Raw genomic sequence first — 60,948 nt, 5'->3', positions numbered from 1 at the left:
CCAGGATGTCACTAGCGGTCCTCGTTTTTCCTCTAAGTCAGTCCTGACACTTACATACAGCTCTAAAATTACCACAGGACACCTTCACTGACTAAGGGCACAAGGGTAAAACCAACTGGTGCCGGGTTGCACCTGTTACTCTTTGAAGGTCGGTAATGAAGACATAAGAAAGCTGTATCTATCTACTGATGACTTTTATATCCAAACTACTTCATGTCTTTTGCCTTTTGTTCTACATTTAACATTGCAAATGCTCTAGTCTATAAAATAGCAGGTGCTAACGTTGCATCATTGCACAATAAACGTTCAGGACCATGTCAAGCCTCTAACCCTGAATAAAGCCCCATTTATACCTGCCTCTAACATACGTCCTTCATCCTGATCTTGTTCTGATCTTGCCAGTTTACACTTAAAAGATCTGATCAAAATCAGTTCACAATGCGTCTTTTGATCGTCTACATCTGTCTAAAAATGTGGGCACAATCAGAATGAGGACGAGATCAGGACAAAGGGCGAATGTTAGAACCAGGTATAAACGTGGCTTCAATCTGCCAATCACTTATCCAATATTTTCTGCAGCTAGTCTCTCTAGACATCCGGGTTGCCTCCCACAATTTTGAACACACCTGTACTTAATACAACGTCAGTTGGGCATTGCTGTCTGTCTGAAAAAGACCAACCCCAGATTAGTTTTTTCTTATCAAAGTTGCCAAAAGAGTCCATCATTGCAACCAAACCCTACTGTAGTCACTGCTGTTGCCTGTGGTTGGGTTTCCGTGACTAAGATGTAGCTAGAGAAGTGAGAGTGTCCCTGAATGTTAGCCAGGTCGGGAAAAAACAATGGTTTCAGTCCACTTGAATGACTCTTGTGTTCCAATGTCACGTGACACCATAAACACCGACTTGGCCCAGTAAAGGATAACTAGTGGGAAAGCTTAGAGGTTCAATGATGATAAGAACCTCATACTGGTTACAGTGCCATTGGGGGAAAAAACATTTGTTACAGGTCTTAAAGTGGGCCATGAGGAAACTGCATGATTGGCTTTAGCGGAGTGTGTGTGTGTTTGTTTGTGTGTGTGCTTGTGTGTGTGTGTGTGCTTGCATGTGTGTGTGCATGTTTATGGAGAATGAAAAGCTTTAACTGAAAGAGAAAGGAATAGGGTCATGGTGAGATAATGGCACCATGCAGAGGTCTGCTCCTGTTTCCTCGCTCTCTGTCATGGAAATGAAGTTTGGAGGTTCTGGCAGACCACCGTGTCCACTTTTTAACCAGCCAACAAAACACAACACACTACCTCGTTGTGCTGCCAGTTACAAAACCAGATCCCAGTCTATTGATGTTAAAAGTAGTTCAATGACAGAGAAAGAACGTGTGATAAAACAAGGGACAAGCGCAAGGTCCCATAGTGGAATGAGAACACCAGTCTCCTTCCTCTATCCACTGTCCTAATAAGAATATCTATATTGGAGAAGAGCCTAAAGGTGTCAATCATCTAGGGTCATTACAAAAGCAAGACAACAATGGTGGTTCAAATTTATTAAAATGTACTCCACTTATATTTTACAGATGCTCTTATTCAGAGCAACTTACAGGAGCAATTAGGGTTAAGTGCCTTGCTCAGGGACACATGGACAGATTTTTCAACTTGTCAGCTCAGGATTCGAACAAGCAACCTTTCGGTTGCTGGCCCAACGTGCTTATCCACTAGGCAAGCATGGTAGTGCCCTTCACGTTGACAATACAATTATTTACTACTATGACTCTAGGATGGTACGCTCTTATTTAAGACATGGAGTGAGCTGGGCTTCCGTTCTGGGACTTTACAATAATTATTATTAAGGTAAGTCATTCACAGATACTGCAGTTTATGATTTGAGGTTTAATCCACAACCATGCAGGGTTGTGTCCTTCATGTTGACAATACGACTACTACAGTTACGACAAACAGGCCAGTTTGCCAGGGTTATTAAGGGAAGTGGTTCCCAGCTCCTGTACGTGTTCAGAATTTCAGGTTTGGTCCACAACCATAACCATTCAGGGTAGTTAGTGCCCTTCATGTTGACTTACTGATTTAATACTATTACGTCAAATCGGGTCAAGCTTCTTAGACCATAGATAAGCTTCTGTCCAAAACCGGTCTCCTGGTTGGCCTGAGCTGGGCTTCTGTACAGGATGTATACAAGGGTTGTTAAGGTTAGTTATTTAAGTAGTTCAAGGTAGCTACTGTATGTGTTATATTTCTGATATGAGGTTTGGTTTAAAGGGGCAATCCACGATTCAAAAAAACAACAAAGCAGGCACCTCACTACTTGTTTTGGTAATAGCTGAGGGATGGGGCTGGAGAAGTGTAAACACTCTCAAACTCATAGACAGAGCTATGGATGCAAGGACTGACCATCCATGAGACCCCCAAAAACTTTAGTATCAACCATTTTTGGAATCTTAACCCTGTTTGTTACAAACAATGGGATAAAACAGGCTTATATTTTGGGGTTTCTGATGGGTTACGACAGTTGAACTAAGCTACTGAGGCATTTCTAAGTTATACTCTTCAACAGTCCATGGCTGTATACTGTATAATTAATTTTAAAGTTGAATTTTAAAGTTTAAAAAGAATGCACCAATCTTGGATTGCCCCTTTAAGATCAGATGGTCTATTTTAAGGGGATTGGCGTCAAAAATACTTCAGTGGTCACTCCACTAGCAGTTGTCTTGCTTTACACCCTATGGGTCAGGCCATTGGGTGATAGGCACGCGTGGGTTTAAATTATATTTTAAATCTTAAAAAAAAATTAGTGTTTGTTTAAGTTGGCCTGGAATGCGGGTTTCCACTTTTGCTACTTCCTGCTAATAAGCTATTGGTTCCATTGTGCCAGACAAGACCAATCAAGCCCAAATAGACCACTTTGAATATATTTCAAATAGTATTTGAGCCCAGGACTTGCCAGGCCACAGTACTTTGTCCTATGACAATCTGAGTTGAGTGCAGGGATGCCTGACCATATACACGCACTCAAAATTAAGGGAAGAATGTAAGAGGATTGTAATCATGAATCATTAGAGAAAAGTGATGGCCATTTCTGACCATTCACACTCTCATTGTGTCATTAACAAGTTCCCAAATCAGCTTGAATGTGTGTGCGTGTGTATCAGGATAATGAGGGGACCAGTTAAAGAGCGGTGCTGCTTTGGGTATCTTGTATAAACCCAGTACACACACACACACTCCTTCAATGTGTTCTGCTCGGAGGGCCCTCATCCAGATGACCACAGCAACAGGTCCTGTTTCACACCACAGCAATGGACCCTCTGAAAACATGGACCCTCAGAAAACATACTCCCTCTTTCTTTCATTACTTCTCATTTTCCCCTTCCTCCATTCTCCTTTACCTCCTTCTCCTATTTCCACCTCTTCCTCTTTACCTCTTCTCCTAGCCTCCTCTACATGTCTCCCCCTTTCCCCATTTCGTAACCTCCACCTCACCCCTCCCTCCTTTCCTCCCCCTTTCCCTTCTCTCTCTATCCACCTCTCCCTGACGTCTGTGCTATTCTGTGCAGTATTTGGCAGGCTAGCCAGACCACAAGTTCAGCCAGGAGGCTTGGTTTCACTCGAGCCCTACGGCCACGAGTAAACACATGTTATAACCTGTCATAGAGAGTGTGTCGAGAGTCACGCTCCTCTCGGAAATAAAAACACAGGCGCTCAGTCTCTAACACGTCTGTGGCTTCGCTATTGTGGACCATAACCAAAGCTGTCGTGTTTGAGGTGTCTTTCACCCACTGTATGTGTATCTCTTTGTTTTGTTTCGAGAAGGGTCGTCGGGTGCATAGGCACGCACACGTACGTTCACACGTACAGAGGGCTTTCGTTTTCCTGCGTTTTATATACACATCTCATTCCGAAATCATGGAGTTGGTCCCCCCCTTTGCTGCTATAACAGCATCCACTCTTCTGGGAAGGCTTCCACTAGATGTTGGAACATTGCTGTGGGGACTTGCTTCCATTCAGCCACAAGAGCATTAGCGAGGTCGGGTACTGATGTTGGGCGATTAGGCCTGGCTCGAAGTCGGTGCTCCAATTCATCCCAAAGGTGCTCGATGGGGTTGAGGTCAGTGTTCTGTGCAGGCTAGTCAAGTTCTTCCACACCGATCTGAACAAACCATTTCTGTATGGACCTCACTTTGTGCCATGGGGCATTGTCATGCTGAAACAGGAAAGGGCCTTCCCCAACTGTTGCCACAAAGTTGGAAGCACAGAATCGTCTAGAATGTATGCTGTAATTGTACGCTGTAACGTTAAGATTTCCCTTCACTGGAACTAAGGGGCCTAGCCCGAACCATGAAAAGCAGCCCCAGACCATTATTCCTCCTCCACAAAACTTTACAGTTGGCACTACGCATTGGGGCAGGTAGCCTTCTCCTGGCATCCGCCAAACCCCGATTTGTCCGTCAGACTGCCAGATGGTGAAGCGTGATTCCTCACTCCAGAGAACGCATTTCCACTGCTCCAGAGTCCAATGGCGGTGAGCTTTACACCACTCCAGCCGTCGCTTGGCATTGCACACTGTGATGTTAGGCTTGTGTGCGGCTGCTCAGCCATTGAAACCCATTTCATGAAGCTCCCGACGAACAGTTCTTGTGCTGACATTGCTTCCAGAGGCAGTTTGGAACTCAGTACTGAGTGTTGCAACCGAGGTGAGACAATTTTTACGCGCTTCAGCACTCGGCGGTCCCGTTCTGTGAGCTTGTGTGGCCTACCACTTCACGGCTGAGCCGTTGTTGCTCCTAGATGTTTCCACTTCACAATAACAGCACTTACAGTTGACCAGGACAGCTCTAGCAGGGCAGAAATTTGACAAACTGACTTGTTGGAAAGATGGCATCCTATGTTTGTCTATGGAGATTGCATGGCGGTGTGCTCGATTTTATACACCTGTTAGCAACAGAAATCCAATAACAGCTAATTTTGAGTTTTCCCCTCCCCACTCAGACCAATCTAAGAAAGTCCTTGCAAAATTCTTGATTGAGAAATTGCTATTTGCTAAGACGCTATTTTTGTTTATTTTGAAAATTTCAATTGAAAACAATCACAGTAAGGTACTTAATTGTCACCCAGAAAGGATTTGATTTTGAGATAAAAACAGCTGCATTGGACTTTTAAACTCCCTGAACAGTTTGTCCATTCTTTCAGCCTCTCTCTCTCTCTCTCTCTCTCTCTCTCTCTCTCTCTCGTAGCTCTTGCTCTTGCTCTCTCTCACCTACACCCCATCGGCACTCACACAGACAGAAATCACAGAGTAGCAAATCACAGTCAGCAGCAACAACTTTATTTTACTTTCCGTCCCTCCTCTACTCTCCTGTATTTTTTTGAAAAGCAGCACTACACAGGATTGAGCATATGGATGAAGACAGGGGTGGGGCATCAGTTTATGGACCTCTCCTAGAAATTGTTTGCGAATGTTGGATGGTTTGATGATGTTAAAAGACGTGTTGGTTTGAGTCTACGTCAGGGAGGTGAGGTCTGTCATCCGACCACAAACAGAGTCAGTAACCCTTTAGTCAGTGGTTTTCATTCTCACACCAGCCCCGTCTCGACCCAAACCAAATGTCTGTCTGCCTGTCTTTCCCATGGACAACTAAAAACCTCTTCAGTCACGTCACACCATACAACTGACACACACCCCTTCTGAAACACCTTCTTAAGCCATCTAGACACCACCTGTCCTTAGCGTGTCTCAACTCCTGCCACACACCTTAGAGCTCAGTGTACCAAAACGTCATGGTGAACGAGGCACTTTGTTTATCTTGACAACTCAACCATGAGAGCACCAATTGTAAATGTAATGTTTGATGTTCTACATGTGGCGTAAGTCTGGGTTGTCAAGATAAATTCAGTACCAGGTTAGCCATAAAGCTTTCAGGAAACTCACCTCAGGTCTTGGAGACATGGTCATCTCCCTCAACCCATTACATCTCTGTACACCCCTGCCTTATCGCTAACCAACATCGCTAACACAAACCATCACCAAGAGCAAATAGCCCTGGGATTACAGCTAGTATGTGTCGATGATTCTCTCCGTCTCACATGAGGTCTAGCTACGTATCCTTGGTAATAACTACAGTACACATATTCCCTCCGTTTCTGGCTAACATGCTGTTGATGCTGTGCTTTGCTCTACGGCTCACTTTCCTCCCTTTCTCCTTCTCTACCTCTCGCATCGTCTATCAGGTTAAAACGACAATATGGAGATCGATACAGCGCTAACCTCTGTTTTCTAGGTGGTGTGGTAACATGAAAGATGTACTAGGAAGTGTCTGAATCTAGATGGTTCTAAGCAGTCTAATCTACGTGGTTATGAATAGTGTCGTAACACCCCCTCATACACACAAAATGGGAGTCTTCTTAAATAAAAAGCGTTACAAGTGCATCGGCATACAAAATATTACCATGGTGTAAAAACAAACATTAACATTAAAAACCATATAAATAAATTAATATCATATTTTATATATTTATATATAGTTGGGTACTTTTGCTTTCTACTCTGTTCAGTAATTTGGTTTTCATTTTGAAAGGTGCCAGGTTAGAGGTTAATGTGGACTGTAACTAGAGAACTTATTCATGATTAGCAAACGGGGATGAAGGCATTGATAAAGCGTGTCATCGGTTAACCTTTTCAGTCTTTCCTTTCAGTCAACTTACTACCATAGGTAGCAGAGCATCAGTCCATGCTCTTAAGTCTATTGGTTCTGTTCTGTTGTTTTCTAGTGGAAAGTTGGTCTCCTTCCAGAAAGGAAGTTCATGAGATTTGGAACTTCGGAACCTTAGAACCTGTGTTGACAGTCCAGTTTTGAAAGCACCTCACCTTCCTTTTATACAAAAATAAACATTCTCTCTTTCTCTTTTTCAGCCGCGTTTAGTTGTTCATAGAACTAGAGGCATCTCTTCCTCTCTGTCTGGCCCTATCTCTTGCCGTAGCTCTGTTCCAGATACTGCCTCACATCCTTCAGGTTGTAGAAAAAGGGTCCCTTCCCTCCAAGGTAGGCGATCTTTCTCCTCTGCACGATGCACACCCTCTCGTTGGACACGCCGTAGGCCACGTTAGCATTGTTGTCCATGCAGTCGGCCACCAGCTGGCACTGAGATGGCAGGCTGAAGGACTCAATCAGCTTCTTGGCCGCCACCACCCTCTCCTCCAGTGATCGGTGCTTCCTGACCTCGAAGGAGCGCGGGCCCATGGCAGGCGCCACCCAGCCGTCCGAGGGGTGTGCCTCGTCGATGTAGACCAGCAGGAAGTCGGCCACGTCTGAGAACTCCTCCACCAGCCGCCGGAAGGCGGGCAGGTGGCTGATGAAGGGGGGTCAGGTGGCCGAGCCGAAGTTCACCACAAGAGGGCGGTCCGACGACTCGAAGTCCAGCAGGCGGCACTCGTCCCCGGGATGAGGGCCCATGGTGGTGGTCAAGCTGCTCCGCCGCCGGAAGCTACCAGGAACCTTGACCACTTTGGAGTTGGGTGCCTCAAAACCCAGTTTAACCTGCATGGGAGAGGAAGGAGAGGAGGGAGGAAGAGAGAAAGAGAGGTTGGTTATCAACTGTTTGTATTGAGATTAACAGTCTTTCTAAAAGAATAGAAAGGCTTGGTTTTAACAGTCAATCAAGTGTAGACCAGGCACAATAATATATACTGTACATTCATACATACACACACGTACGCACATGCCCACAACCATGCACACCCACACCCACACACACACCCACAAAACACTAAAAACTGCTTGACATGTTGTGAGGTGTCAAGTGCTAGACAGGACGTAATGGAAACTTGCACGTTGAACTGAGAATAACAAGCGCACAAAGCTGTCAGTCAGGGCAAGCCTCAAGAATGTATGTGTGTGTGTGTGTGTGTGTGTGTGTGTGTGTGTGTGTGTGTGTGTGTGTGTGTGTGTGTGTGTGTGTGTGTGTGTGTGTGTGTGTGTGTGTGTGTGTGTGTGTGTGTGTGTGTCAGCTGTTTGTTCACCTGCACCCATTAAATTATTGCATCTGAGCTCCTAGAGTGTGAGGCTTTTCTTTTTCAAGTGTTCACCCACACCTGCCCGCAATTGCTAGTTACCCACCCGCAACCGCCTGACTAAGCCTTCAGAAAGTATTCACACCCCTCGACTTTTTCCACAATTTGTTGTGTCACAAGGTGGGAATAAAATGTATTTAATTGTACATTTTTGTCAATGATCTACAGAAAATACTCTGTAATGTCAAAGTGGAAAAAAAATTCTAACATTTGTAAAAGAAGGAACATGAAAAATAAACACTAATGTATCTCGATTACATAAGTATTCAACCCTCTAGAATCACATTTGGCAGCAATTACAGCTGTGAGTCTTTCTGGGTAACTCTCTAAGAGCTTTGCAAACCTGGATTGTACAATATTTGCATATTATTCTCCTTCAAGCTCTTAGCAGTTGATCGTTGCTAGACAGCCATTTTAAAGTCTTGCCATAGATTTTAAAGCCAATTTAAGTCAAAACTGTAACTAAGTCAATCTGGAACCTACAACGTCATCATGGTAACCAACTCCAGTGTATTTTTGGTCTTGTGTTTTAGGTTATTATCCTGCTGAAAGGTGAATTTGTCTCCAAGTGTCTGTTGGAAATTCCTCTAGGATTTTGACTGTGTTTAGCACTATTCTGTTTCTTTTTATCCTAAAACAAACTCCCTAATCCTTGCCGATGACAGGCATACCCATGTTTAAAACTATAGTCCATGCTAATTATTTTGTGAATTGGTAAGCACTTTTTTACAAAAGGGTTAAATATACTGCTCAAAAAAATAAAGGGAACACTTAAACAACACATCCTAGATCTGAATGAAAGAAATAATCTTATTAAATACTTTTTTCTTTACATAGTTGAATGTGCTGACAACAAAATCACACAAAAATAATCAATGGAAATCCAATTTATCAACCCATGGAGGTCTGGATTTGGAGTCACACTCAAAATTAAAGTGGAAACCACACTACAGGCTGATCCAACTTTGATGTAATGTCCTTAAAACAAGTCAAAATGAGGCTCAGTAGTGTGTGTGGCCTCCACGTGCCTGTATGACCTCCCTACAATGCCTGGGCATGCTCCTGATGAGGTGGCGGATGGTCTCCTTAGGGATCTCCTCCCAGACCTGGACTAAAGCATCCGCCAACTCCTGGACAGTCTGTGGTGCAACGTGGCGTTGGTGGATGGAGCTAGACATGATGTCCCAGATGTGCTCAATTGGATTCAGGTCTGGGGAACGGGCGGGCCAGTCCATAGCATCAATGCCTTCCTCTTGCAGGAACTGCTGACACACTCCAGCCACATGAGGTCTAGCATTGTCTTGCATTAGGAGGAACCCAGGGCCAACCGCACCAGCATATGGTCTCACAAGGGGTCTGAGGATCTCATCTCGGTACCTAATGGCAGTCAGGCTACCTCTGGAAAGCACATGGAGGGCTGTGCGGCCCCCCAAAGAAATGCCACCCTACACCATGACTGGCCCACCGCCAAACCGGTCATGCTGGAGGATGTTGCAGGCAGCAGAACGTTCTCCACAGCGTCTCCAGACTCTGTCACATCTGTCACGTGCTCAGTGTGAACCTGCTTTCATCTGTGAAGAGCACAGGGAGCCAGTGGCGAATTTGCCAATCTTGGTGTTCTCTGGCAAATGCCAAACATCCTGCACGGTGTTGGGCTGTAAGCACAACCCCCACCTGTGGACGTCGGGCCCTCATACCACCCTCATGGAGTCTGTTTCTGACCGTTTGAGCAGACACATGCACATTTGTGGCCTGCTGGAGGTCATATTGCAGGGCTCTGGCAGTGCTTCTCCTGCTCCTCCTTGCACAAAGGCGGAGGTAGCAGTCCTGCTGCTGGGTTGTTGCCCTCCTACGGCCCCCTCCACGTCTCCTGATGTACTGGCCTGTCTCCTGGTAGCGCCTCCATGCTCTGGATACTACGCTGACAGACACAGCAAGCCTTCTTGCCACAGCTCGCATTGATGTGCCATCCTGGATGAGCTGCACTACCTGAGCCACTTGTGTGGGTTGTAGACTCCGTCTCATGCTACCACTAGAGTGAAAGCACCGCCAGCATTCAAAAGTGACCAAAACATCAGCCAGGAAGCATAGGAACTGAGAAGTGGTCTGTGGTCCCCACCTTCAGAACCACTCCTTTATTGGGGGTGTCTTGCTAATTGCCTATAATTTCCACCTGTTGTCTATTCCATTTGCACAACTGCATGTGAAATGTATTGTCAATCAGTGTTGCTTCCTAAGTGGACAGTTTGAGTTCACAGAAGTGTGATTGACTTGGAGTTACATTGTGTTGTTTAAGTGTTCCCTTTATTTTTTTGAGCAGTGTACTTTCTAAAATCATAATTCCACGATTTTTTTGACAGACGTTGCAGGATTTTTTGGGGGACTAATTTAGATATGTTTGTGCTTATATTTCCGACAATTTTGTAGGCTATTTGTTCGTCAACTTGTTTATAATTAGACACATGCAGCTACTCCTCTGTCATTATATGTTGCCCTAGAAGACTAAATAAACCTTTGCTCACCAGAATGTCATAAATCAATAGAATGAATGCTTCAATCAAGCTGACATCGGTAAAGTTTTCTCTGTGATCTCTGGTTCGTTCACAGAGCAAAGACGTTTAGGGACCGGGGACAAAATGCAATAACTCGACCAAAAAAAAAAACGGGAAAATGTTCAAATGACATCAATTTGACTGGTTTTGAAAGCTATGAAAAACGACCCAACATGTTTCTGATAAGATTTCAGTTCGGCTTGGATGCATATTTTATGTGGTTGAAATACTATCAGCTTTTATGATGCTGATAAATATAGCACCAATATAGACAGTATCCAATGGTACATTTGCATTCTGTCAAGATGCTGAAAGAAAGAAATAATATTTCTCCTCTTCTCGAGTGAAAATGTATAATTTAACTGCAAGAAATGCTTGAGTTTATATTTAGGCTATATGAGAGGTTATAGACCTACAGTCAAGTGTCCAGATTTCAGTTTCCATTTAACCCATCTGAACAGTAGGCTAAAATTCACTTGACGTGGTATAGGCCTATTTGAAGTCCCCATCTTGTGACGGTCAAATTTGTATAGTGCCTCACAATCGCTGCTATCATCCTCTTTTACAACTTCACCAAATCTTTCCCAAAGATGACTTTTCTGACCCTCCCTTCTCTTTATTTTCAGCTCCATTTCAAAACTTTTCTCTTATTGAATTAAACTCTGACATTGTCTTTTCTCCCTCATTGGATCGACGTTAGCATTTTCTGCCTTTTCCCAAAAGCATTTAGTGATTGGCGTGTAGTCTATTTGGCACACACAGAGTCACATGCTGACTACAACGGACACGCGCGTGTGTACGTGTGCGCCATCGCACATGGTGATTTTGTCCATCCACCCCAGACACGATCAGGACACGCAGGTTGAAATATCAAAACAAATTTTAAACCATTAAGTTGGGGACAGGTCAAAACATATTTAAAACATTCACGGGCATTTAGCTAGCTGGCTTGCTGTTGCTAGCTATTTTGTCTTGGGATATAAACACTGGGTTGTTATTTTACCGGATATGTACAAGGTCCTTTTTTTTTGCTGGATCTTTGTCGAATTTTGACCCATTTTGAGTCACACAAAATCGTGTGTTCTTTACTCCGACAATTAATCCACAGATAAAAGGGGAAACCTAGTACTTTTCTAGAAATCTCTCCTTGTTCAGTCTTCTTCTTCTTCTCTGGATTTTATATGATGGTTGACAACCAACTTTCAAGTGCATTATTGCAATCAACTGGACTGGAGTGTGGACCTCGTTCAGCTTTCAATCACCCACATGGGTATATGCTCCTAAAATCACTAGTGTGTGTGTGTGTGTGTGTTTGTGCGTCTGTGTGTCTGTGTGTGTGTGTACATTAACCAAGCCAAGAGTCATTCATCAAAGTGAGATGGAGAGTGCTGGACAGAAGTGCTTGCCTCCCCATGATCTCAATCCCCACTCGAACACCGCAAACTTGCCTCCCCATGACAGATGTAGAACATTGTAAATCTTCCTAAATGTTTTTCTTAGGTCATTTAGGAGGCAACGTCCGTTCTAGGTATTTTACATCAGTAAGTGATTAGATGTATTGAATTGACCAGTACACATGATAGACTTCCCCAAGTCCCTTTCATCCAGTCAGTCAGCAGCCTAAGAGTTGAAAAGAGTGTGAGTGTTGTTGTGGTAAGAGCCTTTTGACACTAACATTGTAATACTCTGTAACAGGCCCGACACTGATTAGGCATGACTCATGAGATCATGAGAGTTCAGGAAAAGGTAGAACAATTTAGTGTTTAGTAGGAGTAGGTGACGTAGACACAGCATGGGACAGGAGATTGAGGGAAGAAGGGGAGAGAGAGGTGGAAACAGATAGAGGAGAGAGCCAGGGTAAGAAAGAGCCGTGGACTGACGAGAGGCAGGGAGAGGGGAAGAGAGAGGGCATGAGAAAGGGAAAAAGAAGGAGTGAGAGAGAGAGGCTAGAAGAAAGGAGAGAGGAGGGAGAGAAAGAGAGGAGGAACGTGACAGTAATACAACAGTGGATCAAACTATCAAGAAGGGGGCAGAGGGGAGAGGTGGGGGAATCCTCTACCAAATGACCCAATACTAGACGACCGCATTCTTCAGTAACCAACTGCATGCACGTGTTTCATGCATATAAAACGTGTAAATCCATACTGTACATATACCTGGCTATCAAAATGCCTGTGTATCAGATGATCTGTGTTAAAGCTTACATGTGTACCTGGCTACCTGCCTGATGCCTAGTGTCTGGTTAGATCTGTGTTAAAGCTTACATGTGTACCTGGCTACCTGCCTGATGCCTAGTGTCTGGTTAGGACTGACACGACGGCGTCTGTTTGGTTTGAGAGTTAAAATGTAACATTTAGGAGAAGCCAGACCTCTGAATTTCCAAGTAACTGAGGGTGAATGGCCCTCAGGGTTTTGACTGTCTGGGGGCCAAAGTTCATCACTTTTTAGATCAGATAACCTACATTTGATTTAATATTAAAGTTCAACATGCTGATTTAAACAAGGGGACCCATGGACATGGTCTCAGATGGCAAGATAAGAATTAAGCAGTGCAGAAATAGTATAAATGTCCTTTCAGAATGAATGAATGAATGAATGAATAAATAAATAAAAAAATACTATACACTGCTTTTGAAATGGCAAGAGTTACAGAGAAGCATGCCTAGCTAGATCGTTTTTGTGCTGCAGCCTGGTCTCATAGACTAGACGTAACATGGTAAATATAAATCCGTGACACTGAAATGTGTGTGATATGTTATGTTTGGCATGGTTACATAAGACAGATGGTTACTTAAGACAAAAATTTAAGTAAGGTGGTTGGTCAGGGTGGAGGGGTGGGCTTGTAATGTGAACATCTAGGAACCCAATGGTTGCTAGTTTGAATCTCATCACAGACAACTTTAGCATTTTAGACAATTAGCAACTTTTTGTCTACTTTGCAACTATTTAGCTTGTTAGCTAACACTTACTCTAACCATAACCCTTTAACCTAACTCCTAAACTTGACGCTAACCTTAACCCTAACCACTAACCCTATCCCCTAGCATGGCTAACATTAAACAGCAAGCTAACATTAGCCACCTAGCTGGAATTCGTTACATCTACTAGGTTTTGCAAATTCGTAACATATTGTACGTTACGCAAATTCGTAACATATTGTATGTTTGCAAGTCTTAACTGACTTGTCTAGTTAAAATAAAGGTTACATTAAAAAAATGAAAACGAACTGGGTGATGGACATCCACAAATCAATACCATACAAAACGTGACATAAGTTTTGACAGATTTACATACAGAATAATAATGCTCTGATACCAGGTTGTGTGCTGAAGTGGTTTGGACCAACTTTTATGCATGATGCCATTCTGACTCTTTTGGAGAACACTATTTTGCCGCCACAATGCCCAAGACCTGTGGGTGTGTTGTGCACAGGTATACCACAATACAACTTCCTACAACTCATAGTAAAACCACAAACTCTAACTAAAGCGTAGCCTGCAGTGAGTTTATATATATGACAATACAACATGGTTCATTACCTGTTTATATGCATCCAGCAGGAAGCTGTTCCATATGGACCGGAGCCCTGCCGAGGTCAGCATGCGCTGCCACTCTCCCCCGCCGCTGCCCGAGCAGCTCAGTAAGGACACTAGGCGCTTCACCAGCACCACCGAGTCGTAGAGCGCGAGGAACAAGCAGTTGGAGAAGAAACCGGGCAGGATCTGGAGAGTGACCAGTAGGTCCACGCTGCCAGCGCCCATTTTATTTTCGGTTTCTGTCCCCAGACTAAAGGCGACTCCAGAGGCAGCGCAGCTCTGTCTCGGTTTTAGCTGCTTTCCAAACACATTCCGTGCCGGCTCTGCTGTCCCCTGCTCGCTGTCTAACACTTTCACGCACTTGCATAAATATGTCTCTGTCCCCTCTAGGTGCGCGGTCTTTATTATGATGCTCGCATTTCAACGGAGTGCGATCTGACTTGACTTGGACCGCACAAATGAATTGACACACAGGGATAAAGAGAGATAGGAGAGGGCTCAAGGAGCGTATCTGAGGGTTGAGAGCTGGGCTCCGCTGGTGCCAAAAGTGCTATAAAGGCTTTTCCTTCGCCCTTTGCAATTGCTTCTGTGCTCCGACGAGAATCCCTCTCCGATGTAACAGTCAAAATTTTTTTATACCGTAAACCATTCGCCTCGGTGATATAGCTCCAGGCTTATCTTGTGGTAAGATCATGACGTCACGACGAGGGCTCTCCATCTCTCGTGCGCGCGTCGGGGATAGCACTTCGGGGTAATATAACACATGGAAACCGAGACGGTTGGCCAACCCTACAAGGAACTTTTCCAAAACAAACATACAGGAAATAGTCTCCTTTGGATGTAATTATTTTCCATCCCAAACTTCAACATGCAAAGTAAATGGTTTATGTAGTCATCAAATCAAACTTGATACAGTATAAAGCACATTTCTTAAAACGAAATGCAGTTCAACGTGTTTAAGTTTATTTATAAAGCACATTTCTTACAAAAAAGAATGCAGTTAAAAGTGGTTGAACTGAAAATTAGCTGTAACTAGCAGTGCAGTCAAAAACGTGATTTCCCTTTGTATTATAGGCAATATATTTCCACACTATGAGGTTGTAATAATACTGTGAAGTGGTGAAAATTATGATAATGCCCTTTTAGTGTATGAGATTTTTGAAAAGACACCTGGAATATCAGTCTCTTTTGGTGGAATGGAGTTTTGGCCTTCTATGGTGACATCACCATGCAGTAAATTAGAAAGAAAGAGACAGAAATAGAGTTCCAAACCTTTCTGCCAATAACAGCAAATGTTCAGTTTTCCCTTCCCTACTCAGACCAGATCTCTATGTGAGTGGAGTTGAGCTGTTGGAAATCCCACACATTGTTTACAGAGTGGTCTTTGCACACTGCTCTGGCTCAACATCCTTTCCCCCCTCCACTAAAAAATATCTCAGGGCTCACATCATAGGATGTAGGCTATTAAACAAGGATCTACTGATGCTGTGCAGGTAGTGTTAAAAAACAAATAGCTTTTTCTCTAATCTCTTGATGATCAGATACTTCACTTGTAACTGGCTCTATTGCCTCACCTTTTACAGTCAATAGACAACTTCAGCACTGTTGCAAATTTAGACTCCTCTTTTTTAACAATAGCCTGTATTTTTGAATCCGCTCCACACTCCAGACAAATGAAGCATGCTCTGCTCCTTGCTCCAGCCCAGATCAGCTCCACTCAGCTCACATTCTCTGACTCAGACCATTCCCAGACAGTCCGAGCAAAATTCTTGCTTGACAAATTGTTCTTTGCAAAGAAGCTATTTTTGTTTATTTTTGACAATTTTAATTAAAAACAATCACAGTAAAGTACTTAAAGGGGCAAACAGCTATTGCTACATCAATTTTTCAGACTTATAAATTATATTTACCCATTGATTCTTGAAGAATATAACTTATAAATGCCTCATGAGCTTAGTTCCACTGTCATACCCCATAGGAAACCCGACATTTTAAGCTTGTTTAATTCAATATTTGTAAACAAAGAAAATGTAAACAAACACTATATATCTTCAAAACATGGTTAGCACTATAAGCTTAATTCACACTCCAACACTCAGACATAATTTACAAACGAAGCATGTGTGTTTAGTGAGTCCGCCAGATCAGAGGTAGTAGGGATGACCAGGGATGTTCTCTTGATAAGTGCGTGAATTGGACCATTTTCCTGTCCTTGCAAGCTCTCAAAATGTAATGAGTACTTTTGGGTGTCAGGAAAAATGTATGGAATAAAAAGTACATTATTTTCTTTAGGAACGTTTTGACTGCTCTTGGCCTTTAAGAAAATAAAAACATACGAATGCTGAGTTTTGCAAACCACAGTGTTTTTAAGAACCCAAGTAAAGTTACTGTATATATATATATATATATATTCAATAAAATATTGTTTTCCATAGACTGTCTCTGTATTTAACAGCTCACCTCAGCTAGAGTGGACAAAGCGTTAACAGACTTGGATTTGTTTTCTAGGAAAGAGTAAATCACATTATGGCTGTGGCCTGTCAAAATGAACACCTGTCTCTCCTCCTTCAGCTGACCTAAGTCAACTTCTCCTACCCAGCCCAGTGACCCCACTCGGGGAGAAAAGGAGCCTGACGTTATGATTATTAATTGATAGCTTACATCTTAATTTTGATTGAATGTCAGGTATGTAATGTGTTGACAGAAATAAAGGTTATAATCTGATAGAGATGGAGAGATAGGGGGGAGTCAGAGAGAAAGAACAAGTGAGACCAGGTAAAGCGGGCAGAGAGAGATAGGTCAAGACAGTGGTAGAGAGAGGGGGCAGAGGGAGAGATAAAAGGGGGGACGTCAGTGTGATCTCTAAGAAAGGCCTGGGGTGACGTTGGTAAACAGGATTGATGTGATTGTCACTGGACATCTGCCACGTGGGATATTCAGACCTTTGATGAACTCATTATGACTCACTCACTGCTTTAAAGCGTCAATCAGCAGTTGAAACAATAACCAAGCATACTCCCCACCCCTGTTTTGGTAAAAAGCTGAGGGATAGGGAAGCTGAGGGATAGGGTTGGAGAAATGTAAGCACTCTCAAATTCCTAGACAGCTATGGATTGACCATTCATTATCATTTTTACCATGTTTTGAGGCTATATTTACATTTAATCTGTTTACAAACATTGGAGTGAAACAAGCTTATATTTTGGGTTCTACGGCAGTTGAACTAAGCACATTTCTAAGTTATTTTCTTCAAGACTCAATGGGTATACAGTATATCCTTAATTTATAAGTACAAAAATGGATGAAGCAACTAAGGATTCCAACTTTAACTGTCTTATAACCCTTATAACGTCATGCTATAATTTTAGAAAACTTATAAACACCACAGGCAAGGGAATCCGTAATGGTATCTCGATAATCCGTCCTCTCACTCTCATCTCCTTACCGTCATCTGCACTGTACTCAGAAACATAAGTTCATCCAAATCTGTGTAAATGAAGGAAACTAGATAGGGGAAGGACTTTGAGGACGTCACTTGAGACCAAAGGTGGGTGAATCTTACCCTGTGCCCGCGATGGTTTGTGTGGGTGCTGGGTAACATTGGCCAGCACTGTTTTAGACTATTGAGATGCACACAAAGGGGGTATGGCGTGCCAGCCAGGACAGCAGCTAAAATTAAAGGGGCAATCTGCACTTGTTTCATACATTTTTTTGACTTTACAGAGCACTTAGGAGCTGTAGATTGCGTTTCTTATGTCCTTACGTCAAAGCATGGTGGCAGTTAAAATTAATAGCCATGCAGTTTATAGGATGGGGCGGCAGTGGTTTGAGTGTTGGGCCAGTAACCGAAAGGTCCCTAGATTGAATCCCCAAGCTGACAAGGTAAAAATCTGTCGTTCTGCCCCTGAAAAAGGCAGTTAACCCACTGGTTCTAGGCCGTCATTGTAAATAAGAATGTGTTCTTAACTGACTCACCTGGTTAAATAAAGGTCAAATTAAAATAGGAGTTAGTGTATTATAAAGAGGTGACGTCGTTGCTAAACAACAAAGTTTCCAAAAATTATAGCATGGGGTTATAGGGCATATATAGGGCATACAGTATAAACAGTGTATGTATGTGTATATATGTAGTAGGCTACTCCAGCAAGAGACAGTCAGATCTGAAGCCAGATAAATAGATTGTGCTCTATATAACCAGTTCTTCCTGGAAAAATAAAGGTTAAATAACATAAAACCAAACAACTATATTAATTCAATCAATCAATCACTCTGAGGATTATGTTTCAGTGGCTGTCAATGGCTGATAAAATGGAGTGAGCATGTGGGTTGTAGCTGACTGAGGTTAGGTTAGTGTTACGGGTTGGGGTTAGGGACAGGGTTAAGGACTGTAAAACACAAGACCCGGACATCACTGTGCCTGTAGGCGTCACAGTTATTATGAATCAAATAAATAGTGGGAGTTTCAGGGAAGGTGATGCATGGGCGGATTGGCCGTCTGGTAATTTATTGGGGTGGGCTAGTTTGAAATGTAATAATTAAAAAAATAAATTACACGGCCGGCAGCCCATGAGCCTGTCTTTTTAAAATACTCTGTTGTCATAATAATCTACACTACCGGTCAAAAGTTTCAGAACACCTACTCGTTCAAGGGTTTGTCTTTACTTTTTTCTATTTTCTACATTGTAGAATAATAGTGAAGACATCAAAACTATGAAATAACACATATGGAATCATGTAGTAACCAAAACGATGATAAACAAATCAAAATAGCCTAAACATTGATAAAACAATTAAAATACAGACAGGCATCTCTGTTTTGTCCGAGTTTAAAAGTAGAACATTTGCAGCCATCCACTTTCTTATGTCTGAAACACAGGCTTCCAGCGACGGCAATATTGGGGCTTCACCATGTTTCATCGAAATGTACAGCTGTGTGTCATCCGCATAGCAGTGAATGTTAACATTATGTTTCCCAATGACATCACCAAGAGGTAAAATATATAGTGAAAACAATAGTGGTCCTAAAACGGAACCTTGAGGAACACTGAAATTTCCAGTTGATTTGTCAGAGGACAAACCATCCACAGAGACAAACTGATATCTTTCCGACAGATAAGATCTAAACCAAGCCAGAACTTGTCCGTGTAGACCAATTTGGGTTTCCAATCTCTCCAAAAGAATGTGGTGATCGATGGTATCAAAAGTAGCACTAAGGTCTAGGAGCACGAGGACAGATGCAGAGCCTTGGTCTGATGCCATTAAAAGGTCATTTAGCACCTTCACAAGTGCAGTCTCAGTGCTATGATGGGGTCTAAAACCAGACTGAAGCGTTTCGCATACATTGTTTGTGTTCAGGAAGGCAGTGAGTTGCTGCGCAAAAGCTTTTTCAATTTGTTTTGAGAGGAATGGGAGATTCAATATAGGCCGATAGTTTTTTATATTTTCTGGGTCAAGGTTTGGCTTTTTCAAGAGAGGCTTTATTACTGCCACTTTTTGTGAGTTTGGTACACATCCGGTGGATAGAGAGTCGTTTATTATATTCAACATAGGAGGGCCAAGCACAGGAAGCAGTTCTTTCAGTAGTTTAGTTGGAATAGGATCCAGTATGCAGCTTGAAGGTTTAGAGGCCATGATTATTTTCATCATTTTGTCAAGAGATATAGTAATAAAACACTTGTCTGTCTCCCTTGATCCTAGGTCCTGGCAGAGTTGTGCAGACTCAGGATAACTGAGCTTTGGAGGAATACGCAGATTTAAAGAGGAGTTCATAATTTGCTTTCTAATGATCATGATCTTTTCCTCAAAGAAGTTCATGAATTTATCACTGCTGAAGTGAAAGCCATCGTCTCTTGGGGAATGTTGCTTTTTAGTTAGCTTTGCGACAGTATCAAAAATACATTTTGGATTGTTCTTATTTTCCTCAATTAAGTTGGAAAAATAGGATGATCGAGCAGCAGTGAGGGCTCCTCGATACTACACGATACTGTCTTTCCAAGCTAGTAGGAAGACTTCCAGTTTGGTGTGGCGCCATTTCCGTTCCAATTTTCTGGAAGCTTGCTTCAGAGCTCGGGTATTTTCTGTATACCAGGGAGCTAGTTTCTTATGACCAATGTTTTTTGTTTTTAGGGGTGCGACTGCATCTAGGGTATTGCGCAAGGTTAAATTGAGTTCCTCAGTTAGGTGGTTAACTGATTTTTGTACTCTGACGTCCTTGGGTAGGCGGAGGGAGCCTGGAAGGGCATCTAGGAATCTTTGGGTTGTTTGAGAATTTATAGCACGACTTTTGATGATCCTTGGTTGGGGTCTGAGCAGATTATTTGTTGCGATTGCAAACGTAATAATATGGTGGTGCAATAGTCCAGGATTATGATCAAAAACATTAAGACCCACAACATTTATTCCACGGGACAAAACTAGGTCCAGAGTATGACTGTGGCAGTGAGTAGGTCCGGAGACATGTTGGACAAAACCCACTGAGTCGATGATGGCTCCGAAAGCCTTTTGGAGTGGGTCTTTGGACTTTTCCATGTGAATATTAAAGTCACCAAAAATGTGAATATTATCTGCCATGACTACAAGGTCCGATAGGAATTCAGGGAACTCAGTGAGGAACGCTGTATATGGCCCAGGAGGCCTGTAAACAGTAGCTATAAAAAGTGATTGAGTAGGTTGCATAGATTTCATGACTAGAAGCTCAAAAGATGAAAATGCTGGGGTTTTTTGTAAATTGAAAATTGCTATCGTAAATGTTAGCAACACTTCCGCCTTTGCGGGATGCGCGGGGGATATGGTCACTAGTGTAACCAGGAGGAGAGGCCTCATTTAACACACTAAATTCATCAGGTTTAAGCCATGTTTCAGTCAGGCCAATCACATCAAGATTATGATCAGGGATTAGTTAATTGACTATAACTGCCTTGGAAGTGAGGGATCTAACATTAAGTAGCCCTATTTTGAGATGTGAGATATCACAATCTCTTTCAATAATGACAGGAATGGAGGAGGTCTTTATTTCAGTGAGATTGCTAAGGCGAACACCGCCATGTTTAGTTTTGCCCAACCTAGATGGAGGCACAGACACGGACTCAATGGGGATAGCTGAGCTGACTACACTGACTGTGCTAGTGGCAGACTCCACTAAGCTGGCAGGCTGGCTAACAGCCTGCTGCCTGGCCTGCACCCTATCGCATTGTGGAGATAGGGGAGTTAGAGCCCTGTCTATGTTCGTAGATAAGATGTGAGCACCCCTCCAGCTAGGATGGAGTCCGTCACTCCTCAGCAGGCCAGGCTTGGTCCTTTTTTTGGGTGAGTCCCAGAAAGAGGGCCAATTATCTACAAATTCTATCTTTTGGGAGGGGCAGAAAACAGTTTTCAACCAGTGATTGAGTTGTAAGACTGCTGTAGAGCTCATCATTCCCCCTAACTGGGAGGGGGCCAGAGTCAATTACTCGATGCCGACACATCTTTCTATCTGATTTACACGCTGAAGCTATGTTGCGCTTGGTGACCTCTGACTGTTTCATCCTAACATTGTTGGTGCCGACGTGGATAACAATATCCCAATACTCTCTACAGTCACCAGTTTTAGCTTTAACCAGCACCCTCTTCAGATTAGCCTTAACATCGGTAGCCCTGCCCCCTGGTAAACTGTATGATCGCTGGATGATTCGTTTTAAGTCTAATACTGCGGGTAATGGAGTTGCCAATGACTATGGTTTTCAATTTGTCAGAGCTAATGGTGGGAGACTTCGACGTCTCAGACCCCGTAACAGGAGGAGTAGAGTCCAGAGAAGGCTCGGCCTCTGACTCCGACTCGCTGCTTAATGGGGAGAACCGGTTGAAAGTTTCTGTTGGCTGAATGAGCGACATCGGTTGAGCATTCCTTCAGCATTTCCCTCCAGAAGCCATGAGAAAGTTGTCCAGCTGCGGGGACTGTGCGAGGGGATTTATACTACTATCTGTACTTACTGGTGGCACAGACGCTGTTTCATCCTTTCCTACACTGAAATTTCCCTTGCCTAATGATTGTGTCGGAAGCTGGGCTTGCAGCACAGCTATCCTCGCTGTAAGGCGATTGTTCTCCTGTATATTATGAGTACAGCAACTGCAATTAGAAGGCATCATGTTAATGTTACTACTTAGCTTTACTGGTGGAGGTCCTGACGAACCACGTCCAGATAAAGCGTCCGGAGTGAAAAAGTTGAATGAAAAAAAGTAGAGCGAGGGAAAAACAAAAAATATAAACGGTAATTAAAAAGTAAAAACCGTAACGTTGTCAGGTAGCAAAGTAAGGTTAGCAACAATACGCACAGCAGCACGTTGGATTTAGATATCATTTCAGTGTAATGGATGCTTTACCCTTTACCCTTTACACTCATACTCATATACGCAGTGACTGTACAGTAACATGCTATAAATTATGTCAAAGCTCAGGCTCTGCGCTTTACAGCGCTGTATGGGTTTTGACTGACAACCATTCAGAACATGAGCACCACACACAAAAAGAAGTTGCCCCTATCCCTCCCGCTAATTGGGAAACTTTTGCAAATGTTTGATGCCTGAGTGAGAGAAATGCTTTAAATTAATTAAATTAAGAGGACTTGATGTATTTTGAAAGATGAGACATTCAAGATTATAATAAATACCGTTTTGATATCATACAAGCAAGCCAAAAACACAAATGTGCATTTCACATTTCCATATCATACAACTCATGTCATATACAGTGTCAATGTTTATGATCAATACATTTGATGTAGAGTTACAAGTTGACATGGTGTAATACCCTGGGTTGTTCTGAACCAAATTAGCTTATAATTGTTTGTCTATTGTGAAGAAAATTTGCCACAGAACACGCACCTGAATGCAGTCATGACACCTTTCTATGCGCACCAAAATTACGATCTGTTTCTCTGAATTGCCTAGTGAAAGGCTAACACTGTAGCTTTCAAATGTTGCCCACCTGACCCTGACCCATACACCATTCGCCCATTCAGACTAGATGGCAATTTAAAGTTTGTATATTTTAGAGACCCAATACGTAGTAACACTTAATGACTCCTACAAGGTTGAAGATTGAGGACTCAAGAGAACTTGAATCCTCGGCATTCATTGATACTTTTGTCTCTAAACCATACATTTTTTTGACTCAATGTTATCATTAGATCTGATTTTTAAATCAAACAGTTCAATTGCCATAATAAATAGATATGGTGACAAAGCACAACCTTGTTTTAAGCCTCTTGACAGTTCAAATTTCTCATAGAAGTAACCGTGATTTTTATTATTTTACATAATGGATTGTTGTACATGACTTTTACACATTTTATGAGAGATTATCCAAAATGTTTAAAAAAATCCAGGCACTTCTAGACATACTGTATAAAAGGTTTTCTCAAAATCTGCTATAAAGATTATACCTGGTTCCCCTGCATTCTCATAGTTAAAAATTATTTCTAGGTGTCTAATGTTGTCCCCAATATATCTTCATTTTATGAATCCTGTCTGATTGTGAGGAGTAATGTCCAGCAGCACCTTTTTAATTCTTCAAGCAATACATTTTGCCAATATTTTTTGCATCGCAACATTGAAGGGGGAGTGGCCTCCAATTTTTTTAAAGAGATTGTGTCTATGTATTGCTCCCTGGCTTCAGTAGAAGAGAGATCAGTTTCTCTTTGTGTGTGTCCGAGTAATTCAAACATGATAGTACTGAATTGGATAAAGCAATCAATTAATCACATTTATTTATAAAGCCCTTTTTACATCAGTAGATGTCACAAAGTGCTTGTACAGAAACCCAGCCTAAAATACCAAAGAGCAAGCAATGCAGATGTAGAAGCACGGTGGCTAGGAAAAACTCCCTAGAAAGACAGGAACCTAGGAAAAAAACCTAGAGAGGAACCAAGCTCTGAGGGGTGGCCAGTCCTGTTCTGGCTGTGCCGGTGGAGATTATAAGAGTACAAGGTCATTAAAGGTTAGATCATTCTTCAAGATGTTCAAACGTTAATAGATGAACAGCAGGGTCAAATAATAATGAGAGAGAGAGAGAGAGAGAGAGAGAGAGAGAGAGAGAGAGAGAGAGAGAGAGAGAGAGAGAGAGAGACGAAACAGCAGGTCCGGTGAACAAGTCAGGGTTCCAAAGCTGCAGGCAATACAACAGAAACTGGATCAGCAGCACGACAAAATAGCACATCTGCTGAACAGGACAGGGTTCCATAGCCAGTTAGAACAGCAGAAACTGGATCAGCAGCATGACCAAGTCGACTGGGGATGGGGACAGCCAGGAGTCGTGAGGCCAGGTGGTCCTAGGACTCAGGTCCTCTGGGAGGGGAGAGAGAGAGAGCGAGAGATCAAAGCGTAAGAGGGAGCATACTTAAGATTACACAGGACACCAGATAAGAGAGGAGAATTACACCAGATAGGACAGACTGACCCTAGCCCCCCGGCACAAATACTATTGCAGCATAGATAATGGGGACTGAAACAGGGGGATCCGAAGACACTGTGGCCCTGTCCGATGATGCCCGGACAGGGCCAACCAGGCAGGATATAACCCCACCTACTTTGCCAAAGCAGCCCACGAAGATCTCCCCCACCACATAAGCCCGTTGGGTGCAGGACTGGACAGGAAGATAACGTCGGTGACTCAACCAACTCAAGTTGAATATAGTGGGGGAAAAGTCTGGCAAGACATGATGCACTACTCTATTGGGTCAGAGGCAGATAATCCAAGTGGAGAGAGAGGAGCCGGCCAGGCAAAGACAGCAAGGGTGGTTCATCACTGCAGTGCCTTACCATTCACCTTCGCAACCCTCAATCATAGGACCTACTGAATAGATGAGTCTTCAGTAAAGACTTAAAAGTTGAGACCGAATTTACGTCTCTCACATGGATTGGCAGAACATTCCATAAAAATGTAGTTCTGTAGGAAAAAGCCCTGCCTCCATCTTTTTGCATAGAAATTCTAGGAACAATAAGCAGGCCTGTGTCTTGTGACCATAGTGTACGTGTAGGTAGTTATAGCATGACCAAATCGGAGAGATAGGTGGGAGCAAGTCCATGTAATGCTTTGTAGGTTAACAATAAAACCTTGAAATCAGCCCTAGCCTTAACAGGAGGGTCCAGAGTAACACCAAGGTCCTGTATTTGAGACGACTGTGCAACCATTGATATGAATGGTCAGATCAAAACGGCAGATCCCTGTGGTTCTTGAGACCTAGAACTAGCATCTCTGTTTTGTCCTAGTGTAAAGTAAAACATTTGCCATCATCTATATCCTTATGTCTTAAACACAGGCTTCCATGGTAGGCAATTTTATAGGTTCATCATGTTTCAGTGAAATGTACAGCTGTGTTCCGTCTGTAGCAGTGAAAGTTGACATTGTGTTTCCGAATGACATCACCAAGTGATTTTTATAGTGAAAATGGAACATTGAGGAACGCTGAAACTTACCATTGATTTGTCAGAGGACAAAGCATCCACAGAGATGAACTGATATCTTTCCGACAAATAAGATCTAAACCAGGCAAAAACTTGTCCGCAAAGCCCAATTTGGGTTTCCAATCTCTCCAAAAGAATGTGGTGATCGATGGTGTCAAAAGCGGCACTAAGGTCTAGGAGCACAAGGACAGACTCAGATCCTTGGTCTGACGCCATTAAAAAGGTAATTTACCACCTTCACGAGTGTGCTCTCAGTACTATGATGGTCTAAAACCAGACTGGAGCGTTTGGTATATATTATTTGTCTTCAGGAAGGCAGTGAGTTGCTGAGCAACAGCTTTCAAAATATTTTGAGAGGAATGGGAGATTCGATATAGGCCGATAGTTTTTTGGGGATCTTTCAGTAGTTCATAAAATGTTTGATATATCTCTATTGGAATACCATCGAGGCCAGGATTTTCCCCGTCTTGAACGATTTATTTTGTATCACAGATACAGTGGCAAGAAAAAGTATGTGAACCCTTTGGAAATTCCTGGATTTCTGCATAAATTGGTCATAAAATTTGATCTGATCTTCATCTAGGTCACAACAGACAAACAGTCTGCTTAGACTAATAACACAAACAATTATATGTTTTCATGTCTTTATTGAACACACCGTGTAAACATTCACAGTGCAGGGTGGGGAAAGTATGTGAACCCTTGGATTTAATAACTGGTTGACCCTCCTTTGGCATCAATAACCTCAACCAAACAATTTCTGTAGTTGTGGATCAGACCTGCACGTCGGTCAGGAGGAATTTTAGACCATTCCTCTTTACAAAACTGTTTCAGTTCAGCAATATGTCTGGTGTGAACTGCTCTCTTGAAGTCATACCACAGCATCTCAATCGGGTTGAAGTCAGGACTCTGACTGGGCCACTCCAGAAGGCGTATTTTCTTCTGTTGAAGCCATTCTGTTGTTGATTTACTTCTGTGTTTTGGGTTGTTGTCCTGTTACATCACCCAACTTCTGTTGAGCTTCAATTGGCGAACAGATAGCCTTACATTCTCCTGCAAAATGTCTTGATAAACTTGGGAATTCATTTATCCATCGATGGTAGCAAGCTGTCCAGGCCCTGAGGCAGCAAAGCAGCCCCAAACCATGATGTTCCCTCCACCATACTTTACAGTTGGGATGAGGTTTTGATATTGGTGTGCTGTGCCTTTTTTCTCCACACATAGTGTTGTGTGTTCCTTCCAATCAACTCAACTGTAGTTTCATCTGTCCACAGAATATTTTGCTAGTAGTGCTGTGAAACATCCAGGTGCACTTTTGCAAACTTCAGAAGTGCAGCAATGTTTTTTTTGGACAGCAGTGTCATTCCATGGTGTCCTCCCATGAACACCATTCTTGTTTAGTGTTTTACGTATCGTAGACTCGTCAACAGAGATGTTAGTATGTTCGAGAGATTTCTGTAAGTCTTTAGCTGACACTAGGATTCTTCTTAACCTCAATGAGCATTCTGCGCTGTGCTCTTGCAGTCATCTTTGCAGGACAGCCACTCCTAGGGAGAGTAGAAACAGTGCTGAACTTTCTCCATTTATAGACAATTTGCCTTACCATGGACTGATGAACATCAAGGCTTTTAGAGATACTTTTGTAACCCTTTCCAGCTTTATTGTCACGCCCTGCCATAGAGAGGTTTTTATTCTATATTTTGGTTAGGCCAGGGTGTGACTAGGGTGGGCATTCTATGTTCCTTTTTCTATGTTTTGGTATTTCTTTGTTTTGGCCGGATATGGTTCTCAATCAGGGACAGCTGTCTATCGTAGTCTCTGATTGGGAACCATACTTAGGTAGCCTTTTCCCACAGGGTTGTGGTGGGTAGTTGTTTTCTGTTTGGTGTGTTCACCTGACAGAGTTGTTGCGTTTTGTTCCACTTTGTTTTTTGTTTCAGTGTTCAGTTATAATAAACATCATGAACACATATCACGCTGCGCTTTGGTCTACTCCTTCTTCCACAGACGAACGTTACATTTATACATGCCAACAATTCTTCTGAGATCTCTTTTGTTCAAGGCATGTTTCACTTCAGGCAATGCTTCTTGTGAATAGCAAACTCAAATTCTGTGAGTGTTTTTTATAGTGCAAGGCAGCTCTAACCAACATCTCCAATCTTGTCTCATTGATTGGACTCCAGGTTAGCGGACTCCTGACTCCAATTAGCTTTTGGAGAAGTCATTAGCCTCGGGTTTCACATTCTTTTTCCAACCTACACTGTGAATGTTTAAATTATGTATTCAGTATAGTCAATAAAAATGTGTTATTCGTTTAAGCACACTATGTTTGTCTATTGTTGTGACGTAGATGAAGATCCAGTTAATTCCAAAGGGTTCACATAATTTTTCCTGTCACTGTAGTTTAACATGACTTTTTGCGAGAAGGATATCACAAAACTAATTTTCAAGTGAGGTTGGAGGAACTTAACCTTTAACAAGAGAACATTTGTTTGGTGAGATAAGGATTTCTCCATCATTTTGTAACAATTTTGTGTAGGTTCTTTTTGTCGCATTTCTATATTGAAGGTTTAGGAAAAACATGTTGCAGTTTTCGCCGTTATCCAATTTGCTCCGTTTTTTAGATAAATGAAACCCGATCGTTCCTGAATAAGGTCCTCAAACTCTTTTGTTTTGCGTCTAGATTATTCACTGCTTCTGTGTTACATTTATCAACATCATTTCTGTTGTAAGTCTTTTCTCTGTTGACCAATACTGTTTTTGTTTTTGGAATGGCCTCTAAAGGGACATTTAAAGGCATCCCTTACAATAAGTGTAAGTCCCTTTCTCTCACTCCCCCTCTCCTCCCCTCTGTTCTGGGTCAAACCAACTTAACAGCACTAACAAGTCTTGAAGAAGTCAAATTCAGCTCTATTCCTCCCTCAGCAGTCCAGCAGGGATCTCTAGCCAAATTGGCTATGTTCACTGTGCGGGTGAGAGAACACTGGAGAGGCAGGGTTCTTAGAAACAGATCTACCAAGTCATTCAGTTCCCAAAAAGCATTATGAACGACTCCAGGACGGATTATTACAATGACTGTTTGCTAATGCACCACACTGATAATGTTGATTAGCTCCCCCCGCCCTCTCTCGATCAATTTATCCAAATGTCAGCAACACAGAATTTCTATCAGTCATAACTAAAAGACTATATGCCACGATGAATATTTGCATTATCACGCTTCATCAGAAATACATTAAAGAGTATGATCTAAGTGTCTGCGGAGTGTTCATTAAGAGAGATATTACTTGGCCTGCCATTGCATACATCATTTATGTTTTAAATTAATATACATTATTAAGGGATGTAGGTTGTGTACTAAACTAGTGGGCTAAAGTCAGATTATACTGAAGACCCTCTATGGACCCAAAATGGCTGTGCCATCTGTAACATTAATAGTGGGTAAGGATGAGAGCATAATATATAATGATTTAAGACTATGTAATATTCCATCATGTTTCATTATGCTTACTCAGGTACTGTACAGTAATCTCCTGGTGCATGATACACAGCTCCGCTGCCCATGAATGTGTAAATGCTTATAAAGTATGTACCACTGGAGACTTCTAGAGTAAGTATGTACCGTATGCACCATTAAGGCAATAATCCTGCTTGTCCCTCCAGAGTTGTTTTTATTAAAGGAATGGGCACCCTTCCCACTCGTCTCAGAACTTTAGACTGTGAGTAGAGGGCACAGGAAATACAGGAGAATATGTGTCAAAATCAGCAGTGGGATGGATTCGTACCCATGCCGACACGGGACATGTGTGCAATGGCGGCAAGAGTTTGAGGGAAGGAGATATCACTGCATGATGCTATATGATCAAGTGAGCCACCTTTGATACAGGTACAAATGTTTGCCCAATGCCCACTGATGCATATAAAGTCAACATGGTGTATTGTCATACTTGTCTTTCTAACACAAAAATGAATGGTTCTTTGTTGACAGAAGCATAGGTTAGGTTCAGTGACTAATACACTATGCAAACACAGGCATGTGGACATTACATCTGCATAATAGACATACTAACGATGTACACACTACAGTCGTATAAGGAGATGCTGTCTGCATCGATAGAAGGTGCATACCCCTCGATACATACATAACACATGCACAGGCGTACACCAGAATGCTTTCCTGAAATATTTAGTCTAATCCCAAAGTTGTATAAGAGCTAGGTTAAATCCTACATACAATAAGCTCCAGAAATGCAAACTTGGCATTTGGATATGGCCATGTTTATCTAACTTGATCTGGATGGATACAGTGTTAGAAACAGCAGGTGAGAGTGATGTTTCAGTACAGGGGTCTTCACTACAGGGGCTGGTCAGGGGCTACTGAATGACCTTGGTCTAACCTGGGTAGCACTGACCAACATCGTCTCATTAGAATATGTCAAAATAGGAACATTTATCCATTCATCATCATATATACAATGACCCCAAGCATACTTCCAAAGTTGTGGCAAAATGGCTTAAGGACCACAAAGTCAAGGTATTGGGGTGGCCATCACAAAGCCCTGACCTCAATCCTATAGAACATTTGTGGGCAGAACTGAAAAAGCGTGTGTGAGCAACGAGGCCTACAAACCTGACTCAGTTACACCAGCTCTGTCAGGAGGAATGGGCCAAAATTAACCCAACTTATTGTGGGAAGCTTGTGGAAGGCTACCTGAAAAGTATGACCCAAGTTAAACAATTTAAAGGCAATGCTACCAAATTCTAATTGAGTGTATGTAAACTTCTGACCCACTGGGAATGTGATGAAAGAAATAAAAGCTGAAATAAATCATTCTCTCTACTATTATTCTGACATTTCACATTCTTAAAAAAAGTGGTGATCCTAACTGACCAAAGACAGGGAATGTTTACTAGGATTAAATGTCAGGAATTGTGAAAAACTGAGTTTAAATGTACTTGGCTAAGGTGTATGTAAACTTCCGACTTCAACGGTATATACAATATGCCATTTCGCAGGCGCTTTAATCCAAAGTGATTTACAGTCATGCATGCATACAGTACATTTTACGTACATATCAGAACTCAGGATAAGACCCAAATTCAGACAGCTAGAGTCACAGATGCTTACTGACCCAAACAGGGGGCAGGCAAATGCAGGCAGAGGTCCGTAATTCAGGGCAGAGTGAATAAGGTACAGAACAGCAGGCAGGCTCGGGGTCAGGACAAGCAGAGGTTCGTAAACGGGACATAGTCAGGCAGGTACAGAACGGCAGGCAGGCTCGGGGTCAGGGCAGGCAGAATGGTCAGAAATGGGTAAACTAGAAAACAGAACTTGAGAAAGGAGGGAGATGGGAAAACACGCTGGTAAGACCTGACAAGACGAACTGGCAACAGAAACAGAGAACACATGTATAAATACACTGGGGATAATGAGGAAGATGGGTAACACCTGGAGGGGGGTGGAGACAAGCACAAAGACAGGTGAAACAGATAAGGGTGTGACAGTACGGGTGGTCCGGGAATCGAACCAACTATAATGGCATTGCAAGTGTTAATGGCATTTGGGCTCCCTGTGGCTCAGTTGGTAGAGCATGGTGTTTGCAGCGCCAGGGTTGTGGGTTCGATTCCCACGGGGGGCCAGTACGGAGAAGAAAAAAAAGAAAAGAAATGTATGAATTGAAATGTATGCATCTACTGTAAGTTGCTCTGGACAAGAGCATCTGCTAAATGACTAAAATGTAAATGTAAGTGCCAAAGCTCAGGAACAATAGTATTTTAAGTGGGGGGATAAAAAAGGGGGAGAAGAACACACAACACACACACGGACACAGCACCTAGAGGCCCAAGGTAATGAGTGTGTTTTGCAACTGAGTAACTCTGAGTGAATGACACAACAGTATCCAAACATATGACAGCATCCATCCAAACAGAGGAAAAGTTATTGTTTCAGAAGTAGATAAAAAGAGGTAGAGTATGGCTATATGGAAACTAGTGACGAGTTGCCACTTATCAAACCAATGAAGTATGTTGCATGGGTGGGGTTGACTGTCAGTTGACAGGTACTGGTGGCAGTATACTTTGGCTCAGGAGGACATGCACTGAACGTGGTCTGGCCCTCCGTTCCCTTCATCAGAGGAATCTGGAGAGCTCCACGATTCATCAGTGTCTGAAACGGAGAAAGGGAGAAAGAGACCGAAAGACAGCGAGAAAGTGAATGCTCAATTTCAACACAAATGTCATTGTAGCTACTACTGGGGAGAGATAGAGAGATGTACTGGCTTGATTACAGAAATAGAGATGACACATGGAGTGTGGGTTATTGTGTGATCCACTCACCCTCAGGGGCCATCTTTTTCTCATGTGCCTCACGAGGAACCACAGCAGCTGTGTGTGTACTGGTCTCAAAGGCAAACACTGTCCTCGTCACGCATGTTCTTCTTCATCACCTTCAACAACTACAACAGTCACATTAAAACTTACAGCTTTGGTATGCAGTATCCAAGTGGTGGTATGCAGTATCTATATGCAGTGGGATATGTTTGGGATATTGGTGATATGTTGAGGTTGAATCCTGTGGGGTTCTCGGCAGAGGGGGACCACAGTTAAACATCATGATCCAGACCACTGGTGGTCAGCATAGTGAGGTGAAGGTGGGGCTCCAGCAAATGAACCTGTGACTGATTGCGATTAGTGAGTGAGAATGACACTGAAACTGATACTGTTGAGTTTCATTTCAGGGTATTACTTGTGTCATCCCATTTTCTCAATCAGCAAAGCCATTTGTATTGTCATACATCTTACCACCCACCATCCCTCTCTCTCCCTCACCAGTCCTCCTCTGTCTCCCTCCGTGAACTGGATGATGCAAGAAGAGACCTTGTCCCACATGTAGATGTATCCACAGTCGCTGTCGCTGACCACACACATGAAAGTAACCCCCTTCAATGTGAGAAGGAGAAATAGAGAGGCAGAAATAGGAGGAAAAGAGACAGGGAAAGAGAGAGTAGTACACTGGAATTCTAAGTTATAACATGGTCATACAGTATTGTTCATGTTTCTTATAATTGACTAGTTCATAATCATTCCTTCCTCTTTTTGTCCCAGTACCTCTAGCGTTGTTGCGATGGCACTTGTATCTCCTGTGGTAATCGGCACCGTAAGAGCTCTGAACAGACAGACAGACGGACAGCTACAGACAGACATGTCACTGATGGGAAGGACAGACATGAGGAAAGTTCTAAGAGTAAGAGTCAGAGCAATTAAGACATGAATAAAACTGTGTTTGACTCCTTGTGTTTTCCCTGTGCCGTCAAAGCTGTAGTGTACACTAACCAGGTAATGTTTGTTTTGGACTAGCTGGACAACAGGTGAGATGGACAGAACCTCTTCAGTACGCCATCATTATAATTTTCATTGATCTTCCTCTGGTCATATATCCTACAGAGGAAGAAGGGAAAGAGAGGTAAGAGAGAGATTGCAAGAATGCACTTTCTAATTCTGCCTTATAACACACCTGTGAGAGGGATTGGAGTCTCAGCTGACATACTGATCTCTCCCATCCACGGCAAAGTTAAGTACAATAAGCAGTACATAACAAACCTAATGTAAACTAGGCTACTACAGTCAGCCGACTAGAATACATGGTGTTATTGGGAAATGTGTCAGTATTCAAGCAATTAGGCTAATCAAGCATCATAGCAAATGAGTCAAATTAGGCTATATCAGCTATGTGAGGCTAACTAGACTGATGTTGGAACATTGCTGTGGGGACTTGTTTCTATTCAGCCACAAGAGCATTACTGAGGTCATCCCTTCAAGCCTTATTCAGCCCTGCCTTACAGAGGTAATCTCAAAACACAAAGCCCCTATTGTGGAGTTACAAACAGACTATACAAGTAGTGAGTGGAGTTACAAACAGACTATCTGCAAAGAAAAAAAATTGTATTGGACTCGCAGTTGCACCGTAACGCTGGCTAGCGTATTAGCTCGAGTTGAGCCTACCCCCACACCAAAGCTAGTTAGCGTTGCTAGCTAACAACTCAGAATAATGACCATAGTCACCACTGGATGTGTCAATTGCCAACAACTGACACAGAAAATCACTGAATTGGATTAATGAAGATGAACAGCTGATTGACTCTTTGCTTGAGTCCGCTGAAAATGTGGTGAACAAAGCCACTTGCCCATGGCTTGTCACCACGGCCTCGGAAGAGCCTGCAGCTGTGAGACATACTTTGATCCCGCTAGAAGAGCCCTGGCCATTACCTGGAGCTATACTCAAGCACACGGTCTGATCCACTCCCTCTGCTCTGCCTCAGGAGCCATGGATTACTGTACGGAAACCCAAAGACCTTGGCAGGAAAACGCCAAGGCCAAGTGATGCCTTGGAACTGGGAAACATTGGAAGAGTCGGAGATTTCTGCCTCTGGCCCCAAAGGAACAAACAACTCTGCCCGGAAGCAAGTTCAACCCCTGCCATCTTAACAATTTACAACAAAACAGCCCTACAACTAGCCCCAAACAACTTTCTAGGAGGAAGATAACTCAAGAGAGACACAACTTAAAAAATGTACCAAGCAGCAGTCCCACTGTCCTTATTGTGGGCTCATCCATGATCCAAAATGTTTCTATTAGGAAAGCAGAGACCATCTGTTACCCGGGTGCCCGGATCCAGGACATTGACTGTATGATCCCGCTACTCATTAGTGAACACCCGACTGCTTCAGCTATCACTGTCCATGTAGGGTCAAATGATATTCAATTACAGGAATCTGAGCAACTTAAAAAGGATTTTAATTCACTGTTTCATACTCTACTTAAATCAGGTAAACAATGCATTATTTCAGGTCCACTCCCGTCTCCACGCTCTACAGATAATCATTTCAGTCGTATACGCCAGCTACACATCTGGCTTAAAGGTTATTGTTGTTCAATACGCATACACTATGTGGACAATTTTACAGCTTTTCTACATCGACCAAATGTATTTCTCCGGGATGGATTACATCTGAATAGGTATGGTACAAGCATCTCTCCTCAAAACTAGCTCTCACTACAGCCTCATACAGAGCATGTGAGAATTGACAATATATAGCCATGGGGGTCGATACTCGGGATTGGTTAATTCCCCATCAGACTATACCCACAGCTTTAAATAGCTCTACAGGTGCAGCTAACATGGATGAAACTTTTGATGGACTTTATGTTATTGTTACACTATTGTCAAGGTACCGTGTTGCCACTTTCTCGTACAGGCAGAGTGGTATTGTTAGAAGTAATCTCGTCTCCATCCAACTCAGGCCTGTCAGCAGCTACACGAGGAAGCATTGCTTATCTAACATTACCTTGAATGCTCCATCTGATATGAGCTCTCGAAACAGTGGCCTTGAAATAATTCATTTGAATGCTAGAAGCTTGATCCAAAGTTAGATTTGATTGAAATACTGGTCTCACAATCACATGCTGACATATTGATTATATCTGAATCCTGGCTCTGTGTGTCTGTTCCAGACTCAGATGTTCTGTTAGCTGGGTACAATGTCTACAGAGCAGACAGAGTGGGTAGAGGTGGAGGTATTGCCATATATATGTTAAACGCAACCTAGATGTCACGGTGTCCATTTCAACTTCTGTTCGGAAACAGTATGAATGCTTAGTTCTAAATGTGGTCCTTGGTAAAAATGCACTATTAACGCTAGCGGGAGTTTATCACCCACCCTCAGCTCCGGTATCTGTTCTATCTCCCACCCTCAGCTCTGGTATCTGTTCTATCTCCCACCCTCAGCTCCGGTATCTGTTCTATCTCCCACCCTCAGCTCCGGTATCTGTTCTATCTCCCACCCTCAGCTCCGGTATCTGTTCTATCTCCCACCCTCAGCTCCGGTATCTGTTCTATCTCCCACCCTCAGCTCCGGTATCTGTTCTATCTCCCACCCTCAGCTCCGGTATCTGTTCTATCACCCACCCTCAGCTCCGGTATCTGTTCTATCTCCCACCCTCAGCTCCGGTATCTGTTCTATCTCCCACCCTCAGCTCCGGTATCTGTTCTATCACCCACCCTCAGCTCCGGTATCTGTTCTATCTCCCACCCTCAGCTCCGGTATCTGTTCTATCACCCACCCTCAGCTCCGGTATCGGTTCTATCTCCCACCCTCAGCTCCGGTATCTGCTCTATCACCCACCCTCAGAAAATGTGCATATTTTCTAAAGGTCACTCGCAATCAAAACATCTGCCCATATTGCTGAGTAGTTGAGTATCTGGAGCATCAGCATTTGTGGGTTCGATTACAGGCTCAAAATGGCCAGAAACAAATCATTTTCTTCTGAAACTCGTCAGTCTATTTTTGTTCTGAGAAATGAAGGCTATTCCATGCGAGAAATTGCCAAGAAACTGAAAATCTCGTACAACGTTGTGTACTACTCCCTTCACAGAACAGCGCAAACTGGCTCTAACCAGAATAGAAAGAGTGGGAGGCCCCGGTGCACAACTGAGGAAGAGGACAAGTACATTAGTGTCTAGTTTGAAAAACAGACGCCTCACAAGTCCTCAACTGGCAGCTTCATTAAATAGTACCCGCAAAACACCAGTCTCAACATCAACAGTGAAGAGGCGACTCCGGGATGCTGGCCTTCTAGGCAGAGTTACAAAGAAAAAGCCATATCTCAGACTGGCCAATAAAAAGAAAAGATTAAGATGGGCAAAAGAACACAGACACTGGACAGAGGAACTCTGCCTAGAAGGCCAGCATCCCGAAGTCAGGTTTGCTAATGATCAATTAGCCTTTTAAAATGATAAACTTGGATTAGCTAACACAACGTGCCATTGGAACACAGGAGTGATGGTTGCTGATAATGGGCCTCTGTACGCCTATGTTGATATTCCATAAAAAAATCTGCCGTTTCCAGCTACAATAGTCATTTACAACATTAACAATGTCTACACTGTATTTCTGATCAATTTGATGTTATTTTAATGGACAAAAAACGTGTTTATCTTTCAAAAACAAGGACATTTCTAAGTGACCCCAAACTTTCAACGGTAATGTACATACTCCTGTGTCTGTGAGAATCAGGGTTACCGCAAAATGCAAGCAATTTCGCTCTACGGTGTCCACAGATCGATTTGTAAGCGACAATGTCTGTCGGACCCGGTACCAGAACCATGCAGGTCCCCCTAAACAGGGACTTTAGATCGGTTATTAAAAGGGGCAGTCGGCTATTTGAGACCATGTTTAATTGAAGCTATACGGTATAACAAGCCATACATGTGACTCTGTCTGGGATGCTATCTGATGCTCCCGATCCATGCCAGACCTGGATTCAAATACTCTTTATAATTGTCCCAAAACCACAAGCCCCACCCATCTGGCACTCCAGGCAGGCTAGAGCAAATGCTCAAAGTATTTGAAGGATTTCAAATAGCATTTCCACCCAGGTCTGATCCATGCTGCTGTCCCTGTCAGTCCTGTGCACGGCATGTATGGCTGGATTAGCACGCCCTCACACACCAAGGCAACAGGGAAAACAGATGCTTACACAGTATGGCTGACCCTGGGTTTGCACCCTGAGTCTAGATGTGGGAAGGGTTGGGAAGCTGGAGAGAAAATTGGTGCGTGCTGCATAAGCTCTCTAGCAGTCACTGGGCTCCCTGGTTACTAATGCTATAGTGCAAGTTAGTTTAAAGAGAACGGGTAAAGGGAGATCATGTATGTGTGTGAAAGAAAGAAAGATGGCCAGAGGGCCATTGCATATGTGTGTGTGTGTGTGTGTGTGTGTGTGTGTGTGTGTGTGTGTGTGTGTGTGTGTGTGTGTGTGTGTGTGTGTGTGTGTGTGTGTGTGTGTGTGTGTGTGTGTGTGTGTGTGTGTGTGTGTGTGCATGTTGTATGGTTGCGTGCATGTGTGTTATTGGGATAATCAGTAACGCTTTTTATTTTTTATTTCACCCTTGAAGTTGACTGAGAACACATTCTTATTTACAGCAATGACCTGGCCTGGGGAATAGTTACAGGGGGAGAGGAGTGGGGATGAATGAGCCAATTGGAAGCCGGGGATGATAAGGTTATATGATGGTATGAGGGCCAGATTGGGAATTTAGCCAGAACACCAGGGTTAACACCCCTACTCTTACGTGCCATAGGATCTTTAGTAACCACAGAATCAGGACACTCGTTTAAGGTCCCATCCTAAATATGGCACCCGAGTGCCGCAGTGGTCTAAGGCACTGCATCTCAGTGCTCGAGGCGTCACTACAGACCCTAGTTCGATTCCAGGCTGTATCACAACCGGCCGTGATTGGGAGTCCCATAGGCCCAGCGTCGTTAAGGTTTGGCCGAGGTAGGCCGTCATTGTAAGTAAGAATTTGTTCTTAACTGACTTGCCTTGTTAAATTTTACTTGATTTTATTTTTATTTAACCTTTATTTAAAAAAGCAGTGCCATATGGGAGGAAGAATCTGGTAAATGTATATACTGTAAAGCTGACAACAAATCTAAAAACTATATTGTGTGCCTGTGTGTGGGGTGTGTGATTGGGTACAATCCTAGATCTATGATCAAGGGCAACTCTAATTAGGGGTATGGGGGTTCAGAGGCGGTGAAACACACAACGGGAGAGTTTGGGCAGGAGAACATCCAGGTTAGAGAAGTCAGCACAACATCAGGTGTTCCTCATGGGGCTCCGTAACAATCCTCTTCAGTTCTGATGTGTTAGCTCTTCTCACCCTTAATTAGGACAAGCATTGGAAAAGAAAGAATAGAATGAAAGACAGAGAGGACCAGGGCTGTTACTCTGTGGGTAAAAAGACAGATGACAAGGGACATATTAAGCTGGTGTGTGTGTGTTTACTTACCTCACTAGAGGTCTTCATTTAAACTCAGTGAGCTCATGGAAGAATGGGGCAATGTAGGGAGTGATAACAGCTGGCTTCATCTGGGCCAACTTGTCATGCAATTTGCCCCATCTTCAGGGTTCATCATCATCGGTTGATTCGAACCTACAGCATACAGTTCCGTCGGAAAGTATGCAGACCCCTTGACTTTTTCCACATTTTGTTACGTTACAGCCTTATTCCAAAATGGCTTACATAAAAAAAAAATCCTCAGCAATCTACACACATTACCCCACAATGACAAAGCGAAAAACAGGTTTTTAGAAATGTTATCAAATCTATAAAAAATTTTTTTAACAGAAATACCTTATTTACATTTTTATTGTATTCATACCCTTTGCACTGCGACTTGAATTTGAGCGTGGATGCATCCTGTTTCCATTGACCATCCTTGAGATGTTTCCACAACTTGATTGGAGTCCACCTGCGGTAAATTCAGTTGATTGGACATGATTTGGAAAGACACACACCTGTCTATATTAGGTTCCACAGTTGACAGTGCATATCAGCTCAGCATTCAACACCATAGTACCCTCCAAGCTCATCATCAAGCTGGAGGCCCTGGGTCTCAACCCTGCCCTGTGCAATTGGGTCCTGGACTTTCTGAAGGGCCGCCCCCAGGTGGTGAAGGTAGGAAACAACATCTCCACTTCGCTGACCCTCAACACTGGGGCCCCACAAAGGTGCATGCTCAGCCCCCTCCTGTACTCCCTGTTCACCCACAACTGCGTGGCCATGCACGCCTCCAACTCAATCATCAAGTTTGCAGATGACACAACAGTAGTGGGCTTGATTACCAATAACGACGAGACAGCCTACAGGGAGGAGGTGAAGAGTGTGGTGTCAGGAAAACAACCTCTCACTCAACGTCAACAAAACGAAGGAGATGATCGTGGACTTCAGGAAACAGCAGAGAGAGCACCCCCCTATCCACATCGAAGGGTCAGCAGTGGAGAAGGTGGAAAGTTTTAAGTTCCTCGGCGTACACATCACAGACAAACTTAAATTATCCACTCACACAGACAGTGTTGTGCAGAAGGTGCAACAGCCCAACCAGCTCTGCTAGGGTGAGTAAAATGGTCAGAGTGGGGTGTTCTCTCATTATGTGTCTGGAAGTAGCTATTGTTGGAGAGTTGTTTATCCAATAGAACAAGAGAGAGAGTTCTTCAATGGAAGCTTCTCTAACATCAGTGTCACCTTGGGACGTTAATCTTTATTTTTACAAATTATTTTCAACTAGTCTTACAAAGCTAGAATGACTCTGTATTTGGATGATTCCACACTCTACATAGCAGCACCCAAAGCCAGTAAGTCACTGAAATTATAAATAAGGTGTTACAGTCAGCTTCAGAATGGGTGATTAATAATAAACTGTCTTAAATACATCTAAAATTACATTCATTATATTTGGTTCCATACATTCTAAGACCTAAACCTCAACTGGAGTTGTGCATACATGGTGTGACCTTTGAGCAAGTCGAGGACGCTAAACACCTAGATATAACAGTGGATGGTCCATTATCATTGTAAAGTTGTCTGTTATAAAAAGATGTTCTGCATTTTTTGACACAAAGATCAACTGTACTAGTTGTTCAGGCTCTGGTCTCGTCCCATCTTGATTACTGTCCAGTAATATGGTCAAATGCAGCAAAGAAAGACCTAGCAAAACTGCAGCTGGCTCAAAACAGAGCAGCACTCATTTCCATTAACTGCACATACAGAACTAACATCAACAACATGCATGCCAGTGTTTCCTGGTTGAGGGTTGATGAGAGATTAACTGCTTCTGTTCTAGTTTTTATGAGAAATATTACTGTGATGAAAATGCCAGATTGTCTGCAAAATCAAATAACATTCAGCTTAGACACCCATACATACCCCACAAGACATGTCACCAGGGATGTCTTCACAGTCCCCAAGTCAAAAACGAATTCAAGGCAACACACAGTATTTAACAGAGCCATGATCGCATGGATCTCCCTTCCATTTCCAAATTTGTATTTGTATTTATTATGGATCCCCACTTCCTGGGGCCCAGCAAAATTAAGGCAGTTATATACAATAAAAAAACATAGAATTACATTTCACAACAGATTTAAAAGCACATTAAGTGTGTGCCCTCTTGCAACTACTCTACTATCACATATCTACAACACAAAATCCATGTGTATGTGTGTGTATAGTGCGTATGTTATCATGTGTGTGCGTATGCCCATCTGTGCCTGTGTGTGTGTCTCTTCACAGTCCCCACTGTTCCATAAGGTGTATTTTTATCTGTTTTTATATCAGATTTTACTGCTTGCATGAGTTACTTGATGTGGAATAGTGTTCCATGTAGTCATGGCTCTATGTAGTGCAGTGCGCCTCTCATAGTCTGTTCTGGACTCCGGGAATGTGAAGAGACCTCTTGTCAAGGGGGGTATGCATGGGTATCTGAGCTGTTAGCATTTTGGGCCAGGAGAGATTGACATGCATATTATTCATGTTGGCTCTCAGTGTGCATTTGAGGGTCAGCAGTGCTGCCAAATTCTGAGCCAATGGTAATTTTATTAAATCACTCTTTGAGGCACCTGACCACACGACTGGACAGTAGTCCAGGTGCGAATTTATTTTAGGGCCTGTAGGACCTGCCTTGTTGATAGCATTGTTAAGAAGGCAGAGCATCCCTTTGTTATGGACAGACCTCTTCTCATTTTAGCTACTGTTGCAACAATATGTTTTGACCATGACAGTTATGACAGGGATAAACCAAGAAGTTTAGCCTCCTCAATTTGCTACATTTAAATATTATTCATTACAAGATTTAGTTGAGGTTTAGGGTTTAGTGAATGATTTGTCCCAAATACAATACTTTTAGTTTTTGAAATATTTAGGACTAACTTATTTCTTGCCACCCATTCTGAAACTGACTGCAACACTTTGTTAAGTGTTGCCGTGATTTCACTTGCTGTGGTAGTTGACGTGTATAGCGTTGAGTCATCAGCATACATAGACACATCTGGCTTTACTCAGAGCCAGTGGCAGGTCATTAGTAAAGATTGAAAAAAGTAAGGGGCCTAGACAGCTGCCCTGGGGAATGCCTGACTCTACCTGGATTATCCTCTTCACAGTGAGTAACAAATATCTCTAATGGTCGCCCCAGAATGAGTTTTTTTATGCACGTGATGTCAGAATGTACTCACTGTTCCAAAATGTGATTTTTACACAACAGGACAGTTAACCCGCCTGCACTCAAAGCAAGGAACGATGGCTGCTAATTATCTATAGGTTATGTTTCAACTTGTCAATTTCAAATTATTTCTAACAAGTTTTATTTTCTAACAGCAGTTTGAATTGAGGTGTGTTCCGCCTCCTCATGAATTCACATAGAAGTAGCCCATTTCACCGTTGCAGACATTTACGTTTGAGGCATTACTGAGCCAGACAAACTTTTCTATTTGACGAGAGCCAAAGCACTTCCCTAGTGTTTCCCCAGGTCAAGTATGCAGACATTTGCACTTCTCCAGTCAGAACAGAACTTACACAAACTCTTACCCTATGAAACACTTTATGGCTAGCGCCCGCATTGCATTCATTGTTGTTTTCCTTATTAATAATAACGTTGGACATGTGCGCGTTCCTATCAAAGTAAATGCCTTATTACGTTATCATTATAGTTTCTGTATATCGTGTCATTTCTTCTGAAGCACACCATAGTATGGCGCAGAATGTATTTACTGTTTTATTCACGTTTTCAAGTACTGGTGACAAATCATGCGTTCCGAATCTTGCATAGATTGTAATGGACACATAACATGTTATTTTTGAAGGTTTTGAAGGTTGTTTTTTGACATCATGCAATGTATTCTGGTTGTCACATAACGTCTGTCAGACCAAAGGTGTTATAACAAAACAAGGTGAAGGGATGGTTCACTCGTCTTTCGAGTAAACTTCCAGAATTGAATCATGGAAGTGATGGCAGACAACAGGGCTGTTTACATGTTATCCAGAGCGTTGGTGACTGTAACTGTGCTGCTGGCAACAATTTAATTACATTTTTCTGCCTACGTTTACTGACACCGGCCATATTCAACGGGTATTGAGTGTTCGTAAATTAATCCGTCATTCTGCACTCTGGCACACTCAGATGAGAGTGCTCTGAAATATGAGTAGATGTCCACACTGAATTTGCGACCTGGCCAGGATAAAGCAGAGCAGTGCGACACAAACAACACAGAGTTACACATGGGATAAACAAACGTGCAGTCAATAACGCAATAGAAAAATCTATATACAGTGTGTGCAAATTTAGTAAGATTAGGGAGGTAAGGCAATAAATTGGGCGAAATAATTACAATTTAGCATTAACACTGGAGTGATAGATGTGCAAGTAGAGATACTGGGGTGCAAAGGAGTAAAAAATAAATAACAATATGGGGATGAGGCAGTTGGGTGGGCTATTTACAGCTGGGCTGTGTACAGGTGCAATGGTCTGTAAGCGGCTCTGACAGCTGATGCTTAAAGTTAGTGAGGGAGATATAAGTCTCCAGCTTCATTGATGTTTGCAATTCGTTCCAGTCATTGGCAGCAGAGAACTGAAAAAAAAGGCAACCAAAGAGAAGTTGGCTTTGGGGATGAGCAGTGAAATATACCTGCTGGAGCGTGTGCTACGGGTGGGTGTTGCTATGGTGACCAGTGAGCTGAGATAAGGCGGGGCTTTACCTAGCAAAGACTTATAGATGACCTGGAGCCAGTGGGTAAGGCGACAAATATGAAGCGAGGGCCAGCCAACGAGAGCATACAGGTCGCAGTGGTGGGTAGTATATGGGGATTTGGTGACAAAACGGATGGCACTGTGATAGACTACATCCAATTTGCTGAGTAGAGTGTCGGAGGCTATTTTGTAAATGACATCGCCGAAGTCAAGGATCGGTAGGATAGTCAGTTTTACGAGGGTATGTTTAGCAGCATAAGTGAAGGAGGCTTTGTTGCGAAATAGAAAGCCGATTCTAGATTTAATTTTGGATTGGAGTTGCTGAATGTAAGTCTGGAAGGAGAGTTTACAGTTTAACCAGACACCTAGGTATTTGAAGTTGTCCACATATTCTAAGTCAGAACCGTCCAGAGTAATGATGCTGGATGGGCAGGCGCATGCGGGCAGCGATCAGTTTAGTTTTACTTGCATTTAAGAGCTGTCGGAGGCCCCCGAAGGAGTGTTGTATGGCATTGAAGCTTGTCTGGAGGTGTGTTAATAACTTCTTATGGGCAACATCCATTGAAATTGCAGAGTGCGAAATTCAAACTACAGAATTATAAATATTTAACTTTCATAAAATCACAAGTGTAATACATCAAAATAAAGCTTAACTTCTTGTTAATCCAGCCGCTGTGTCAGATTTCAAAAATGCTTTACGGCGAAAGCACACCATGTGATTATCTGAGGACAGCGCCCCGCATTCAGCGCCACGAAAGTCAGAAATAGCGATATAATAAATGTCTTACCTTTGATGATCTTCTTCTGTTGGCACTCCAAAAGGTCCCAGATACATCACAAATGGTCCTTTTGTTCGATAATGTCCTTCTTTATATCGATAAAAACTCAATTCAGCTGGCACGCTTCAGTCAATAATCCACCCAGTTTCCCTCCATCAAAATGCATACAAAATGAATCCCAAACATTACTAATAGACTTTTCCAAACAAGTCAAACAACGTTTATAATCAAACCTTAGGTACCCTAATACGTAAATAAACAATCAAATTTAAGACAGAGAATCGTTATTGTCTTTACTGGAGAAAAATACCAAAGAATGCACTCTCTTCCATGCGCTTGGAAACACTACAGCCAAAATGGGAGCCACCTAGAAAAACTACAATTTCTGGCAAATTTTTCCAAAAACCAGCATGAAACTCTTTCTAAAGACTGTTGACATCTAGTGGAAGCCCTAGGAACTGCAATCTGGGAGGATTTTGCCTTATAATAAAAGTGACAGCCATTGAAAACAGTGGTTGGCTGAAATATATTGTTTTTGGGATGGTTTGTCCTCTGGGTTTTGCCTGCCATATCAGTTCTGTTATACTCACAGACATAATTTTAACAGTTTTAGAAACTTTAGAGTGTTTTCTATCCAAATATACCATACCATTATATGCATATCCTAGCTTCTGTTTACTTTGGGCACGCTTTTCATCCGGACGTGAAAATACTGCCCCCTACCCAAGAGAGGTTAACACAGTGTCCAAAGAAGGGCCAGAAGTATACAGAATGGTGTCATCTGCGTTGACACAATGAACTCTATCTGAGAAGTTGTTGGTGAACCAGGCGAGGCAGTAATTTGAGTAAGTTGAGTCTGCCAATAGCTCGGAAACTAGATTGCATAGCGGAGAAGGTACGGTGGGATTCTAAATGGTCGGTGATCTGTTTGTTAACTTGGCTTTTGAAGACTTTAGAACGGCAGGGTAGGATAGATATAGGTCTGTAACAGTTTAGGTCTAGAGTGTTTCCTATTTTTAAGAGGGAGATGACCGCGGCAGCTTTCCAATCTTTAGGGATCCCTGGCGATACAAAAGAGTGGTTGAACAGGCTAGTAATAGAGGTTGCAACAATTGCGGTAGATAATTTTATAAAGAGAGGGTCCAGATTGTCTAGCCCAGCTGATTTGTAGGAGTCCAGATTTTGCAGCTCTTTCAGAACATCAGCTATCTGGATTTGGGTGAAGGAGAAGTGGGGGAGGCTTGGGCAAGTTGCTGTGGGGGGTGCAGAGCTGTTGGCCGGGGTAGAGGTAGCTAGATGGAAAGCATGGCCAGTCGTAGAAAAATGCTTATTGAAATTCTCGATTATCGTAGATTTATCGGTGGTGACAGTGTTTCCTAGCCTCGGTGCAGTGGGCAGCTGGAAGGAGGTGCTCTTACTCTCCATGGACTTTACAGTGTCCCAGAACTTTTTGGAGTTTGTGCTACAGGATGTACATTTCTGTTTGAAAAAGCTAGGCTTTGCTTTCCTAACTGCCTGTGTATATTGATTCCTAACTTCCCTGAAAAGTTGCATAACGTGGGGGCTATTCGATGCTAATGCAGTATGGCACAGGATGTTTTTGTGCTGGTCAAGGGCAGTCAAGTCTGGAGTGAACCAAGGGCTATATCTGTTCTTAGTTCAACATTTTTTGAATGGGGCATGCTTATTTATGATGGTGAGGAAAGCACTTTTAAATAATAACCTCTACTGACGGAATGAGGTCAATATCCTTCCAGGATACCCGGGCCAGGTCGATTAGAAAGGCCTGTTCGCTGAAGTGTTTTAGGGAGCTTTTGACAGTGATGAGGGGTGGTCGTTTGACCGCGGACCCATTACGGATGCAGGCAATGAGGCAGTGATCGCTGAGATCCTGGTTGAAGACAGCAGAGGTGTATTTAGAGGGCAGGTTGGTCAGGATGATAGGTTGTACCTGGTAGGTTCCTTGATAATGTGTTTGAGATTGAGGGCATCTAGATTAGATTGTAGGATGGCCGGGGTGTTAAGCAGATCCCAGTTTAGGTCACCTACCAGTACAAACTCTGAAGATAAATGGGGGGCAATTAATTCACATATGGTGTCCAGGGCACAGCTGTGGACTGAGGGGTTCTATTTACATTTACATTTACATTTAAGTCATTTAGCAGACGCTCTTATCCAGAGCGACTTACAAAATGGTGCATTCACCTTATGATATCCAGTGGAACAACCACTTTACAATAGTGCATCTAAATCTTTTAAGGGGGGGGGGGGGGGGGTTAGAAGGATTACTTTATCCTATCCTAGGTATTCCTTAAAGAGGTGGGGTTTCAGGTGTCTCCGGAAGGTGGTGATTGACTCCGCTGTCCTGACGTCGTGAGGGAGCTTGTTCCACCATTGGGGTGCCAGAGCAGCGAACAGTTTTGACTGGGCTGAGCGGGAACTGTGCTTCCTCAGAGGTAGGGGGGCCAGCAGGCCAGTGGTGGATGAACGCAGTGCCCTTGTTTGGGTGTAGGGCCTGATCAGAGCCTGAAGGTATGGAGGTGCCGTTCCCTTCACAGCTCCGTAGGCAATCACCATGGTCTTGTAGCGGATGCGAGCTTCAACTGGAAGCCAGTGGAGAGAGCGGAGGAGCGGGGTGACGTGAGAGAACTTGGGAAGGTTGAACACCAGACGGGCTGCGGCGTTCTGGATGAGTTGTAGGGGTTTAATGGCACAGGCAGGGAGCCCAGCCAACAGCGAGTTGCAGTAATCCAGACGGGAGATGACAAGTGCCTGGATTAGGACCTGCGCCGCTTCCTGTGTGAGGCAGGGTCGTACTCTGCGAATGTTGTAGAGCATGAACCTACAGGATCGGGTCACCGCCTTGATGTTAGTGGAGAACGACAGGGTGTTGTCCAGGATCACGCCAAGGTTCTTAGCACTCTGGGAGGAGGACACAAGGGAGTTGTCAACCGTGATGGCGAGATCATGGAACGGGCAGTCCTTCCCCGGGAGGAAGAGCAGCTCCGTCTTGCCGAGGTTCAGCTTGAGCTGGTGATCCGTCATCCACACTGATATGTCTGACAGACATGCAGAGATGCGATTCGCCGCCTGGTTATCAGAAGGGGGAAAGGAGAAGATTAATTGTGTGTCGTCTGCATAGCAATGATAGGAGAGACCATGTGAGGATATGACAGAGCCAAGTGACTTGGTGTATAGCGAGAATAGGAGAGGGCCTAGAACAGAGCCCTGGGGGACACCAGTGGTGAGAGCGCATGGTGCGGAGACAGATTCTCGCCACGCCACCTGGTAGGAGCGACCTGTCAGGTAGGACGCAATCCAAGTGTGGGCCGCGCCGGAGATGCCCAACTCGGAGAGGGTGGAGAGGAGGATCTGATGGTTCACAGTATCAAAGGCAGCAGATAGGTCTAGAAGGATGAGAGCAGAGGAGAGAGAGTTAGCTTTAGCAGTGCGGAGAGCCTCCGTGACACAGAGAAGAGCAGTCTCAGTTGAATGCCCAGTCTTGAAACCTGACTGATTAGGATCAAGAAGGTCATTCTGAGAGAGATAGCAGGAGAGCTGGCCAAGGACGGCACGTTCAAGAGTTTTGGAGAGAAAAGAAAGAAGGGATACTGGTCTGTAGTTGTTGACATCGGAGGGATCGAGTGTAGGTTTTTTCAGAAGGGGTGCAACTTTCTATAACAAGCTTATTTCTGGAAAGGTGGATTTTTAAAAGTAGAAGCTCGAACTGTTTGGGCACAGACCTGGATAGCATGACAGAACTCTGCAGACTATCTCTGCAGTAGATTGCAACTCCACCCCCTTTGGCAGTTCTATCTTGGCGGAAATGTTGTAGTTGGGGATGGACATTTCTGAATTTTTGGTGGCCTTCCTAAGCCAGGATTCAGACATGGATAGGACATCAGGGTTGGCGGAGTGTGCTAAAGCAGTGAATAAAACAAACTTAGGGAGGAGGCTTCTGATGTTAACATGCATGAAACCAAGGCTTTTACGGTTACAGAAGTCAACAATTGATAGCGCCTGGGGGCCACAGAGCCTGGGTTACCCTCTACATTACCAGAGGAACAGAGGAGGAGTAGGATAAGGTTACGGCTAAAGGCTATAAGAACTGGTCGTCTGACGCTGTACGTTAAGTTGTGAGGTCTCATGACTTAACGTACGGCACGCATTATGCAACTCATACAGCCTCTTTCCACCAGGTGTAGCGCTTCTCTCGCATATTAAAAACAACAAAGGGACAGGGTAAGGGGTAAGGGGAATACCAAGTGAATTGTACAACTGAACGCATTCATTTTTTGCAAGGCATCATGACTCTCAAAAGCCACGACAGCCGATGTTACCTTCTGAAGATAACTTTAACGCTGCCTTAAAAACCCAATTCAAATTCGACACAAACCTACAAGTATGTATGTAATGACACATTATGTAAACTCTTTATAGAGTTTTATTTACATTTTAGAGGTGATAAGTTTGACAGATCAGATGAAAAAAGCAATTTCCCCACAAGACATATCTCCCCCTTTCACTATCACGCAGTAGGTTGTGCTTCCCCACCTGTCATTTTTTAAAAGACCTGACGGAGCTCATTGCCTTCTTCAATCATGCAGAGACGGGCAGCAAGAAGGTCTCATCATTGATTTTGCTGGAAATGGGAGAAATTCTGCTTTACAATGGTATTCATATTACAGTTGACCTGGAAGTATTATGTTTGTTAAGGTCAACTCTACGGAACAGGGCGATGTACAAAAGTGTGTTAGTTACCGTCAGATAAACAATGAACCATAATCCCAACTCATGACGTTACTACCCTGTATGAATCTGCTGGTAGCTAACCAACCAGGTTCAATGTTAGCTACAGTAGCTAACACTAGGCTATAGCTAGCCAAGCAAATGGCTCTTTCTGTCAGAATTAGAAACATGTAATATCTGAAAATGTAGCTAGCTAGACTATCTTACCCGTATACATCATTCATGGATGGACGTGTCTCCTTTCGGATGTCATGGTTGCCCTTAGATTGAATATGTAATCTGGAGACAGGTGTTTTCTCCATCTCCTTAGCTATCATACTCAAATTTCACTGATTTTAAAACCCGGTCCTCCAGAAAGTTGAGAGCAACACTTCTGCAGTTTTAATACACGATACATAAAAAAGTCGCATTAGACAGGATTACCCACTAGGCTCGTCATTTAACAATTTTATTCGTGTTTACAGATGGCATTGAAGTTTGTTATTAAGGCACATGAAAGTTGACATGCTCCAGAGGGCATTTCTGACCAAAAAAAATGCATTTTGATTTAAAAAAAGTTTACGTTCAAATGGCTCTCCTGTGAAGTAGTGACCCGCGACGTACGCCTAGCTTAACACCCCGGCCATCGTACGCGACGTACGCCTAGTTTCCTGAAACGGGTCACAATTTTCCTAAGAGGCTGAATCTACACTGTGTGTACAAAAAATTAGGGACACCTGCTCTTTCCATGACATAGGCTGACCAGGTGAATCCAGGAGAAAGCTATGATCCCTTATTGATGTCACTTAAATGCATAAATTCAGTATAGATGAAGGGGAGGAGACATGTTAAAGAAGGATTTTTAAGACTTGAGACAATTGAGACATTCAGGGAGTGAATTGGCAAGACAAAAGGTTTAAGTGCCCCCTGGACACTTAAACAACTATATGGGTTAACAACTATATGGGTAATGACCTTAAACAACTATATGAGTAATGCAAAAGCAAAGTGCAGTATCTTGAATCTACATTTCTTGATATAACTTTTTTGTTGTTTTTCTGTTTGATGTAAACAGTATGAGAGTTCCAACTACATTCTAACTATATTTAATGGCGTTATGTTTCATGTTTTGACAAATGTAAGCACCCACCTAAATATCTTATCTTATAAACTGGGTGGTTTGAGCCCTGAATGCTGATTGGCTGAAAGCCGTGGTATATCAGACCGTATCCCATGGGTATGACAAAACATTTATTTTTACTGCCCTAATTATGTTGGTAACCTTTTTATAATAGCAATAAGGCACCTTGTATCACGTTTCAGGAGAAGACCCAGATACAGACAGTGTCGAGGTAATAAAGGTTATTACTAGAACAGGGGGCATGCAAAACGACAGGTCAAGGGCAGGCAGCGGTCAGTAATCCAGAACAGAGTCCATAAGGTATAGAACGGCAGGCAGTCTCGGGGTCAGGGCAGGCAGAGATCAATAATCCAGGGTTATGTGACAAGGTACAGAACGGCAGGCAGGCTCAAGGTCAGGGCAGGCAGAAATGGTCAAAACCGGGAAAACTAGAAAACAGGAACTAGAAAAAGAAAGGTGCAAGGGGAAAAACGCTGGTAGGCTTCAAACAGAGAACATCGGTATAAATACACTGGGGATAATGAGGAAGATGGGCGACACCTGGAGGGGAGTTGAGACAAGCACAAAGACAAGTAAAACAGATCAGAGTGTGACAGTACACCCCCAGGGGTGCCACCTGGCGTCCTACCCTCGTTCGACCTTCAAGAGGCGCCTCACCATGTACGCCAGTTGACCAGGAGACAAAGGGCTGACATGAAGGTTTAATCCTAGACACATGAAAAGTGGAATGAATACGGAGGGTACGAGGCAACAGAAGACGAACAGTAGAGGGGCTAAGTATCTTGGAGAAAGGGAAAGGGCTGATAAACCAGGGGGAAAGTTTGCGGGACGCCACCCGGTGGGGAAGATCTCGGGTGGACAGCCATATCCTCTGCCCAAAACGATACCGGGGAGCCGGGGTCCGGTGGCTGAGTGCCGTCGCCAGGCACAAGGTGGGAAGGATGGTCTCAGGTTCCGGCGGTATAGCCGCAGGGCTATAGCGCCGTGACAGTGCATCCGGCTTGACATTCTTGGATCCTAGTCGGTATGAGAGGGAGAAGTTGAACTGGGTGAAAAGCAGGACCCACCTAGCTTGCCTGGAATTGAGACGCTTGGCGGTGTGGAGATATTCCAGGTTCTTGTGGTCTGTCCATACAATGAATGGTTTTTCCACCCCCTCCAGCAGCCAGTGCCTCCACTCCTCCAACGCCATCTTCACTGCGAGGAGCTCACGATTCTCCACATCGTCGTTCCTCTCTGTGTCATTGAGGTCGATGGGAGAAGAAGACGCAGGGATGTAAAGCGGCAATAAAAGTTGTTGAATCCTTCCCGGGATCCATCTGTACTCTCCCTGCAGCGATGATGTAACCCAAGAAGAGGATGGTGGAGCGATGGAATTCGCATGTCTCTGCTTTCACAAAAAGCTGGTTCTCCAGGAGACGTTGGAGTACCTGTCGGACATGAAGCACATGTTCTTGGGCGGAGCAGGAGAAAATGAAGATGTCGTCGAGGTAGACGAAGACAAACCGGTTCAACATGTTGCGAAGAACCTCATTCACCAGTGCCTGGAACACAGCAGGGGCGTTGGTAAGGCCAAATGGCATGACCAGAAAGTCGTAGTGACTGCTGGCCATGTTGAAGACAGTCTTCTACTTGTCCCCTTCCCGTATCCATTTCGACTGGTTCCCCCACAGCAGGATGGCATGAAAAGGGGAGAGAAAAAGTTTTCCGTATGGCCCACCAGAGTACTCGCTCCTTCCGGTGAGCCTGGTCTTTTAGTGGACAGGTGGCCATGAAATAACGAGCAGTCCCGCAATACAGGCAACTCTTCATGTGAAACCTGTATCCCCGGGTACAGGGTAGGTACAGCCTGGCTCTTCCTTAGTTGCATCGGCTCGGGAAGAAATGAATTGGCAGACTTCAGAGACTCTCGGGGGAACTCGGGTAGCCTCTGGTTCTCTGGGCGTTGCGTCGTGCGTAAGAACAGCCCTTAGCCGTGGTATATTGGCCATATACCACACCCACTCAGGCCTTATTGCTTAATTATACCACGGCATTGTTGAATACTAATTTCTGATTGGCTAGAAGGGCATTCAAGAATGGACATTAAAACCAGATAACAGGACAGTTGGACAAATATATCGGAACAGTTGGAATTGATACAGGGACAGTCATGCTCCTTCACAATATACACCTACACATGCAGACCGTACTTGCTACAAAGCTAAACCAACAACTACACAATCTGAAATTGGATCCAACATTGTAAATTCAGGTCCAACGAGGAAAAAACTTAGCTCGCTAGTTAGCTAGCATTGATTTGTTTTTTGCAGAGACATATTTTTGGGGAGCATCTGATAATGACCTAGCTAACGTGATGAACATTAATTTCTCTGGTCCCTACTGTTGCAGTCATGACACAAGTGGCACTATGCTGTCAAATCCTCCCACATGTTTTTAGTTTGACCAGCTGTTTTCAGCAAGGGTCTTTTTTTATTTGGTTGTCATATTGTCAAGTTTAATAGCAACAAACGATTTAGCTAGCTTCTAGCCTAGTGTTTGATATGCAATGCAATCTCCTGGTAATTAACAGTTAGTGTTGACGAGAGTCTTGATGAGAAGACAAACTTTTCTAGCTATGCCAGGCAAAATTGGGCATTATCAGATCATTGTTATGGATGTATCTAAATGAATGTCAATAGAAAACAGCTACGTTGCTATTATTCTGGCTGCGGAGGTAGTGACTGTATTAGCCATAGCTAGCTGGTTAGCTAGCAAGCAAAGGATAGGAACGTTGCCAGTGAAAAGAATGAACGACTGTGCCTCCATAAATATCGAATTAATCGAACGATTGCGTCGCGTCTCTAGCAACCAAAGTATGAGAATGTATGAATTTGCTTATATAAATGAAAATATCAACGGACATGTTTTATTCCTACTGGTAAATGTGGGCTTAGTATTGTTTTCTTTGGCAACTGGATAAACTCCTCTGTTTTGTACATTAACTTGGAAAAATGAACTCCACATTATGACATTCTTATAAGAGCCTCTGACAGGCTTTTACAACCCATGGTTCAGGCAGAGTGTCATAGCCAGATGGCTGCCTGTCAGATCTACGCTGCAATAATCCGCTTTTTTTTTTTTAACTAGGCAAGTCAGTTAAGAACAAATTCTTATTTTCAATGACGGCCTAGGAACAGTGGGTTAACTGCCTTGTTTAGGGGCAGAACGACAGATTTGTACCATGTCAGCTCGGGGATTCAACCTTGCAACCTTTTGGTTACTAGCCCAATGCTCTAACCACTAGGCTACCCTGCCGCCCCATATTGATCAACAGGGCTAAAGGTTCGGCCCTTAAATCCCAGACGGTCAAAGTTCAGACATCACACCCCCTTAAACCCTTACCCCCTCACCTCTGTCTCCTCCCTCTGCCCCACTGCCCCCTCTGTGTCACCTTCCTTCCCTAGCCCCTCAGGCCCAGATCCAAATTGGAAACTGAAAAAGACTGCCTTTTTTTCCCTCTAAAATGCTGGCAAGTGTTTTTGGAGGCCACCATCACCGCTTTTGTTTACAGACAGGCCTGACAGCGTTATCTGCTAGACAGTTGAGTAAACACAGGAGTCTGCCCACAGGGCACCGGCTTCCAACGGCTGCCAGTTTTCCAGGTGGGCATGGCTCGTTTCTCTGACAGAATTTTTAAGATTACGCAATAGTTCTGAGTGCTTAGTGCTTTTGGATTTATAAAAAAACAGTATATGATTTCGGTTTCAATTTTTTTTTTTTACATTTAAAGCATTATGAAAGAATTACATTAACATGATTTTTTAGCTTTTAATTGAAATTACAAAGCCAAAAATAGTGAACATTCAATTGCCAAAACATGGAAAATATTCCATTGTCTCTGTCAGGTATACATTGGGTAGACATCAATAGAAAAATAGGAAATTACCATGAAATAATACAATATTTCAGTTGTGTATATTACTTTGTTTTTATGTTCATGACTATTATTTTTCATTCCTTAAAAGTCATCATCTCATCTCTGCTCAGGAAGTAGCAGCCAAACAGCCAGACAACGCTCTCTCTGCTCCCCATACTGTACTGTCCGTAGTCATACTATTTAGCTAGGCTGGTCTGCCTAAGCATGCTGCAGTGCTGTCTGACAAAATAATTTTACTAGCTCTTCAAAGTAGATAAAGCATACTTTCACAAACTGTCTCTATCCCTCTCTCCCTCTTAGTTGTGTTGTGTACTTTCGTCTCTCATGTGGTCCATGCGGTCTGTGTGTATCTAACCTAACTGTAGCAGGCTTTAAAGTGTATCCATCTCTGTCCGAGACTGAAAAAACATGCATGATGGATTATGGTCATCATAGTTAATTAACACGTTTCTGTGCTCAACTAGGCTGAATATTTGCTTAATGAAAAATATAACTCCCAGCGCCCAGCGCCCCACTCTCTCGTGAATGATTCGATTTCTCTCTAGAGAAATGGCACTTTGGGCTCAGAAAAAAACAGAACTAAATGGAATTCAAGTCATTTAACCTACATCGGTCAATGAGTTGAGGTTAATAACCCTCCTAAAAATAATGTTGGTTAATCGCTCAGCACTATTAAGCAAATGGTGCACTATAAGAGACAGTTAAGAGTATTTCTAACACTTTATTTTGAGAGTCCCGCTGTAGTTGCTCAACAACTACCAACAAGACCTTCTGGTTGAAACCTTACACACAAGAAACTATATGGAAGCTTTCTACACACTGTGTCAAATGGCCTGTATCTAAATGAATGGAAACGTACTGTACAGTTCAATGTGTGGCTATCTATTCCAATTAAATACTTTTTGAACATGCGGATATGTGTACTGTTCACTACTTTTGAACGCTCAGATCAGGATTACAGCCCATGTGTATGTGGGTCAAAAATTCCTCAGGATCAGTCTTAGGTACAGAAGGTATATAACTCAAAGTGCATCCTTACATGCACAGCACACTTGACCCTCTCGTTGATAGATCAGGTTGTCTTCTCTGCTCCCTCCCTCCCCTCAGTCTGGCCCGCCCTTTCACAAAACCCTCTAACATTTCTCCTCTGACGTGAATGGAACGTTGCAGTACCATTCACTACCAGGAAATGATATGATCAGCTCAACTAATAACAGTTAAGGGTCTTTATCTACCTTAATCTTCACTAAAAGCTTAGGAACAAAGTTGTTTTCCACCAGGTGCTTTACAACAAACAGTAGAGCCTTTAGCTTAGTGAGGCTTGGTGCCATTTCAGGACAGAATGTGTTCAGACAGGCCTTCTGGCTTAATTGTCTTGGAAGTTATTCATGCTTCCAGTAGTTTTAGAAAATTGCATAATTATTCAAGATGGGATTTAGAGGATTGTTGGGAGGTCTTGGACTCTAAAGCCTAGACTAAATATTCAGATATTGAACTGCCCTTGTGGATTAACAGAGCAGTAATGCACACCATGTCCCCCAATCGATCAGAGGTGAGATAAGTAGAAGAGGAAAGAGGGAGGAAGAGTTTTATTTTTTTATTTTTTACCTATGCAAAAACACATTTTTATTTACAATGACAGCCTACCGGGGAACAGTGGGTTTAACTGCCTTGTTCAGGGGAAGAACAACAGATGTTTACCTTGTCAGCTTGGGGATTCCATCCAGCAACCTTTCGGTTACTGGACCAACACTCTAACCACTAGGCTACCTGCCTCCCCTAGGGTGGGGCAAATAGCCAGACTCTTAGTTCCACTTATTTTCAACAACATAGTATTATGAAAGAGAGAATGAAAAAATGACAGAGTGAGTGAGATATACAAAATGATATAGACAAATGGAAAGCAAGAAAAAGAGACAAAGAAAGAGATAGGGAAAGAGAGAATGAGTGACGTTCAGTAGCTAATGATGCAGAAGAGCTGTCCAGCGTTTCCTTCCTATCTGTCAGTCAGAACCACACCTGGAAGTAGCTGCAGCACTGGAACATTAATCACAATCACAGTTTCCCTCTGTGTGTGTGTGTGTGTGTGTGTGTGTGTGTGTGTGTGTGTGTGTGTGTGTGTGTGTGTGTGTGTGTGTGTGTGTGTGTGTGTGTGTGTGTGTGTGTGTGTGTGTGTGTGTGTGTGTGTGTGTGTGTGTGTGTGTGTGTGTGTGTGTGTGTGTGTGGTTGTTTGGTTGTGTGTGCACGTGTGTGGTTGTTTGGTTGTGTGTGTGTGAGTGAGCATGAATCTGTGTTGAAACATTTGACACATAATCACAAGCAGGTCCACCCAGCACCCGTGTAACAGGGTTAGAAACGTCCTTGTTGAGTTGAGTGACTTTCACCAAAATTATTTGTTTTTCATGTTATTCATGTTTTATGAGACTAGTGGCCTCTACTGGTGTAATGTGGTACTGCAGTTTTGTGGTTACTTCCTGGTCTTTCCGATTTCCAGCATAGTTTCATTTACCATTGTTGGAGATATGTATTGTGTACCAGTCTGTCTGTTGTATTTTGATAATTTTTTGAAAAATAACTATTTGTTGTAAAACTCTGTGTTGTGATGGGTTGTGATGGGTTATTTGGACTACTGTCCAGTAACTATGACTTTACGGACATTTAGAATTTTGCCACAGTTATGCTAGCTCCATTTACTGTGTATAGAATGGGTTATGCTAGCTATGCTAACGCTAGCACAGACTCTATGAAAAGTGAAATATGTTTATATTTTGTGATTGTCACGATCACTGTCCTCGAACTCCCTGTCATAAATAAGCCAAGGCGCAGCGTGCCGGTAATTCCACATCCTTTATTTAGAAGTGAAACCGAACAAAACAATAAACAGGATAAACAGAAAGAAACGTGACGTTCTGGGGCTGCTCAAAGGCAGCTACACAAAAACAAGATCCCACAACTAAAGGAGTAGCCCCCACACCGCCCGCTGATCCCCCCCACTTCTGTGTCGCCGGAGGAACCAGACCGTGGATCATCGCCGGAGGCTCTGAACTGCCGACCGCTGCTGCAGACTCCGTGCTGCGGGCCGCCGCTGGAGACTCCGTGCTGCGGGCCGCCGCTGGAGGCTCCGGGCTGCGGGCCGCCGCTGGAGGCTCCGGGCCGCTCACTGGAGGCTTCGGACCATAGATCATCACTGGAGGCTTCCTACGTGGAGCTGGAACCGGTCTCACCGGACTGGGGAGATGCACAGGAGACTGGGTGCGCAGAGCAGGCACAGGGTATACTGGGCCGTGGAGGTGCACTGGAGGTCTGGAGCATATGGCTGGCACAACCCGTCATTGCTGGATGCTCAACCCAGCTCGACAACTGCAGGGCGCGGGCACAGATCGCACCGGCCTGTGAATGCGCACTGGCGACACAGTACGCATCACCGCATAACACGGTGCTTGCCCCGTCACTCGCTCCCCACGGTAAGCACGGGGAGTTGGCTCAGGTCTCCACCCTGACTCTGCCAAACTCCCCGTGTGCCCCCCCCCCCCCCCCCCCAATTTTTTGGTGGTGGATGCCTCTCATGCTTCCCTTGATGTTGGTTCTCCCCAGTCCAGCTCGTCTTCCCAGCAAGCGCACGCTGCTTGGCTTTCTTGTGGTGGGATCTTCTGTCACGATCACTATCCTCGAACTCCCTGTCATAAATAAGCCAAGGCGCAGCGTGCCGGTAATTCCACATCCTTTATTTAAAAGTGAAACCGAACAAAACAATAAACAGAAAGAAACGTGACGTTCTGGGGCTGCTCAAAGGCAGCTACACAAAAACAAGATCCCACATCTCAAGGAGGGAAAAAGGGCTTCCTAAGTATGGTTCCCAATCGGAGGCAACGATAGACAGCTGCCTCTGATTGGAAACCATACCTGGCCAAAACATAGAAATAAAATACATAGAATGCCCACCCCATATCACACCCTGACCTAACTAAACAGAGAAAAACGTCTCTCTCAGGTCAGGGCGTGACAGTGATATCCAGATCCTGTGTCATATCTGCAATTACCAAGGGAATTTCACCTAGACGATCTGTGCGTCTTCTCAGGTATTTTTATGTATATTTTCCTCATGAATGTATTCTGTCAGCAAGCTATTAGCTAGCCAGCCATTAGTTTTCTTACTGTAAACCTAGACTGGCGTGCTGACAGAGTTATTTTGTTTTTGTAGAATTGTATGCATTCCGGGTTCACTTTTAGAATGCTGGATATTATTATAATCGACTTCGTCTTGGGCCTAACAACACCCGTGCCAATATATATAAAAAACACCGGCTTCTCGGACATTATCACTGAAATAGAAAATGTCTCGTTATTGTGGAACATTGTGAATTAATTAGATGCTGCACTATTGTAAAACTATTGGATCACACAGGTTTTGTTTTAATTTTGAATTGAACACTATTGTAAAACTACACAATCACATTGTAACATGTAGCTATATTAAATTGTAGTGTTTTTTATGTAATTGAGAACAATATGTGAATTATTGTACCTCATTAAAGTTTATTTTACCATTGCTGGAGATCCTGTGTCATCACTGCAGTTACCTAGAGAACTTCCTGTGTGTGTGTGTGTGTGTGTGTGTGTGTGTGTGTGTGTGTGTGTGTGTGTGTGTGTGTGTGTGTGTGTGTGTGTGTGTGTTCGTGTGCATGCGTCTTCCCAGTGCGTCTCCAGAAATAAAGCAATCAAGAGTTGGAAATAGAGTCCTCCTGTGTCCTGTCTCAGTCCGTTTGACCATTGTTACACCCGCCTGCAAAGCTAATTTGTCTTGATTACGATCCAAGTGGCTGGCTGTATACAGTGTTGTCACTAATTACACCAGTTGGTTTGGCAGGTGTACCAGCACCACCACAGATGTTACTACAGCTAACTCCAAAGCGCGAGAGAGAGAGAATGTAATTTTTGCTGGGGAATAAAGTGTTGTGACTGTTTGACTGAGTAGCATGAAATTAAGCACTGCCAATTACAATATATGATCAAAAGTATGTGGACACCTGCTCGTTGAACATCTCATTCCAAAATAATGTGCATGAATTTTATTTTGATTTATTTATTTCACCTTTATTTAACCAGGTAGGCTAGTTGAGAACAAGTTCTCATTTGCAACTGTGACCTGGCCAAGATACAGCATAGCAATTTGACACATACAACAACACAGAGTTACACATGGAATAAACAAAACATAGTTAATAATACAGTAGAACAAAAGAAAACAAAAAGTCTATATACAGAGAGTGCAAATGAGGTAAGTTAAGGCAAAAAATAGGCCATGGTGGCGAAGTAATTACAATATAGCAATTAAACACTGGAATGGTAGATGTGCAGAAGATTAATGTGCAAGTAGAGATACTGGGGTGCAAAGGAGAAAGATAAATAAATAAATACAGTATGGGGATGAGGTAGGTAGATAGATGGGCTGTTTACAGATGGGATATGTACAGGTGCAGTGATCTGTGATCTGCTCTGACAGCTGGTGCTTAAAGCTAGAGAGGGAGATATGAGTCTCCAGCTTCAGAGATTTTTGCAGTTCGTTCCAGTCATTGGCAGCAGAGAACTGGAAGGAAAGACGACCAAAGGAGGAATTGGCTTTGGGGGTGACCAGTGAGATATACCTGCTGGGGCGCGTGCTACGAGTGGGTGCTGCTATGGTGACCAGTGAGCTGAGATAAGGTGGGGGTTTACCTAGCAGAGACTTGTAGATAACCTGTAGCCAGTGGGTTTGGCGACGAGTATGAAGCGAGGTCCAACCAACGAGAGCGTACAGGTCGCAATGGTGGGTAGTGTATGGGGCTTTGGTGACAAAACGGATGGCACTGTGATAGACTGCATCCAGTTTGTTGAGTAGAGTGTTGGAGGCTATTTTATAGACAACATCACTGAAGTCGAGGATCGGTAGGATGGTCAGTTTTACGAGGGTATGTTTGGCAGCATGAGTGAAGGATGCTTTGTTGCAATATAGGAAGCCGATTCTAGATTTAATTTTGGATTGGAGATGCTTAATGTGAGTCTGGAAGGAGAGCTTACAGTCTAACCAGACACCCAGGTATTTGTAGTTGTCAAGGTATTCTAAGTCAGAGCCGTCCAGAGTAATGATGCTGGACGGGCGAGCAGGTGCCGGCAGTGATCGATTGAATAGCATGCATTTAGTTTTACTTGCATTTAAGAGCAGTTGGAGGCCACGGAAGGAGAGTTGTATGGCATTGAAGCTCGTCTGGAGGTTCGTTAACCTCTTACATCTAGACGTTCCGCTAGCGGAACACCTGCTCCAATATCCAATGATAGGCGTGGCGCGAATTACAAATTCCTCAAAAATACAAAAACTTCAATTTTTCAAACGTATGACTATTTCACAGCATTTTAAAGACAAGACTCTCCTTTATCTAACCACACTGTCCGATTTCAAAAAGGCTTTACAGCGAAAGCAAAACATTAGGTTATGTCAGCAGAGTACCAAGCCAGAAATAATCAGACACCCATTTTTCAAGCTAGCATATAATGTCACAAAAACCCAGAAGACAGCTAAATGCAGCACTAACCTTTGATGATCTTCATCAGATGACACACCTAGGACATTATGTTATACAATACATGCATGTTTTGTTCAATCAAGTTCATATTTATATCAAAAAACAGCTTTTTACATTAGCATGTGACGTTCAGAACTAGCATACCCCCCGCAAACTTCCTGGGAATTTGCTAACAATTTACTAAATTACTCACGATAAACGTTCACAAAAAGCATAACAATTATTTTAAGAATTATAGATACAGAACTCCTCTATGCACTCGATATGTCCGATTTTAAAATAGCTTTTTGGTGAAAGCACATTTTGCAATATTCTAAGTACATAGCCCAGCCATCACGGGCTAGCTATTTAGACACCCGGCAAGTTTAGCACTTACCAATATCAGATTTACTATTATAAAAGTTTGATTACCTTTTGTTGTCTTCGTCAGAATGCACTCCCAGGACTGCTACTTCAATAACAAATGTTGGTTTGGTCTAAAATAATCCATCGTTATATCCGAATAGCGACGTTTTGTTCGTGCGTCCCAGACACTATCCGAAATGGTAAATCAGGGTCGCGCGCATGGCGCAATTCGTGACAAAAAAAATCTAAATATTCCATTCGAAGCATGTCAACCGCTGTTTAAAATCCATTTTTATGCCA

General features: G+C 43.2%; 1 protein-coding gene across 1 annotated transcript; it reads right to left on the bottom strand.

Annotated features, from left to right (window-relative positions):
- Positions 1–5,310: 5,310 nt before the first annotated feature.
- On the bottom strand, positions 5,311–14,817 carry dio2 (iodothyronine deiodinase 2). Its single transcript, XM_014196269.3, has 2 exons — positions 14,162–14,817; positions 5,311–7,537 (listed from the first exon to the last, which is right to left on the bottom strand). Exons 1-2 carry the CDS (start codon positions 14,381–14,383, stop codon positions 6,965–6,967), a joined length of 795 nt encoding a protein of 264 aa, XP_014051744.1. The 5' UTR covers positions 14,384–14,817; the 3' UTR covers positions 5,311–6,964.
- Between the last annotated feature and the right edge of the window lie 46,131 nt (positions 14,818–60,948).

Source organism: Salmo salar, chromosome 01 (genome assembly GCF_965601325.2).
Source record: "Salmo salar chromosome 01, fSalSal1, whole genome shotgun sequence".
Taxonomy (NCBI): Eukaryota; Metazoa; Chordata; class Actinopteri; order Salmoniformes; family Salmonidae; genus Salmo; species Salmo salar.
This window is presented reverse-complemented; position numbering and strand designations above follow the sequence as displayed.